The sequence below is a fragment of the Propithecus coquereli genome, unplaced genomic scaffold (genome assembly GCF_000956105.1).
Source record: "Propithecus coquereli isolate 6110/MARCELLA unplaced genomic scaffold, Pcoq_1.0 Scaffold643, whole genome shotgun sequence".
In the NCBI taxonomy this organism is placed as follows: domain Eukaryota; kingdom Metazoa; phylum Chordata; class Mammalia; order Primates; family Indriidae; genus Propithecus; species Propithecus coquereli.
This window is the reverse complement of record NW_012152430.1, coordinates 210,768-282,856: the sequence shown is the minus strand read 5'-3', so window position 1 is coordinate 282,856 and position 72,089 is coordinate 210,768. Positions and strand designations below refer to the sequence as shown.

The 72,089-nt window shown below is 42.5% G+C and overlaps 1 protein-coding gene across 1 annotated transcript; it reads left to right on the top strand.

The window, feature by feature from the left end:
• The first annotated feature begins 23,329 nt into the window (after positions 1–23,329).
• GABRE (gamma-aminobutyric acid (GABA) A receptor, epsilon) lies at positions 23,330–43,437 on the top strand. Its single transcript, XM_012659967.1, has 9 exons — positions 23,330–23,394; positions 28,089–28,519; positions 28,936–29,003; positions 34,199–34,419; positions 35,178–35,260; positions 36,555–36,692; positions 40,700–40,852; positions 40,998–41,197; positions 41,483–43,437. Exons 1-9 carry the CDS (start codon positions 23,339–23,341, stop codon positions 41,870–41,872), a joined length of 1,740 nt encoding a protein of 579 aa, XP_012515421.1. The 5' UTR covers positions 23,330–23,338; the 3' UTR covers positions 41,873–43,437.
• The last annotated feature ends 28,652 nt before the right edge of the window (positions 43,438–72,089 follow it).

Genomic DNA, 72,089 nt, shown 5'->3' with positions numbered 1-72,089 from the left:
TATGTCAGTTACTGTGAGTATTTCCTTGCAAGAATGTAAGGATCACAATAACAGGGATTTTTGTATGCTTTGTTCACTGCTGTGTCACCAGAGCCTGCTAGAGTTCTTGGGACATATTAGGCTCTCGATAAAACATTGTTGAATAAAGAAATAATCTTCAGGCTGAGATGAGGATCTTCTTGGAAGGGGAGATGTGAAAGGGGGCAATGAGCAAACTGTCCCTTCAGGCCTGTTACATATGACACTAGTTGGGCTTCTCTGTGACTACCTATTGGCTCCAAACAGCTCCAAAAGCTTTTCCCATAAGCAAATTGGACATTCTTCATGGGCATGGATGGAAGAGCCTTTAATCCCCAAGAGCTGGGAGAGGGGACTTGAGGGGCTGAAGCCTACACTGAAGCCCATCTTTGGAGCCAATATCTAAAACAGAGTCAGATTGTAAATTTAAGAAAGATGATTGGCAAGCAGGTTTCCTGGGTCTGGAGGATGGAAAAAAGACCCTCCCTGAGGAATAGTCTGGGGTTTAAGCCAAGCTTCCCAGTTTTCTCTGGCCTCAGTAGATTAGTGTGCACCACTAGACCTGGTGTTTCTGAGGACAAGAGCCCAATCCATGGCAGCGTGCTCTGATAGGGAGAAGGAAGGAGAGGTGTAGGAGATAGCACCCTGTTCAGGGAGGGCAGCCTGGCTGGCGGCGGAGGAGGGCAGAGCTCTGGACAGGGCCGCAGGTAGTGGGAGGAGGACTGGCAGCCTAGTGGCAAAGGAGAATTCTTCTGAGAGTTGGCCTTTGCTCCACAGTTCTCACCGCCAAGAGCATCTCTGAGTCTCACTTTACAAAGTCCCTTCAAATTGGAGGAATTGGAATAAATGGCAAATCATCCAAAAGACCTTTTGCAGTTGGATAAAATCAGAAGCTGCATTTCTCGTGACTGAACAGTTTAGAGGTTAGTGGGGCAGTACACTCCTTGAGCTGGAATCTGGCGATTAGGGTTTGAATCACAGCTTGGCAACTCTGGTTTGAAGTCTTGAGCAAGACACTTTCCTTCACAGAGTCCAAACCTACCCCATGGTTCACATGAAAACCAAATGAATGTGTGCCTGGGAGGCATCTTAGAAACTGCAAGGGTCTGTGCAGGTATCAGAGGCTATTGCCAGCAGGTTATTTCAGGTAGTAATATACTGACCAAGGACTAGTTGGCCGACCGGAGTAACTGGGTACATTTGGAGATGGAAAGCAGAACCTTCCAGCTCACTTGACTCTGGCTCAGGTGAGTCTCTGGTGTACTTGAGATCAATTATCAACATGTAGTCCTCACTTGAGCTACCAGCAACAGAATCTCCTTCCCCAGACCTATTGTATCAAAATGTCCATGGCAGGGTCCAGGAATCTGCATTTTGACACATTCCCCAAGTGGTCCTGATGACCATGGAAATTCAAGATCTGCTTCATCTGTCCACCTACATATGAAATTTCCCTAGCCTTTGGACTTCTTTCTCTCCAATATTTAGCCCTGCAGATGGTCTTACTCACTAAAGAGAACACTTATTTCTGGAGGGGTTGGGTGCGTCCCACCTCCACAAACCCATCTTGAATTGTCACTCACATCATCTTGTCCATAGCTGGGAGGATATTCAAGCTGCACTATTAATCATAAAAAAGTAGTCTGAATGATTGCTAACCAATCTGTTTATCAGGTTGCAGCTGTAGGTGAAACAATTCAGAACTGCTTACCAGACATTGCTGAGTCATCTGCATGATCTTTCGCATATAGCCCATTAGAATGTCACAGTTGGTGAGTGATTCCAGCCTTTGGACTTTGCTAAGTTCCTGCTGCGGGGTGGTCAAAGACAAACAAACAAAGAAATGTACTCTGTCTTTCAAATACAGTGCCAGCTCACACCTCCCACATATACAGGTTCAATGCCAATGGGAGGTGGGGGGGAGCAGAAGGAGACAGAGGTGGTGAGAGGCACTAGGCACTGTGCTTTTACTATGCTTTTGTAGAAAGGGGATGGACAGCAATTTTGGCTCAGAGGCTTAATGGAATGGAGCCAAATCCATCTCATGTATGCCTCCTTAGTACAGGCCCTGTTGTTTACAGGTTGTTCCCTGGTCTTTGCTTAGCAACTCTTCTTAGCTCCCTGGGCAGCAAGAATTTTGTGTAAGGAAAATTTTTGTGCAAAATCCAAGGACATAACAAGTAATATACAGAAAGTGAGATTTTCTGTTTGAGTCTGGGCTAGGGCAGTAATTATACACGAAGGTAGTCAAGAAGAATTATACAGGGGAACAAACATTTTGGTTACATAAATTGCTTTTGTACGGTTTGAGTCAAAGTTATAACTGTGCCCATCCCCCAGATAGTGTGCATTGTACCTGTTAGGTGTGAATTTACTCATCCCTTCCTCCCCCTCCCACCTGCTGGATTTCCAATGAGTGTTATTTCCATATGTGCACATAAGTGTTGTTTGATTACTTCCAATTTAATGGTGAGTAAACGTGGTAATTGTTTTTCCATTCTTGTGATACTTCACTTAGAAGAATGGTTTCTTATCCGAGCTCCACCACTGACTTGCTAGGTGACCCTAGGCAAGTCTTTTGTCCTCTCTGGGAAATTAGTTTCCCTGTTGTTACATCAACGAGTTTGGATTCTGACTCCTGTATGTTCAGCAGTGGAATTCTAGAATTCCCTCAGTGAGCTAGTAAGTCAGGAGCAAGTCTGTTCCAGCCTTCAGAGGCAGCTTTCTAAAAATATCAAATAACCCTCATAACTTGACTTCCTTTCTCCCTGAAAAAGCTCACTGGGTATTTGTTTAGTTTCTTTTCTAGCTACCTAAACTTTCTTGAAATAACTTGATTTTCTTGGAAAATATAAAGGATTCTGAAGAATTTGGAGATAGCCTTTACCCCTGGGCCCTCCTACCACTGAAGAGTTCTTTTCATATGAATAAATGAATGTGTTTTCTCTACTTCAAAGCCAGAGCCAATCTGAACATAGACTGCAGAGAATACAAAGTCTTTAGCAAACTAGTGGGACTCTAAAGAGCCAGAAGCCTGGTAAATATCTCTGAGGTTTTCAGTGATTGCCATAATCTCAGAGTCGGGTCTCAATCCTTTATTCGTGGTGTTGTTTTCCCTCCCTGGGGCCTTCCTATGGGAGGAATTTCTCTTGTAGGCCAATTGCCAATTATTGGCATGACAGGAAGTGCCACATGTAGGCACTTTCTTCTGAGTGAGGCCAGGTAACAAGTGATAACCATAAATTTTGAGGCAATTGGTGGCTTCTTCCTTGGGCTTGGTTAAGTGCGAGCTTCCAAATTCTGTATTTTCAGTTGAAAATGGAGTACAAAAAAATGAAGACCCCCTACCTCTTGTATTAGTTATAGTAAACCTAAGCTACAAAAAAGATAACTAATAATAGAGCCAATTAAAGTGTGTGTGTGTATATATAGTACATTTATATATGAAGAATATGTATTTATATTTCTCTTTCATGTAGTAGTCCCAATGTCAATGATCTAGCTCTGCATCACAAGGTCATTCTGGAACCCAGTTTCTTTCCCTGAAAGTCACTGTTCTTCCATTCCTTCTATCTCTTGGGACAGTGGTCCCCCAAATTTTTGGCACCTGAGCTGGTTTCAGGGAAGACAATTTTTTCCACTAACTGGGCATGGCGGGGGTGGGGTGTTATGGGGTGGGGTGAGGTGTGTGGAGCTCAGGCGGTGATGCACAGCCCATTTCCTAACAGGCCATGGGCCGGTAACAGGCCACAGCCCACGGGTTGGGGACCGCAGCTTTGGGACATGTCATCTTCTACATGATTAAAATTAGTGGCTACCACAAAAGGGTTTCAGCCAGCAAGAACGGGGAAGAGAACATCCACTCTCATAAGACCCTGGCACAGAAGAGGGCCACATCACTTCTGCTTGCAATTTATTGGCAAGATTGTAGTCATATGTTCACACCTAACTGCAGAGAGTGTTAGAAAATGTAGTCAACAGGAGCAGCCATGTGTTCTCTTGTAATCCTATTATAATGGAATAAATGGAAAGTGGGTGTGGTGGGCAATTAACAATGTTTATTACAATCTGCCCACCTTAGTATTTGTGTGCACCCTTCTTTGTGCACAAAAGGCACAGTCTTCACAAGGGAAACGTCCCACAGTTGCCTTCAAGTACTGCAGACAGCCATTCTCCAAAATCTCCAGGTAGCACAATATTAGAGAATACATCTTTTATGGGGGTGATTTAGGGCTTGAGCAATCAAGAAATCTGTCAGACCATAGTTGGGTTTGTGTGTGTGTGTGTGTGTGTGTGTGTGTGTGTGTGTGTATATAGCAGCTCTAATAAGATATAATTTACATATCATACATTCATCCACTTAAAGTTTATAATTCAGTGTTTTTTAGTATATTCACAGAGTTGTGAAATCATCACCACAATCAATTTTAGAAATCTGTCAGACCAGATTGGTTTGTGTGTGTGTGTGTGTGTGTGTGTGTGTGTGTGTGTGTGTATAGCAGCTCTAATAAGATATAATTTACATATCATACATTCATCCACTTAAAGTTTATAATTCAGTGTTTTTTAGTATATTCACAGAGTTGTGAAATCATCACCACAATCAATTTTAGAACAATTTTATCACCTCCAAAAAAACCCCTGTACCCTTTAGATATCACCCACCCTCGATCCCTCCATCCCCTCCAGACCCTGGCAACCACTATCTTCTTTCTGTCTCTATAAATTTGCCTATTCTGTACATTTCTTATAAATGGAATCATGCAATATGAGCCACTTCGTGACTGACTTCTTCCATGTGGTAGCAGGGACCAGCACTTCATTGCTCTATATGGTTGAGTAATAATCCACTGTATGGATATGCCACATTTGTTTATCCATTTGTCAGTTGATGGAAATTTGGGTGGTTGTAGTTTCTTTAGCCATAAACTTGTCTCAAAACTGTATTTTAATGATGCCAATTTTCCCAAAATTGATTTATAAATGAAACACAATTCCCAAACAAACTTCCAGCAGGTTTGAGTGTCTGTGTGTGTAAATTGACAAAATTATTCTAACATTTATATGAAAATGCAAAGGTCTACAAATAACCAAGGCAATCTTGAAGATGAACAAAGTCAGAGGACTGACACTACCAGATAGCAGACATATTATAAAGCTACAATAATTCAGACCAATGCAGCAGAATAGAGGGACCAGAAACAAATCCACAGAAATATTGTCATTTGATTTATAACAAAGGTGCCACTACAATGCTAGATCAATTTGCTATCCATTTGGGAAAAAAATGAATTGACCCCTATATCACACGATATACATAAATCAATTCTAGAGGGATTACACAACTAAATGTGAGAGAGAAAATTCTAAAGCTCTCAGAAGACAATATAAGAGCATATCTTCATAGCATTGGGATAGGAAAATTTTTTTTAAAAGGCTACACAATCTTATAGAATGAGTGAGGATACTTATATTCAACAAAGGCTAATATACAGAATATATTAAAAACACTTCTAAAAATCAGTAACAAGAATGTAGAAAACCAAAGAGAAAAGGGACTTAACAACCCAAAAAGTTACCCAAATGGCCAAAAATGAAAAGATGTCCAATAATAGCAGAGAAATGCAAATTAAAACCACAGTTACACACTACTGCACCCCCACCAGAGTAGCTAAAATGAAAAAGCCTGATTATAAGAAGTATTGGTGAGGATGAGGAACAATGGGAATGCTCATCCACTGCTGACAGGAGTGTGAATTGATGCAGCCATTTTGGAAAACTGGCAATATCTAGTAAAGTTGAATATGTGCACACCTTTTGACCTAAGAATTCTAGTTCTTGGAGTATAACCAAAAGAAATATGTGCATGAATTAATATGTACAAGAATTTTCACAGCAGATTTATTCATAATAACCCCACATTGGAAATATTCCAAATGTCCAATAAAAGTAGAATGGATTTTTTAAAAATGTAGTATAAGATGGAATATTACACAAAAATAAGAAAAGAAGTAACTACTGATATCTGCAACAACATGAAAGAACCTCAGTAGATATTCTAGTTAGCAATAAAAGCCAGATGCAAAAGAATACAAACTTTATATATTCCATTTATATAAAAATCAAAACAAACACAACTATTCAATGGTGATAGAAATCACCATAATGTGGTTATTTACTTGGAATGTGTAATTACTGGAAGGAAGCTCAAGGGGTGCTCTGGAAAGCTGAATATGTTCAGTTTTTTGAGATTGATGCTGATTACAAGAATATGTTCATTGAGCTATACCCTTAGATTATGTTCACTTTTCTTTGTGTGTGTGGATGTGTGTTTCTTGAATAAAAAATTAATTTAAAAGATGACACTTGTTAGTAATCCCAGGGGAGTGGGAGAGGAATAAGTTGGGGTATGGGGGGAATCTAAATTCACCATGAGTTGGTGATTGTTGAAGTTAGGTGAAAAAAATGGGTTCTTGGGAGTTCATCATACTATATTCTCTCTACTTTTTACCCAGCTGAAAATTTCTGTAACAATTTTCTTAAACACAAAATTTGGAAGGCTTCTGGTACATTTGCTTCTGGTCAATTTTAGGTTCTAGTCATAGACACAGCCCTTAAGTTCGCTTTATTTCTTTGCTTCTTTGCTTGGTTCATGATTCTCTGCACCATTTTAGTGGTGGCTCCCTGCGATAAACTGAAACAGTAGGTTTAGGCATTAAGGCAGCCCTCAGTCTAATCTTTGCCACAGTCTCAATCTCTTTCCGATTTGGCTGAAAAGTTCTATTGGAACTTTAAGAATACCAGTCTTCTCTCTAGCCATTTAGAATTACTTAAGTAGTGGCCTTTCCCAAACCTTAGGATCTCACACCTTTGGACTGTCTCTATTCCCTTCCATCTCTGATTGCAGGTCGGGGAAATTCTTGTCGGAGATTACCTGTTTGTGATGCTCTTTTAAAAGCATCAAGGAGCAGCTAATACAAACATTCTGACTCTTTCCAAACACTTTCTCTAGAGCTATAGTCTCAGTAGGCATTAAACTAAATTCAAAGTTATTTTAGGCGACAGTTTTACCATGCTTTGCCATGACATGAAAAGAGCTACCAGCTTCCACGCCTATAATATCTTTGTTCCCACCACCTGCCTGCTGGGATTGTGTTGCAATAGCACCCTGATTCAAGATACAATTCTATTTTAGTTAGGGTAAAGTTAAGCTATTGTAACAGAGATCCACCGATATGTTGACTGAGATAACAAAGCACTTTATATCTCTCTCACTTAACAATCCTGATGTGAATGGTTGGCAAGTGGTGGTTCTGCCCCTTTGAAGTCATTTAGGAATCCAAGTTCCTTCCAAGTTGTTACTTGGACATCCATTAGGACATTGACATCATCTACCTATTAATAATTAAATGTGGGTGGCCACCTTAAAAGGATTCCAGCTGGTGGGAAGGGAGAAGAGGACAAAGGAGAGACACGTTGTGGTCTTAAGATCCAGGCCACAAAGTGGCACAAGTTACTTCTACTTACATTCCATCACTGATAAGGTAGTCATATGACAGCTTCTAACTGCAGGAGATTCTTGGAAATGTGGTATAGCTGGGTAGCCATGTGCCCAGCTAGAATTTTTATTTTATGGAAGAAAAGGAAACTGGATTCAGGTACACAGCTAGCAGTTTTGGCCCCAGCAATTTTCCCTTGCTTCTTTCACACCCAGATGCTAGTTTGAACCTTTTACTTGCATTTGTACCTGAAGTTCTCTGTACAGCTTATTTTAGCAAGCACTTCTTCAGCCCTTATCACACGTGACCTTCCCAACAGCATTGTGGGGCAGGCAAGGTGTAAATTTGGGGCTACAATAGAAAAATAAATCAAGGCTCAAAAAGTTAGATGCCTCCAAAGTGGCAAGCCTGGGTTTAGTACCCCAATCTTCTAACTCCAAGCACTTGCATTTTTTCCACTATCCTATGTTCCTTCTTTTCTCCTAAGAGTCATCTGCTCTATGATTCTTAGCTCAGTTCACCTCCATTGCTGCCTTGCCTACTGCCCCCATGTTTCCCAGGACACGCAACAGCCCCATAGTAATGGGATTCTCTTTACTTAGCTGGTTCGATGGTGTGTTTCCAGTAGGGATTCTTAAGCATAGTCAGACCATGATGTTTTCTGTCTTTGCACCATTGCTTAAAAGAGGTTCTCAATCCCATTGTACATGTCACTCACACTCCCTGGTACACCCTCCTTTCTGTTCTCTTCCTGTCTATGTTCATCAACCCCTTCAACTCTGGGTCCAGTGCACACTTTTTAATAATATCCACTATTCTCCCTCAATATTCATACCCAGAGGTCATTTATGTGGCCACCCTTGTGTCTCAATAGTTAATTCTTCTCACTGGGGCCAGAGTGCTGTTTTTAAAGTTAAGTCTCATCATGCCACTTTTATTAGTCTGCTAGAGCTGCCATAACAAAATGCCACAGACTGGGTGACGACATAAATATATTGTCTTCCAGTTCTGGAGGTTAGAAGTCCAAGATCAAGGTGTGGGCAGGGTTGGTTTCTCCTGAGGCCCCTCTCCTTGGCTTGCAGATGGCCATCTTCTCCTGGGACCTCATATGGTCTTCCTTCTGTGTGTGTCTGTGTCCTCATTTCCTCTTACAAGGACACCAGCCACATTGGATTAAGGTCCATCCCAATGACCTCATTTTAATATGATTACCTCTGCAAAGACCCGACCTTAAAATGCAGTCATATTCCAAGGTACTAAGGGTGAGGACTTCAACATATGAATGGGAGGGGGGGTGACACAATTCAGCCCCTAATATCACTTCTTTGCTCAAAATCTCTTTAGGCCAGGTACAGTGGCTCATGCCTATAATCCCAGCACTTTGGGAGGCCAAGGTGGGAGGATTGCTTGAGCCCAGGAGTTGGAGGTTCCAGTGAGCTACAAGAACATCACTGCACTCTAGCCTGGATGACAGAGCGAGATTGTCTCCAAAAAAGAAATCTCTTTAATGGTTCCACATCTCATTCAGAGTGAAAACTAATGTCCTTCCAGTGGCTCTGAAGACATTTCAGCATCCTGCCCTGTCACCTCTCTGACCTTATCTCCTCCCACACTTCCCTTTGCCCACTGTGCTTAGCCACACTGGCCTCATTGCCATTTCTCTGACATACCAGGCATGCATTCACTCACCTTGGGGCCTATGTATTTCTCCTCTCTCTCTCTAGAATGTTCTCCCCTCAGATAGCTATGTGGCTCATTCCCTCCATTCTATCCCATTATCAATCACAGCATCCTCTTAAAAATAATGACCTGTATGATATCATTCCACCCACTTCATTTCTCTTCCTAGTATTTTTCATCTCCAAATGTATCGTGTCGTGAATTTATTTTTGAACATGTCTCCTCCCACGAAATGAAAGCCTCGTGAAGTCAAAGACCTTTCCTGCTTTGCTTACTTCTGCATCCCCAGGCTCCAGAAGAATCCCTGACATATGGGAAGTGCTCAGAAAATATTTGCTGAAAGAATGAATAAGCTGTGCTTAATGAGAACACAACTGAGAGAGCAAGAGAAAGAAAAAAAAAAGGGAAAGCCCTCAGAGCAATTGAAATTGTGATCATGAAGCCCAAGCTCCATGTCACGTGCACTCTTTTCAGAGGGTGCCCCTTAGGATTTTACTCAGAGCCCACAAACTCTAGTTTGCCTAAAATTCTCTGAAACAAATGTATCTAAATTCCAATCTCAAAGCAAACAAGAAATAGTAAGAAAAAGTGGATTCATGCAAGAAGCAGGCTCGCTGACGAACATGAGAAGTGGCAGTTGACAGATTGACAGCAAAGAAAGAGAAGAAACTCTGTAAAAAGAGAGACACGACTCAAAAAGCACATCCATCTGGGGCCATTTTTCGTAGGAGTAAAGTGACTGCATCTAAGTAGCAACAGGATCAACTAATGTCATGGCAAAGGACATGAAGTGAAGTTCACAAGAACAGCCAGGAGTCATTAGGAATAGGTTATATATGTCTGGCGTGCTTCGTTTCACTACGGTGGAAAAACATGCCCTATCTGAGAGACGCGTTTCTTTCCTAATGTGGTTTAAATAACACTTTTCAAAAGCCTTGATGCTAAAAGTGGTGAACTTCCTTTCTTTCGATACTCTCTTGCAGATCCCTCACTCCTCAGGCTGGAAAATGTGATATGAGCAGTATGATGGTCCTCAGTACATTTCTTTTGCTCACCTCCTCCTTCTCTGAGGACCTGGAGAGGAGGCCTCCTATTTCCCTGAGGGTGGGAATCAGAGCTTCCATTGTCTTCCTGGGACCCTCCTCCTCCAACTCACCCCAAGTTGGCTAACACTTGCCTTTTAGATTGTCCTCACTGCCTGCCTTTCCACAAGAACCACCTAGAGTATTGCCCTCCAGTCTACAAAGCCCTCATTTCTGTCTAATGTGTCCTGTGAACTTTCACTGAATTTTGTTTGCCAGTTAGGCAAATCACAGCCATCCCTCTATGACCTACTAGGCAAGAAAGCAGGCCTGAGAGGGGATGAATAAATGTGGCCGAACTCATTCCTCCCTGTAGCAGTCCCTGGTCACCAGAGTCCAGAGCCTGAAGCCCAGCCAGCCTAGGCTCTGCGTAGAGTCTAGGACCCAAACAGGGAGGCCTGGGTGCGTCCAGTGAGTCAACAATCTAGGGACACAGCCAGGGTTCAGAAGCACAGGGCACAATTTACAGAGCCTTTATCTAAACTACAAGCCAGAAGTGAGTGACACTAGTAGGAATACAGGCAAGAGGGGGCTGGAGTAGGTATGGGCGAAAGACGGGAATGGCAAAGACACAGCATCCTCAGGGTCAAGAGTCTAGGCAAGGTCCAAAGGCAAATGAAATAGTAATTCTGTCCCATCAATCAGAATTCTGCAGGCCCAGCTGCAGGCAGCTCACATCTACTTCCGTCAAAGTGCCAAGATTCCGTCTTCTGCCCAACTCTCTCCTCGCACTCCATAGGCTTTCTGAGGGACCTCAGCAATTTTCACAGCTTCTACCACTAGCTGACTTTGCTGTCTGAAGAACAGTGGAAAATGTGGCATTTAGCATTGGCTAGCTGTATTCTAGCCCCAGCTTGGTTACTTTCTGACTGTGTAATCTTAGGCAATTTAATTGTAATCTTAGGCACATCTAATTTCCCTGAGACTCAGTTACCTCAGCTGAGAAGCAGGGAAAATGATGTCTACCTCATAGAATTGGGGTAAGGGTTCAATCGTGAAGATGGAGATGCTCTGGAAAACACACAGTGCTATGTAATACTACTCCTAATATTCATAAGTCAGTCTCTGACCTAGACTTCTGTCCTAAGCCCTAGCCTGACATATTCGACTGCCTCCTGGAAGTTTCCACTTGGACTCAGAGTGAACATATCCCAAATCCCTACCTTCCATCACATAGCTTCCCATCTCTTCTGTGGAGCCCATGTCAGTGAGGCACTCAGGGGGCCAAGCCTGGAACCTGAAGGTCCTCATTGGCCAAACTCTTCCTCACCGGCTCACAATCTGTCAACAACTACCAGATTGAGATTAATTAATACCTGACAGGCTTTCAGTCCTTTCTCTCTTTCCCCTCTTCCCTAACTTAGGTCAGATTCTCAATATTTCTATCCTGGAATATTGCAACAGAGTCTAAGAGACCCATCTACCTCTGGTCTCACATCCATCTCCCCAAATCCAGACTTACCATCATAGCCATATTAACCTTTCAAAAACACAAATCTGACCAAGCTCCTCTCCTTAAATCTTTGAAGGGCCCTTTGTACACCTAGAGGAGAAAACACATTCCAGCTTCACTTCCCACCCTATCCCTCTAAGTATCTAATGTTCTCGCCACTCCTGAAGAGAAGCATCCTGAACAGACCACGGCTTCTCCAAACTCCTTGACTTTTTTCCATTCTGGTATACCATAAACCTTATCATGGAATCAGATTCTTCCTGGAGTTATGGGACTACCCAGCCTATTTGACATAAATAGTGCCCTGAAATAGCTTTCTTCAGCTTCCAGTGATTTTTTTTTTCCAACACAGCCTCACACAGAAAGCAATTGCTGATGTTGGAATATCCACAATCCTAAGGGAGCACAGGCAGAGAACAGAACTGTGAGTTAGTCAACAGATGACTTTAGGTCTAGTTCTTGTTCTAGTTCAAGTTCTGCCACTAAAGAAAAGAGCCAACTACATTGTGAAGTCTGTGAGATGATCCTCAATGACACGTTCAGCTGCTGAATTAAGCAACCCAACAGCCCACATACCTCTGGACTTCCTGTTATTAAATGTTTTTGCTGTCTGAGTCAGTCTGGGTAAGAGTTTTCATTATTTGCATTTAAAAACACTGTAAATGATCCAACACAATAGCTGACTTGAGCAATAACACAGCCTAAGTATGCAAGGGAACTATCATCTTTCTCACATCAAACAAACAAACAAAAACAGAAACTGAAGGTCAGAAAATGAAAGTGATTTTGCCAAGAACATACTGAAAATTCTATGGCTAATAGGATTGATTATAACAATACTAAATCCCCAACTTAAGCATTATACATGGTTACATGTAACAGAAACACTGTACCCCCTTAATATTTTGAAGTTAAAAAAGAAAAAAGTCTAAATTTAAATAATGAATAATATAAGGAAAAAAAAAACCCCAAAAACCCAATACTACTAACTATTTGTATCCTGGGTTATCAGATGAATAAGCCCTGTTCCTTTCTAATTTTGCTGTTAAGCTGCTGTGGGCTGGAAAACCAGATTTCCACAGGATGGTTAGACTAAGTGTAAAAAGGCTCTGAGTGAAGTCCTGAGGACTTTCCTATGAAGAAATGGCAGAAGCCTTAGTGTTGATAAGTATGATGTCTCTATATACTTGGCTAATCTTTGGTCTATATAATATTAAAGGTATTAAGATAATATGTCACTTATTTTTCTTGTGAAAATGAATACTGAATGTCAAAGGGTGGATACTTACACAGAGGGAGCTCAAAGCATGCCTTCCTAAGTGCACAGAGCACAAGAGTGGTAGAGACAGGCTCTCTAATTTCACATTGAAATGTTTTGTCCTGGACAACTTAGGGTTGAAAAGTGAGGGACAGTCGATTGGTTCTTCTATCTTCTCTCAGAAAATTCTTTACTTACTGTGTCAAAGGACTTCTTTGCTGTAGAGCTTGTCTAAAAGTGACACAGGCTGCCCTGTGGAGGTAATAGACTCCCCATCCCTAGTTCAAACCAAGTTTGAATGCCCTACTTGTGAGAGACACTATAAAAGAGACTTCGATTTCAGGAAAAAGTTAGGGCTACCTTCATCAACTCCTTTATAGTCGAAATCATGGTTCCTCTTAAAGCCCATCATACTAGCCTCTTAGAGGAAGAAAGATATTCTCTGTTGTTGTTCCTGTCAAAGTTGCCCATAGAAACAGGAGGTCTCAAACTTATCTCACCTACCACAGAGCCCTTTCTATTTCACACAGTAATAATTTTGAAACTGAGATCCAACTATTGATATTATTGATGATTCATCAGGAAAGAGAGAACACCTGCTCTTTACAAAGACCTTTTTACACTGAAACTACATACTTCCTTGGTGAATTCACCTCTCAACCTGTTGGAACAAATCCCTTTTGTAAAACAGGCTGCTACACACTGTAGATTTGATGGCAGAGCTTCCATCCAAGGAGCCTCTCAGAACTCTTGACCAAACTCAACACTTCCAGTTGTTACAACTGATTGGCAGGCATTATGAACTCGACAATTGATTTTCCACAGCTTTGGGAGAAGAAATGTCTTTCAGTAAGTAGGCTATATTTGACCAGGGCACTAGGGAAGAGATACTTCTGAGAATGCCAGCAAGAGATTCCCTCCTTTCCTCTTTAACCTATAACAAGGCAAGGAAGTGTGGCTGGTGAGAGGGCAAGAAAAACACAGCCTCTTCAATGCAGCTGCCTGGCTTCATCTTTCCTGGGAAACCTTCTTGCTCCCAGTCAGTTTCAAAACATCCATCTGCTCCCTTGAGACCTTTTGGGAAAATCTTTCTTAGGATCGGGGTGAAGAAATACTTCTCCTCAGGGTTATTCAAGCTCCGGAGCCCTGTCCCCTGAACTTCAGGATCAGGAGAATAAGCAAGCCAGTAAACCATCCAGACTGTTTGGTGCAAAGTCCTGCAGCTCTGAAGGATGAGTCATCTGCTCTTACCACCACTTGAAATAAACGATAATGGCTTGGCAGCCTCTCATATATTAATAGCCTTGTCATTTTACCTTCTCCCTGCTCCCTGTATTCCACATCGGAATTAGCGATGGCAAAGGGGGTTTTGGAGCTGATTGTTCTGAGGTTCCGATCTGCCCAGAGAACCCAAGAGGAGCCCAAGACGTCCTCTGCATCCTGGCCAGATAGACAGCACCCCCCCCCAGTCATTCTCCTGTAGTCATTATTCACTACATTGCTAATTTTAATTTCTTCGTGGCATTTTGTACTGGAAATTATCAGATTTACTTCCTTGTCTGTGTATTGCCTGTTTCGCTGCATAAGAATATAAACTTCCTGAAGGTATGGTCTTGGTCTGGCTTGTCATTGCACCCCCAGAACCCAGCACAGCACATGTGAGAGAGGAGAGAAAGACTGTACAAGAGTGAGAATACACAAAGGGGACAGGGCTGGGTGTTGGGAGAAGGGCTTTATGAAGGAAGAACTGTCCTCGTAACCAGGGGCTGTGTAATGTACCCACTCATTCCTTCCAACCTCGTCTACAAACATGAGGGTCTCACCTCCACCTGTGGTTAATTTCAGACTTAATAATTAAAGCTTAAGGGATTAAAAGGAACAAAACGCTGGAGGTTGTAAGTGAATGATTCCTCTTCTATTCAGTGTCTCCACTTTGTCCATAAAACAGGAAAGCTCTGTTGCATGCCCTATGAGGAACCATTTCTGCTTATCCCTTTATTCCTCCCTGAATGGTAAGACAGGGTGTAGGAAATACAGCAATGGCTTCTCTCTTTTCCCCATGACAGGCAGGAGTATCATCTGCCTTTTGTCACCTGCCTGTCCTCAAAAAGGGTGTCCAAGTTTAATTTGAGGCAGGGGTGAGGGACAGGGTGGCATTTATGGAAGCCCATTTGGCTACAGATCTAAGCTAGAGATTCTTTTGCCTTTATTAGGAGATGTGGAAGAAGTGTCTATACAACTGTGTCTCTCCGACTCCTGCATCTTATTTTTAAATTAGCCTGAATTTGAAGGGGAGGGGACAGGGATGCAGTCAATCATCTCCCTCAAACCACAACAACCCCCCTATGCTGCCCTCTCTGTGCTTCTGCAACTTGTATGGAACCCCTGACCACTTCTGCATCCCCTCCACATCTTCCAAACCTCCAACTGGCCTGCCAGCACAAGATGTCTCCACCCTCCCACCTTGTCTCTGAACACTGCTCCTACCTCTTTGTCCAAATCCAACTCTAGCTCCTCTCTGCCTGGAGGACATGGCTTTTCTGTAGGCCTCTCAGCCATTCATTCAATCATTAACCCAGTCAGTACACTGCAATTAAGCACCAGCTCTGGGGGCCCACTGAAAAGATTTATTTCCAGTACCCCATGTCCCTCAGAGTCTGGATGTAGGGTTGTCACCTTCCAAACCATTACCTCTTATCCCCTCCTGCTCACTTAGTGACATCCCACCCCCCACCCCCCGTACCTCCCCTCTAGCACAAAGGTTTCACTCTGTACTCAGGCATTCCCCTCAGCATTCACACATGCTGTTATTTTCCCCATATAAACTTTTCTCAAGTCTCTTTCCTTCTCCAGCAACTGCCCCATGTTTGTCCTCTGCAACAAAACTCCTCTTCCAAGGACTTCTCTACACTTCTCGGCTCCAATTCCTAGTCTTTTGTGAACCCACTTCAAGCAGTCTTTAGCCTCCCCAACCTTCCCAACACACACGTGCACACACGCCCCCTCCTATATCAATTTCTCTTGTCAAGGACAGTAATGACTTACATGCTATGCTGTTAACCCCAATGATCAATTCTTAGTCTTATCTCTCTGGACCCATTAGCAGCATTTGACAGTTTATCCCTCCTTCCTAACTTGCAGAATTCCTCACTCTCTTGATTGTCACATTTCTCAGTCTTTTTCACTGGCTCCTTCTCTTCTCCCCAGTCTCCTAATCCTGGAATACCTCAGGGATCAGGCCTTCTTCTCTTTTCCAGCTACACTCATTCCTATGTCTGTCTCATCCAGTCCAAAGCTTTAAATGCCATCTCTATACTGATGATTCTCAAATTTACATCTCCAGCCTACACTGTTCCCACCCGAACTTCAGACTCATGAATGCACCTGAACTTGCAAGTCTAATAGACACCTCAACTCAACATGTCTAAAACAAAACTCCAAAAAAACAAAGCTCACAACAGGAGCAAACAAACCCTGTTCTATCCGTATCCTTTCCCATTTCAGATGTCACAATACTACCTTTCTGCAGTCATCCCTTACTTCTCTCTTTCTTTGACACATCATATGTAATCTGTCAGGAAATCCTGTTGTCTTTACCTTCAAGATATCTCCAGAGTCTGAGTGCTTCTCACTATCTTCACTGCTACCATCTTGTTTCAAGCCACCATCATCTCTTTTCTGGATTGCTACAGTTGCCTCCTAATTAGCCCCTCTGTTTTTATCTTTGCCATTATCAATTTCTTCTAAAGACAATGGTCCTTTCATCTGATCTTGGACAAAGCAGACAAAACATACACTGGGGAAAAGAATCCCCATTCAACAAATGGTGCCGGGAAAATTGGATAGCCACATGTAGAAGACTGAAACTCGATCTGCACCTCTCATCTCTCACAAAAATCAACTCGTGATGAATAACAGACTTAAACCTAAGGCATGAAACCACAAGAATTCTAGAAGAACATGTTGTAAAAACTGTTATAGACATCAGCCTAGGCAAAGAATTTATGAAGAAGACCCCAAAAGCAATCACAGCGACAACAAAAATAAATAAATGGGACCTGATCAAATTAAAAAGCTCTGCACAGCCAAGGAAACAATCATTACAGTAAGTAGAAAACCTACAGAATGGGAGAATATATTCACATGCTATACATCTGATAAAGGCTGATAACTAGAATCTATAAATAATCCAAGCAAATCAGCAAGAAAAAAAATCAAAAAACCTCATTAAAAAGTGGGCAAAGACACAAACAGAAAATTTTCAAAAGAAGATAGACTAATGGCCAACAAACATATGAAAAAATGCTCAACGTCTCTAATCATCAGGGAAATGCAAATCAAAACCACAATGAGATATCACTTAACTCCAGTTAGAATGGCCTTTATCAAAAAGTCCCCAAACAACAAATGTTGGCGTGGATGCAGAGAGATAGGAACACTCATACACTGCTGGTGGGACTGCAAACTAGTGCAACCTCTGTGGAAAGTAATATGGAGATATCTCAAAGAGCTAAAAATAGAAATACCATTTGATCCAGCAATCCCATTACTGGGCATCTACCCAAAGGAAAAAAAAGACATTCTATAAAAAAGACATCTGCACTAGAATGTTTGTATCAGCACAATTCACAATTGCAAAGATGTGGAAACAACCCAAGTGCCCATCAATACATGAGTGGATTAATAAAATGTGGTATATGCATGCCATCGAGTACTACTCAGCCATAAAAAACAATGGTGAACTAATAGCTCTTGTATTATCCTGGACGGAACTTGTGACCATTCTTCTAAGTGAAGTATCACAAGAATGGAAAAACGAACACTGCGTGTACTCACCAGTAAATTGGAAGTAATTTATCAACATTTATATGTACATATGGAAATAACATTCATCGGAAATCAGGCAGGTCGAAGGGAGGAGGAAGGGATGGGTAAATTCACACCTAAGGGATACAGTGTACACTGTCTGGGTGATGGGCACATTTATAACTTTGACTCAAAATCAATTTATGTAACCAAAACGTTTGTATCCTTGTAATATTCTGAAATTTTACAAAATCTGACCTCAGAATTCAAGCCTCTAGTTTGTAGTGGCAGCATCTCATCTCAGACCTTGACAAGCCATTTCCTTGTCATGGAACTCATTACTTGAAGATTTGCTGTAGCTGCTGTTACTGCGCCTTTGGGAGAAATAAAGTTCTCCCACCTCAAAAAAAAAAAAGTAATTCAAATGATGCCACTCCTCTGCTCATAACCCTCCCAATGGCTCCCATTTTCAATTGGAGTAAAAGTCAACCTTCTTTCAATGACTATATGACATTCCATGATTTGCCAGCCCCACCCTGTTATCCCTCTGACCTCATCTCTTACTACTTTCTCCTTCTCCACTCTGCTCCAGCTGCACCGCCTTTCCTGATGTGCCTGGAACACGGCAGGCACGCTGTGACTTTAGTAATTCTCATTTTTTTTTCCTTCTTACTAGAACACTCTTCCCCCAGACATCAATTCTCAGTGATGCTCTCCCTGAGCATCCTATTTGAAGTTATAACTCACTCCCGCAGCACTCCCAGTCCTACTTATTCTAGTCTGCTTAGTTTTCTCCAAACCATTTACTACCTTATAATGTAGTATATTGCTTCCTTCTAGCTGTTGCACTCCACCCGCCTTCAGGTAAAGTTTCCCAAGGAGCTGTCTACACTTTCTGACTTCACATCCTTCTCACACAGTCACCCTTCACAGCACACACTTTCAAACCTCCTTATTCTCAACTGCTTACCAACAGCATTCGCCACCGTTGTTAGCTCCTCCTTTCCCTTCCTTTCCAAGGCCCCGGTGATGCAGAGAAGAAACAGACATGGCCCTTGAATGAAGCCTCTCTCCCCATGCTTGATGTGGGAGACAGGACAACTCTCCCTGCTTTCCAGCCACTTCTCAAACAAGCTGTCTACAGTCACACTCTCCTTTCTCTTATGGCCCATCTCATGCACTCCTTAACTCTGCGTGGACTGGCTCCTGCCCCATGCTCACCAATGAGCTCCCTGTTGATTAAGCCACTGGGCACCATTCAGTTTTTGTCTTACTGGCACATGGCTGGAACCACCAACCTACTAGAAATGCTCTGTCTTCTGTTGGCTTCTGTGACACCTGCTTCAGGACTCAAGCTTAAGCTGTCTTCTCTTTCCCTGGTGACTGTATTCAGTTTTGTGGCTTTCAATACCACCCACATGCCAGGGATCCTCAATCTCTACCCCTAGTCATGCTTCTCTTCTCCCTTGAGGACTAGGTGCCAGAAGCCTGGGGTGCTCACTTAGTGGTCCAATTTCCAGAGATCTAGAATCCTGTTTTGTCCACAGCATTTCAACCTCATTGGGACATGAGCCCTTTGATCTGCAGTGTATGTCTGGGGCTGGGGTCTTTTTACTTCGCCAGACACTTCTTGATGCTATTCAGGACTTCAGGGATACCAGGTGTGTTTGCACTTTTGGAATCAGTTATTAGCTAATAACAGTAGTAGTGAGAATGGTGGGTAAGTTTTGTTGAATACTAACTATGTACCAGACATGATGCTAAATGCTTTACATGTTCTGTGCAATCAAATTGTCTCAAATGCCATGGGAGGTGGAAAGTGTTATAATTTCCATTTTATACATGAGTAACGTGGGGCTCAGGGGGCTTTAAGTAACTTGTTCTTAGTTATTTAGCTAGTAACTTATGGAGAATCTGAAATTCAAACCCTGCCCTGTGTGCAGTGGAGCAAAGAGGCAATCACTACCCCATGCTGCCTCTGCTTCCACTGTCCATCTCTCTGCTCTGAAGCCTGACTGTCCCCTACTTGCCCCTTCATTCACTGCAGCAACTGGCTTAGCCCCACAGGTAGTTCTTTCTCCGGCTTGCCTCCCCCAGTGTCTCCAGCACCTCAGTCTTGTTGCAAGCCCAGGTACTTAAGCTGAGGGTCTTGCAAAGCTTCTCTGGGCTGGTATTTTTCCCTTGGCCTAATAGGAAAAGCATGTAGTGCACAAGCTATAGTTTGTGCCTAAGTAGGGCAAGAACACACAGACTTTATCACCAGCAGCTCTGGTATTATCCCTAAACCACATAAAGAGCAGGGCACATGGTGGTTTGATGTTGGTTATTAAATTTGATCATTCACAACTGACAAGGGGGCTGCTCTCTGCTATTCTGATCAATGGGTAGTTTGGTTTAGTTATGAAAGTACAGCTGCTCTATTAACATTTTTGTTTATATCCAGCTTGAATATCAAGTTGAAGAGAAGCATATCTGAAATACAAACAGCTAGGGAGAGGGAAGTTACCTAACGGAACATTAGAAAGTGAAATGCAAAATGCAAGGAACTATTCTCATGGCTGTAACTGAGAGCTCTTCCTCCCTGTCCTGCCTTCCATATATCTGTTCTGCCACCCTGATCACCTGGGAAGACCCTGTGAGCCTTCTCCAGCAACCCTCCCTCCTTTGCCTCCTCCCCCACTCCATCTGTCAATTCCACATCCCCGATGTTGCTGCCTCCTGTGGCTCCCTTTCTGGCCATCCCCGTGGCTCTGCTCTTGTTCAGATCCACACGATTCCTTTTCTGGGAGAAAAGAGGCTCCCGCTCTCCTTCCTGCAAACTCTCCTGCCTGCCCCCAACAGCGGGATCTTCTTGAAGCACAGTTCCGACACACAATGTCCCTCATTGCCTGCAGGAGTGCGGTCTCTTGGCTCAGCATTCAAGATTCGTCACTAGCCTGTCCAGTCTTCCACTCCAGCTTCATATCCAACAGTTCCTCCTCACAGGAATGCCTCTGGCAAACTTTTCTTTGTTCACTGTCAAGCACCACACATTTCTGGTTTCAACAGAAATGTGTGGTGCATTTCTGGCTCTCAGCTGGGGCTGCCCACCTCTGTACCTCTGCCACCTGTAAGCCCCTCTTCTTGCTGGGAGAGGCTCAGCATCATGTAAACATCTTCCCGGGAACTCTGGGCCTTCAGGACTTTCTGCCTTGTATTAGTAATTCCCAAGACAAGTTCCCACTCCTCTCATGAAAAACATATGTGAGGGCCAAGACTGTGTCTGAGTCCTTGCTGTATAATCCCCCATTACCAAATCTAGGGCTTGGTGCAAATGAATGCATAGCAAATACTTTGAGAACCGCAAAATGATAATAACACTTGAGTAGTGTCTGCAAGTCCTCAAAGCTATCCTATGGACGAGGTTTATAAAAGAGATGGTAAAGTATAATTAATCTCAGCCTGGAAGAGAAAGTTGCCTGGGATTCTCTGGTGACGGAGCTGTAACCACTTGCTTCTTTTGGCTGCCTGGGATTCAGCTGCTCATTCAGCAAATGTATTTAATGCCTACTGGGCACTGGGCACTCAGTTTGACCCAAGGGAACATAGGTAAATCAGACAAACCCTCATCTCCTGGAGCTCCAGTGTCAGTGGAGGAAGAGACAGGCGGATGACACCTCAAATCCATGCCCAGCTACAGTAAATTCTGACTTGCCCATCTCTGCAACAGTCTGGTGCTGGATGGAATGGCAGGCGGATGGACCAGCAGCCTTTTCTCCCTCGTGGGCTCAGGAAGGCTGTGTTTGCCTCTTCCCTGCTCTGCAGCATATCTCCCTAGGGCAAGACTGGCTACATAATTTGTAGGGTCCAGGGAAAAAGAAAAATGCAGGGCCACTTGTTCAAAAATTATTAAGAATTTCAAGAGGGTGAAAGCAAAGCATTAAAGCATGGAGACCTTCTTTGTGTGTGTTGGGGGGGGGGCTGTGCAATTGCACAGGTCACATGCCCATGAAGCTGGTCCCGTGACAGGGCCAGGAAACATACACACAGGAGGTCTCAATGTGTCCTGCAGTCTCTTCTTCTTTCTTGCACCAGAGCCTGAAGGAAGTCCAGGTTCCAGTGGGCTCAGTGGTACTAGCACACACAGCTGCACACAGGCCAGTAACAAATATTTGTTGAGTGCCTACTGTATGACTATGTCCAGATGTCTTCTGAGTTTCAGAGATACCAGACGGACACATTTTTTGTGTGTGCATTTGAGGCATGTGTGTGTGTCACCGAGCTTATATCAATGGGGAAGACCCATTGTTAACAAGGTCACAAAGAAATGCTGAAGAAAATCATCTGTTTGTGAACAATGTTGTGAAAATGACAAAGCAGAATGCTGTGGCTGGGGGATGGGGTGGTGGAGAGGGTGTATTAGATTAGTGTGGCAGAGCAAAGCCTCTCCAAGGAGCCGGCATGCAAGCTGGGATGCACCTGGCCTTTCTAGAGCAACAGGTGAGGACACGGTAGTGTTTGGTATCAGCTTGTTATGCAAACCTTTGCAATTCCTTCCCCTTTGAAGTGAATCTGGAGGGTTTAGGCAGGGGATATGAAGTCCAGGTATGTCTGAGACTCTTGACATGCCCTCCCCTCGCCCCTCCGTGCCTTCTAATTTCTGCTATCACCTGGAGCCAAGTCTCCAGAAAGATCTGGTCACTCAGTCTTAGGCGGCTTCCAAGGCCCCCTCCACTCCAGGTGGTTCCTCTCACACCCAGCCCCACAGACAGTGCCTCTGTGGGGTTCAGAGGAAGTCTTCCAGTGAATGCTTCTGCCTGCACCTCTGTTGCGGGGTCCTCCCCAGCCCCCAAATTCCAGGGAAACTGACTTGTGGAGTAGCTCAGAGCTTTCTGGGGAGACCCCCAAGCCTCTCTTCTTCCGTGTGCCAAGGAAGGTGCTGAGTTACCCAGCTTCCTTCGCATGCCAAGAGATATGCTTCCGAGGCCTGGACGATATGGCGTGACGACACAGAAAATCAGAGAGTCAGCTAGGGGAGGCCAGGAGAAGTGGGGTAGTGACGGCGTGCAACAAGTGGTGGGGAGGAAGCCAGAGTTGGAGAGCACGGTTGGAGACGTGGCGCGCCGGCGGGCTGGAGAGGGTCCCAGGGGAGGCAAAAGCCCTCCCAGCCCCGCGTCTTGTCCCTGCAGGGCTCAGCCTGCAGCAGCCCTCCCAATCACAGCCTCCGGCGGCCAGTTCCCCGCTCCCGGGCCCGCGCGCCGCCCGCTCGCCTCCTCCTCCCTCCCTAGGCCCCCTGGCTGTCTGGCAGCGCCGCAGTGGTGGCAGTAGAGGGCGGGGGACCTTAGCGACAGGGCTCCCTACTCCTCCCCCTGTTGCTGCCGCAGCGCCGTCACGTCGTCGGAGATTTCCATCGGGGCTTGGGGGCGGGCCCGAGGTGGGGAGCGCGGGGCGGGGCGAGTGGGAGGAGTGAAAGTTGCGCCCAATAAAACCCTGTGCGCGCGCTGAGTGGCGAGACTGTGCGCCGCGGCCTCCACACAGGTGGTCGCGCCGGTCTTTGCCGAAAATGTTGCCCAAAGTTCTCCTGCTCTTCCTGAGCATATTCTTGACCCTCCAGTCGAGGTGAGTCTCCATCCCGGGACCCAGGAGCCCTCTGCGCCCAGCTCCCTCTGCCCGGGAGCGGAGCGGGCTCCCAGGACCCCCGGCTGCCCCGCGTTCCTCGAGCACCGCGCCCGCCTGGCCCCGGGCCCTTGTGCGGGCTAGCCGGGTTCCGCGTCTCCTCGACGCGCAGCCAGCCTCCGTCCCGTTCCCTCTAGGATGGGCGCCCCGGGCCTCTAGGACGGGAGTTCCCAAAGGAAGGCGGGATGCCTGCCCGTGGGCCACTCGCACCCCAGACTCCCGCTCTCCGAAGCACTGCGGCGGTCGGGCGAGCACCCCCTCCTTTAGGGAGTCTTGCGCTGGAAGAGGGGAGAGGCCAGGGGCAGCCTCGCGCTGCTGGGGACCGGGAGACTTTAAGAACGGGGCGCGCGGGCGGGGGGTGCTTAACTGCGCAGAAAACGTTTGAGTGTTGCCTAGTCTGTTCTCTCTTGCTTACATTTTTTTCAGAGTGACTACTGAGTAGCAGGCACTGTGCCAGGCAACTCTGACTTTACTTGCTTCCCGTGACGCCGCTCCTCTTAGTGCCAGTCCCAGGCACGACCTTTGGTTTAGTCTAAGGGTTCTAGTCCCAGCTGTCCCCGCTCCCGCCAGCCTCCCCCCTTCCTTCCTCATTCCTGGACACCCTGCTGGGGCTTGGGCTGCCTGGAGCCAGAGGTCATGAATGTTATTCTCTGAGGTCTGCGGTTTGGGTTTGGGTTTGGGTTGTAGATTTCAATCCCCTCTTCCCTTTTCAGGTTTCCCTTGGGCAGCCAGCTTCCCTCACACCCTCTGCTAGTCTTGGGACTTTGCTAGAAAGGTTGTCCCTTGGATTTCTGGCTTTTTAGGATGGAAGAAGACTGCTTCATTTTTTTCAGATGGTTCCTGCTGAATGTGAACTGTCACAAGTTCCTAAGCTTCCTGATCTGTCACGCTCTCTCGAAGCTTCCATGGCACTGGGCTTTGTGTCTTGCTTATCTGTTTTGTAAAGAGGGGGGGATGGCTTCTCCCCCCACCCCAGATTGCGTTAGCTCCTGAGGGGAGGGGCTGTGTGGCTGCCTGATGGCGCACTGGTGCCCTAGGGTGGGGCTGGCCTCAGCAGGGGCTTGGTAAATGTGAATGCGTGCTAAGAATTTCCAGTCATCCACATCCCTCTAGATAGGATTTGAAGTCTTCGAGAAGGCTGACATGGTTACTGGCTAGGGCTGGTGGGGGGAGCAGAAGGAAGGAGGGGATCAGAGAGGAAAACAGCAGGGTAGAGGGACCGTGGACATGGAAACTACCCTTCCAGCCAGGAGGGAGGGCTGCAGTAACTGATGTTCAGACACTGTCAACACAGCAAGCTGTGATGTCAGGAGGGAGCTGGGGAGGTGACAGTGGGGTGTGCTGAGCCGTATTGAACCAAAAGACCTCTCTCTGGTCCAGGCTCAGCCTCAAATCAGTTGAGTGACTTTGGGCATGGCCCTTCTTCTATCTTGGCCTCAGTTTCTCTTTCTACACAGTGAAAAAGAGAGCCAATTTGGGGAAAAATCCAGCACCTCTTCTCGTGTTTCCTCCTCCTCCCCCCACACCAGCCAGCTGAGGGGAGGGGTACTGCAGAGATTCAGTTCAGTCCTGGACCTGAGGGCTGGAGGGATGTGGGTGCCTGAAAAGCCCCTGTGGAAAATCCTGCTAATCCAATGTATGAGTGTTTTTCAAGTTTTCTTCTTTGTATCCCTGAAAGTGAGCTTAATGGCTGGCATTGTCAGCAGCTCCTTAACCCCAAGGATCCCAGGATGAGGTTTTTTGTTTGTTTGTTTGTTTAACTGGCAAAAGCTAATTTTAGGATTAAAGCCACCTCAGGACCCTCCCATATCATTTTCATTGCAGACCTAGTCCAGGGGCCGGAGGGCTTTGGTGGTCCCAGTACTTTCAGGTTGATTTGCCTCTGTGGTTTTAAACCTGGGGGGAGGGGAATTCTCGTTGTTGAAGAGTTTCAGACGTCTGGTGGGGGCTGCTGCAGGCTTTTGGGTGGTCCTGGCTGGCAGTGCCCAGCTTCCTACTGGATGCCAGTTTGGATTGTGCTATGTTCTCAGCCACGTCACTTGTTTTGCAGGGTCTCAGGCCTCCATTTTCCTTCTCACTCCCATAGTCACTGGCCGCTTTCTCTTCAGAGGGCTGGGAGATTAACCTCCAGGTGTCCAGAGGACATGAAAAGCCTCAGGGAAAGAGGACATCTTCTGGATGTGACATTTGAAAGTGGAAACTGCTTTTCCAAAGCCCAGTTCTTCCCTAGCCCACAATGGTAATTAGCCACTTCAGGCATGAGAAATGGCATAGACTTAGCGCATCTGTATGCCAGTTAAGCAATTCAAAGAGCTTGAAATACTGCAGAAAAATGTATTTTACTGCCCAAGTTGGCAGCCCCTGATCTGCAGTCCAGGGACCTTGCCCACGTCTCCTGCCCTGTTTGCCCCTTATTTTTGGAAGTGAATTGCCTGATAGCTTTTTTAAAAAAATCATTTTGGAAGTGTAACATACAAATGTAAAAGCACAGAAATCATGAGTTAATAGCTCAGTGAATTTTCGCAAAGTAAACACGCCCACCGTAACCAGCACCTAGACTGGGAAATAGAGCATCACCAGCCCCCCCAACACCCGCACAAGCACACGCGCACGTGCACACACGCCTCACCAGATGCCCCTCCCACTACACATGCCTTCCCTAAGGAAACCACTCTCTTGCCTTCCAACATCACAAATTTATTTGGGCTGATGTCTTTTTAAAAAGCTTTTAGTTATAAATTTTTTCAAAGATATATATAATAAAAGTAAAGGAAATAGTACACTGAACCTCCACGTACCCATCGCCAGCCTCATTATTTATGAACTCATGGTTACTCTTATTTTCTTTGTAACCCACCCACCCTCCATTTCCCACTTAGATGGTCTTGAAGCATGTCTCAGACGTCATCTCATTTTGTATGTAATTATTTCAGTATGTATTTCTAGTCATTAAAAACTTCAAAAGCATAAGAAAATACCATTATTATGACAAAAATTTAAGAATAATTTATTCATACCTCAACTATCCAGCGTTCAAATCTTTCCTATTTGTGTTATAAATAGTTTTTGTCTGTTTTATTTAATAGTTTGCACTTTTTTGCCAATCTGTATGATATTTATTTATTTAATTAATTCATTTTTGCTTTATTGTGCTCTTCAGGACCCCCATAAAATGTCGACTAGCAGTGCCAAGTGTTTACATCTTTAATTGGTTATAGATTTTAGATGGAGTCATATTTTGCCATTGTGATGCTAGTCTTTTTTTATTTTCTTATTTTTAATTATTATGGTTACATAATAGTTGTACATATTTAAGGGGCACATGTTATGTTTTGATATAAGCATACAATGTATAATGATCAAATAAGGGTAATTGGGGTACCCTTCACCTCAAGCATTTATCATTTCTTTGTGTTAAGAACATTCCAATTCCACTCTTTTGATATTTTGGAATATACAATAAATTACTGTTAACTATAGTCACCCTATTGTGCTACTGAATACTAGGTCTTATTCTTTTTATTTAGCTGTATTTTTGTTCCATGTTGGTTACTGAAGTCTGGGAAGGGTAGTGGGGAAGTAGGAATAAAGAGGGGATTGTTAATAGTTTGCTTTTTAAAATCAGGATCCAATAAGATCCAGATATTAGCAGATGGGGCATTTTTATTCTGCACCCGAATGTTTATAGCAGCACAATTCACTATTGCAAGGATGTGGAAACAACCCAAGTGCCCGTCAATCCATGAGTGGATTATTAAAATTTGGTATATATTTTATAAAACACTTTTTATTGAATGAGAACATATATACAGAAAAGTGCTCAAATCCTAAGTGTACAGCTGATGAGTTGTCAGAAAATGATCATGGTGGTATAAAGAAAGCCAAATCAAGGACCAGAACTTCAGAAGCTGCCTTTGTCACTGCCCCCCCAGCCAAGGTAGCAAGCAGTATCCTGACTTCTAACACCATAGGTGAGTTTCATACACTAGCAGATGACTCTTAAAATTTTTGCTTAATTTAATTACTGTTATTATTTTATCATTCTTCTTGGCTGTGGTGCATGGCCGTGGCTCTCAGGGTGGACTACTCAGAGCTTAGATAGCCACAAAGAGCTGTTCTTTAGCCTCTTTCCCTGCATCCCCTATGCCTAATGCAACGAGTATTACAAAACCAACAAAACTACAAAATGTTCCTTCAATTTTCTGGTCCTTTCTGGAAGCAGCCGCACTGGCTTTTGCAAACATTGCCCAGCAGCCCTGGATCTGGGCCTGCCCATTATTCGCAGGTGGTAAGGCAAAGGCCAGTAACAGGGGCTAATGGGCCAGAGCTCACAAATGCCCTCTTACTTCATTTTACAGTGAAAATCCTTTTAAAATCTAGGTCTCAGTTTTATTGTTGATTCTGTTTAAATAAAGAGTCATCATAAAAGAGGGATAGCATAGGAAGTCCCCACAAAGCACCAAGATTTAAAAGAAATTAACGAGTATAATCTGTTACTGTCTCATAATTTGCTATTACCAGTCACTATTAAGCTTTTTGTTGCAAACTTCTTCTGATTTGCTTCTGTCCCAAGAGGCACCAGCTGAGGCCCCTGCAGAGTGGAGTGCAGAGCTTCAATTTTCCTTTGTGTGTTCTAGGGTCGAGGGACCTACGATTGCATTCAAGAATAAAGCCCCTGCCCGTGAGGATGTTGTCTATGGCCCTGAGCCCCAGCCTCTCGGAAGGAAGCTCCTTGCTGAAGAAACAAAGCCCACTGTGCCTGTGACTGGGCCCACTCCGCCTGAGACTGGGCTCACTGCTCCTGCAACTTGGCCCACCGTGTCTGTGACTGGGCCTACTGTACCTGAGACTGGGCTCATTACACCCGAGACTGGGCCCACTGCGCCTATGACTGGGCCCACTGTGCCTGAGACTGGGCTCATTGCGCCTGAGACTGGGCCCACTGTGCCTACGACTGGGCCCACTGTGCCTGAGACTGGGCGCCAAGTTGGCAAACTGCCAGAAGCTTCTCGCATCCTGAACACTATCCTGAGTAACTATGACCATAAACTGCGCCCTGGCATTGGGGGTGAGTAGCCCTCCTGGATGGTTGTGGGGGTTGAGGGCTTAGGTGTGGAGAATGGGCCTGGGGCATAGTTGAGGGTGCTGTGCAGGTGGACAGGAGCTTCTGTGTGCTGCTGGCCAGTCAGGCGAGAGATATTAACTCTAGTCTCAGCAATGCCATTGACCTTGTCAAGACTTTCCCCTCCAACTATAAAATGAGATGACAGGATTAGATGGTTGATCTTCAAGGTGTGTGTCCAACTCTTAATGGTGTATTATCTGGGTCTTACCATGAAGGAACAAATAAAGAGGTAGGCCTGGATACTGCAGCTGTGCAGTCCAACCCTTACCTGTTTTCCCTCTTCTCTCCTCTGACTAGTCCCTCCCCTGCCCATGCCCCTGTTTGACACTTACCCTCCGCTACTTCTGCTTCCCTTACAGAGAAACCCACTGTGGTCACTGTTGAGTTCTCTGTCAACAGCCTTGGCCCTCTGTCCATCCTGGACATGGTGAGTACTAAGCTTTGGGGCCTTCCACATGTGCTTTCTGCTCTGTGTTTCAGTAATGACTCCAAGAGTTTTGTTGGGTCTTTTTTTGCTTTTTGGAGGGAGGGATAAATTTTAACTATCACTGACTTGCTTGAGGACGAGGCTGGAAAAGGTAGGTCCCTTGCTGCCTGAAGAGGATCTTCAGAATTGTGACTATATCTTCCAGTCTTTCATTCAAAATAAAAATAATAAAGCAACTTGAAACACCACAATGAAATGGCTCTTTTCTTCTGATGATTATTCGTACAGACTTAAGTCTGTAGTTACCAGCTCTTGCTCTAAGACTGTTTCTCTATTTTGCCCTAGTTTCTTCTCTGCTTTTCTACTGGTATTATCCTAATGTCAGTGCTGTCCCCTAGTTAGCCTTCACCATCTCTCACTCAGAATATGCAAAGGTCTCTGCCTATCCTAATCTACCTACTAAGCTGCCTGCAAGTAACGTGTCTCCCATAGTCCTGCCCCTGCACTGGCCCCCACCCCCGCTACTGCATGCAATTCAACCCCACACTCTAGTACTCAGGGCCCTCCATGATTGTATTCCTTTTCACCCCTTTAGAGAATGTGTGTTCTGGCTTACACTGGGGTATGGGTGTTCCCAGACCACCTTGTACCTCTGAGCATTCAGGCTCCACTTTGCTACTTGTCAGCTGCATTCTCCTTCAGAGTATGGCTCAGATGATGTCTCATTCATGGCATCTTCCTCAATCTCCACAACTGTTAATTGCTCCCTTATTTTTCACGCCACATTTCTCTCTTTGGCACTCACATCTTTACAGTTTATATCACAGTCATTTTCTTGATCTTCCCTACCTCATTTCATTGTAATTATCTGCTCCATGTTTGCCTTGCTCTCCCCACTATGGGCTCCTTGATGTCAGGGACTCTATGTTAGCTGAGCAAATAAATGATGAAAGATGCTCTGCAAATGTTACTCGCATCTGCAGAGCCTGACAATGAGGACGATTGTGTCAGCCAGGTCCATCACAGCCATAGACTTGTCTTGGCCCAGGACAGACACAGTTTTAGCATCCCCTTGGTACTTAACAAGCACCATGTGATTGGGAGAGTTTAGGGCCTTGGCTCTGAGATGGACCTTGCAAATAGACACTCAAAGGTAAGTAAACCTTCGTGGAAGACCAAAGTGTTTATATAGTCTAAGTGGAAGAGTGTGGTTTCTCCTTTGATGCTTTGTTGGGCTACCCAGTTCTTGAGGCTTAGTGTACTATGCATTGCTATGTAAGAAATTACCCATAAAACGTAGTGTCTTAAAATAAGAAATTATTATCTCACAGCTTGTATGGCTCAGGAATCCAGACATGGCTTAGCTGGATTCTCTTTTGAGATCTTTCACAAGGCAGTAATCAAAGTGTTAGTTGGGGATGGAGTTTCATCTGAAGGCTCAACTGAGGGAGGATCTACTTCTAAGATCAGTCACATGATTGGCAAGATTTGTCTCCTCTCTGGCTTTGATCTGAAGATCTCCTTCAGTCCTTGTCATGTGCACCTCTCCACAGAGTAACTCACACTATGGCAGTTGGCTTCCCTCAGAATGAGCAAGAGTGTGTGAGAAGGTACTCAAGATGGAAGCCACACACTTTTTACAATCTAATTTTGAGAGTGACATCCCACTGATTCTGTGGTATTCCCTTCATTAGAAGCAAGTACAGCCCACAGTCAAGTGGAAGGGAACACAGAAGGGCACAAACACTAGTAAGTGAAGATCACTGGGGCTGTCTCTGAGTCTGCCTCTCACACATGGCCATGATGTTCTCCAGTTAGAGCAGGCAAAGGCCTGCAGCTCCTAGAATGGCATGCTAGGAACTAACAAGGAGGGCAGAAGCCTGAGAGCAGACAGATCATTTTGAGTTTCTGTCTACATTTTAAAACTGGGGTGCTATTTTGCCTCTTTCCTTGATGTCAGATTTGCTTTTGTGCTGCTATCAATGTGCTTACCGAAACAAGAATTGTAGTCTCCTTTTTGCCTTGTAATTTACTCTTTCAAAAAAAGTGTGAATTTAGCAATCAGTTTTGTTAAAATTATTTATAAATAAGAAATATTAGGTTCTTCACAAGAGGCAGAGGTTGGGGTCTTGTGGTCCCACCATTGTGGCCATTGTTTACTCTTAAGAGGAAATGGATCTTTCAGGTTATTGGTGTGGGGTGGGGAAGGTGGCTCAGGACTGTTTTCTAGTTGGGCAGAGAGCCTCCTGCAGCAGTCTCCGCCCCTCCTCTTTAGTATGCCCACCGCTAAATGTAGGGCTCAATCCACAATGACCTGATGGTTCCTAGAACCTTGTACATCTATTTTTTTTTTTTACTCCTTTGGGTGGACTTGAAGACACTGCCAGCCTGGTTGGGAAGTAGCAAATCTAAATTCCAGCAAGCTGGTTTGCTCCTTCCTCCCTAACCTTTCACCCCCCACCCAATTGGTGGTGGCTAAATTTCCTTAGGTTGAGTGGGGAGAACACACACATTTACAAATTGAGCAAATGGCCCTAAGTGGTTTTGTTGTTTCCTGAATGAGACAGAGCATGCTGTAAAACTGAAGACTGGTAGAAAATTTGTGACTACAATCTCCTTGCTATTTGTGTAAGATATAATATTGGGAAACCAATCTCTATCATTTGCAAGAGCTCTTGTGGTAGCGGAGCAGGAACCCCACTCCTGCTAGCTGAATGCCTGTCTTTCCTTGCTCCACACTTATTCACACTGCCAGCACTGTCCTCCCCTGACAGGCCTGAAGGATACAGTCTAGTAACCCAGCAGTCACCAAACCTACATGGAATACAGAACTGGTTCACAAAGGAGCCAACAACTTGATTCTTTTTTAGCCAGTAAGGTGGTGCTTTAGCCTGGGCCAAGTGCCTTTTGAAAATCCCAAACCCTCACATGTAGTATTGAATTCCCCTGAGATGTCTCAGCTTCTGTGTGATTCCGAATAATTCTTGAAAGCTGTGGGAGGTCCCTATTCTCTGGCGCTTGATGAGAAGGGGCCCCAGGACTTTAGACCACACTTGTCTCCTTGGATCCCTGTGACAGCCTTGGTGGCTGCCATTCGAATCCCTGTTTTATGTTTGAGGCAACTGAGCCTTTAGCAAAGTTGTGTGTCCCAGCATCGGTCACGTAGTTGGGAATTTCCGTGCCCTTCAGTTAGTCGGATGTTGTATAGAGTGCAGGCCTTGTCCTCAGGGAGGGAAACCTGAGCTCATGGCATGTGGATTTTAATCAAACATCTCTACTTATCACCTTGCTACACTTTGGAACACTCAGTCTGAGCTTAAAAGGCAATGAACAGTCTGGGAATGACCACCCATTGCAGCATCAACAGTTGCTAACACTTTCTAGCTGTGATAATTATCATAGGAAATTCTAATTAAGCTCATTCCTAAACACTGAATTTTTAGAGTTTCGGCTGAACTAAAAGAGATGTACATGCCAAGCTCCTTTGTCAAACTGGGGAAAAATTGAACTGTTAGTTTTCTGTTGATGTGTGATAAACTTACAATTGGTATCTTGTCAAATAGAAATTAAATGTGCATTTGAAACACTTTATAACATAGAGTACAAGCACAGCATGGGTGTGGAGGGGAAGGTGTCCTACTGGCTACCAAGCAGTTTATGTGGCCTGGGAATGAAGGATGCTCTGCTGGCCAAGTTGGAGCTGCCAGCCACTTGGGACTATAGGTACACTTTGAAGGCCATTCATGAAGGCAGATGGGGTGGGGCAGGGTGGGGTCAGAGGCTTCCATATGAGTAGTAGCCAGGCTGTGCCAGCTCTTTTCTGTCAGCTTCTCTGGCCTACTCCAGGACACGTTCTCAGTCTTCCCTTCCCTGGCTGGCTGCTAGGAATTTGGCAGCTGCTTCCACCACCTTTTGTCCTGGGCAGCTAAGGCAAGCAGGGATTTTCTTGATCTCTTCCCTGAGGGCTCTACTACCTTCCAGGGTTGTAGGTTTCTGGATGGTACTCATTGCTTGGTGCAGGATAACTCAGGTGTAAAGACCTAGCCTAGGGGTTCTGCAGAGAAAATTGGACCTTGGTACCCAAAGGGATTGTTGGTGCAAGTGAAGGCCATCCCAGAGCAAGGCCATGGTAATGCTGGACAGCAGAGCCAGCATGCTGCCATTGACTATTTGTGTGACTTTTGGGCAGTCCCCTTTCTCTTTGAGCCTCAGTTTCCATACCTCTAAAATAAGGGAGGTTGGGCTAACCCTCACAGTTCTGTCTTGGCCTAGTTCTGGTACTTGCTGTTCAAGCTGCTTGCAGTTCTATTGCAGTCTAGTTTTTTTCCCCCTTTATTACCAGTGGTGCAAATTTCTAGCTTCTTCCTATTAAATATCCTTCTTGATGTTTAACAGATAGTTTATGGAATACACAATATTTGGAGACCAAGTAATCATGGGTATATCTATGCACATATACATTAAGAGGTTATAGGCACTTGTTTCAAAGGAAAAATAAAACAAAGCCAAAAATGATTCTCCTTTTTTAAAAAACATTAAACTAAATAGACATTTCTCTTGTGACTGAAAACACTTCATTTTTAATGTAATTCTGGAGAATGAACGATTGAAGTTAATTAACATTTGTGCTCCCCAATAAAAGCTGAAAGGGGAAACCACTGTATACAGTCAAAGGCGTGTGTGCTTATAGATTTTTTAAATGATTTTGAGCTGGTATGTTTGATTTACTATGGAAATGTAGAGGCTGAGAAGGTGTTGACCCAGCTGGAGTAGCACGGTAGCCCTACGTGGGAACAATGAAGTGATGAGCCCAGCCCATGGAATTAAGCCACCATTGCCGTGTTTCTAGACTAAATGCATCCTCCTAGATTGTTTTCTATTTGGGAATGTTAGTTTCTTTTGGGAATGCCTGGAAATAGAAAATTCCTACAGCCAAACTCATGGTGTTTTCCTCTGTGCAAACCTAAGTAGATTCCAAAGGGTCTATCTGCTTGATAGGCCCATCACGGAATGGCACAGGGCCTTTGCCCACTGGTAGAAGGATGGGTCTCAATGCGAGCTCTGGACATAGGGCAGCTTGGTGGGCAGCATTTACAAATTATATCTAGTCCCCTATTTAACAAAAAGGATGACAAGTAAAGATGCAAGTTTGTTTGCTCATCCCCAACTGTGTGCTTTTCTATCCTTTCCACCAGGAGTACACCATCGACATCATCTTCTATCAGACCTGGTATGATGAACGCCTCCGTTACAATGATACCTTTGAGACACTTGTTCTGAATGGCAATGTGGTGAGCCAGGTGTGGATCCCAGACACCTTTTTTAAGAATTCTAAGAGGACCCAAGTGCATGTGATCACCATGCCCAACCAGATGATCCGCATCCACAAGGATGGCAAGGTGCTATATACGATTAGGTATGTCAAGCCACTAGTGTCTCACCTCCTGGGACTCTCCCTCCTCTTCTGGGAATTTTAGCCAAAGGCTCATGGGCAGAGATATCATCCTGAATGATACTTCTAAGGGCCTGTCCAGCTTTCCTAGACCATGAGCCCAAGTCCCTCATGTGCAGATACAGATACTGAAGCTTCAAAATTAAAAAATATATATATATATATATTGCTTAAAGCTACAAACCAAGTTTGTGGCAGAGCTGTGACTGGTACCCAGTGTTACTTGGCTCCCAGTCCAGAGCTCCCTCAAGTAGGATGTACCAGTATGACTGCACTTCCTGGACAGTTCCATCCCAAGTGGGCACTGGATATAAAGACACGTCCATGGTGGTGGAATTGTCCAGGCAGGGTGGCAACACAGCAGTTGGAAAGGTACCTAAAACCAGGCTGGATACTTAAATGCCTGGCAGGGGAAGGTCGTGTGTTAGTGGTGGCGTGGGGCAAGCAGGTGGTGGAGAGTGGGAAAGTACTGGCAGGTCCTGGAAGCTGGGCTGGGCAGGAAACAAAAGCCAATCTTAAGTTGGTCCGTGCGCTTCTCTGGTGATAGAGCCCAGAGTAGCCAGATGTTTCCAAGCTGTTTTTCCTCCCTTTTTGTCTCTCCTTTGAGCTTTTTGTCTTAAATTCTATTGTTGCCACTCATTGGTGACGGTCCCTAGACCAAAGTTGGGTGGATGTGTAAGTGCTTGGGGCCAGCCTAAATGAGGCTCCTTTCTCCCTTCCAGGATGACCATTGATGCTGGATGCTCACTCCACATGCTCAAATTTCCAATGGACTCTCACTCTTGCCCTCTGTCTTTCTCTAGCTGTGAGTACCTTCTTAGGTTTCTGGGGCCCCAGAGGCATGCTGGGCCCCTTCTTTTTCTCATCTTTGCCCTTTACATTTTTCTGCCTCTGCTTTTCTCCTAAGATGCTTCCAAGGTCATGCAGGGATTCCATCCTCCATCCTCATCTCCTTTCTTGCTGACGATACTGTGTTGCTCAACCCTGGCCTCATGTTGGGTTCCTGCATTTCCCTTCCGCCACCTCAAATCAGTCACTTGCCTCTTAAGTGTATCAGAAGTCTGCCTGCCCCTTTCCATCTCCACTAGCACTACCTTACTTTAGGCCTTTGTCATCTTCCATTTGGACTTTTGCAACATCTTCACTTTGAAACTGAATATGTCTCCTCTAAAACGTCTACCTCCAAAACAAATGTGTTGCTTCTGTGTTCTTGTATGTCTCATTGAAGAGCACCGTCACCCACCCAGTTGTCCAAGCCAATAACTTTGATGCTTCCCTCTCCCTCACCTCCTACATCTAATCAGTCAACACATCCTGTTGGTGTTCCTTCCCAAATCTCTATTGATGTTGTCTGTTTCTCTGAATTCTGTCACAGCTTTACCTCCTGCCTTCATTTTGTTATGCCTGGATTACTGCAGTGGCCTGCTTGCCAACATGCTGTCCTCACAGAAGGACCAGAGTGACTTAGCCAAAGCATCATCTAGACCAGGTCACTTCTTAGTTTCAGATCCTTCCTTAATGCCCTTGGATTAATTCCAAATTCCTTAGAATGACCCTCAAGGCCATTCATGAACTGATCCCTGCTCCATGCTTCTGCCTTTCTGAACTTGTGGCATTTCAGCTTTCACCTTTCTGTGATGCCTCCACCAATTCAGCCTCATCCATATGGAGAGTATTTACTTGACTTTAAAGACTTAATGGGAATATCACCTGATTTATGAAGTCTTTTCTGAATGTGTCCCCAAATGATCTTTCCCTACTTTGTTTCCACACTGTTCAATGGGAAGAGGTTTTTCAGAGCAACTCCCAAAATCACAGTTGTGTACTCACTGTTGTACTCAATAAAATGTGAATACTTGAGGGCAGGATTCATGCCATGCCCACCTCTGTATTTCCAACCCAGGGCCTAATACTGAGGAATGCTCAGTAAATGCACTTATTGAATGGACTTCAGCAATGAAGTAAGAGAAGCACAGTTCTAGAGCTGGTGAGGCTGAAGTCAGGACCCCAAGGAATTTCTTAGGCTGACTTCATGCTGGTGGAGACCTCAGGTGGGCTTCCCAGTCTCATGTAAACCTCCTCCCCACATTGCTTTCCAGTTTCCTATCCTGAGAGTGAGTTGTTCTACAAGTGGGAAAATTTCCAGCTTGAAATCAATGAGAAGAACTCCTGGAAGCTCTTCCAATTTGATTTTAAAGGAATGAGCAACAAAACTGAGATTATCTCAACCCCAGCTGGTAAGTATGCCATAGGAGCCAGGGCTAGGCAGAGGCCCAGGAGGGTGGTAGGAATAACTGGAGGTGGCCATCCATACAAATGCTATGCAGTCATCCCATGGAAGTACTGTAGAACATGGCTCCTGTCTTATAAATGCTAAGCATTTACAACTGTTTGCAGAGGAAACTGAGACTTTGTAACTATGTCTCAGTCTCATCTGCAAAGAAGTAAGTGCTTTGCCAAGTCCCCTGAGAGGTTAGGTAAGTAGATAAAGTTTTGTTGCTATCAGAATGTGCAGCTAGCTTTGTCATGTAGACCCTTAAGTTTCAAGGTCTTTGTTACAACACTGAACTATTTGGATGGCTTTGGGGAATGGAGCTCATATGAATTCTCCATACCTAGAACAGTCCAAGCTAGTTGAATGGGAGGTAAGGTCCATCCTAATGGGAGGTGGAGGCTATAGTTCTAATGTCAGCTACGTAAAGGCTGGGATAGTCTAGAGGAAGTTATAGCAGCCACAATGGCCACTGGCTGCATCAACATTTATCTTAAAGGGACAGCTCTAAAAAGCACAGATTCCTCTCAAAGGCTTCATGGTGGATTCAACATAGCTTTGATGACTATTGGTTCTCTGGCATTGTCTCTAACAAGGATGAAAAGGGAGGGTCCTGGGTCTCTTAAACTTTAGCTCCCAATAAGACGTGAGCATCTTTGCTTGTGTTCCTAGGTGATCTGAATGAGGAGCCAAGGGACCTCCCTGGGGTAGCTCCCAGAGCAGCCCTGGAGACCCTCTTCACATGTACTGACCAAGTTCAGGGCAGTGGAACCACTTCCCTCATCGTTTCCAGATTGTGGATGGAGCCAGTCACCCAGCCAGCTATTTGTCATGGGAGGAGTCTTCCTTTGCTTCCATGTGGCTAGGCAGAAAATCTGCTTTTGCTTCAGTTGTTGAATTGATCACTGGGAAAGGGTACAGCTCATGATTCTCTGGCTAGAGCTTTGCTTGCAAAGTACTAGGCAGGGGCAGAGGGTTGGGCTGCTTTACAAATGCTTTCCTTTTTCTTGGGAGCTCTGGGGAAGCAGTCTTACTACCTTTGACTTGGATCCTTGCTCTTCTGCCAGCTAACCATGGGCCTGCCTCTTGGCTTTCTGCACTGCAGTTTCCCCCAGATAGGTGGGGACCCATCATCAAAAGTGGCAGAGGAGACAAGGCCTAGGGGCTTTCAAGTCACTAGTGGTTCCGTTTAGTAGATGGTTGTGCATTGTTTCAAAATGGTGCCCTAGTGACTACAAAGCCCCAGAGCCAGCATCATCACCAAAGCAATGATAATAGGTAAGCACCAGACCTGCTTCGGGGAGAAGAGAGTTCTTGGGGAGAAAGAAAGAGGTCTTCTTTTTCTTTGACTGAAGACTAATTGATCTTGAGTCATGGTTTCTCCAATGGCAGAGTTATCTTTGGGACTGGTCTCAAACTCTTCCAGTCGGCCCCTGGGGCAGTTCTGTCCATCTGGAGCAGACTTACATACTCAGCTCCTGAGGATTCAGGATGCAGTGGTAGCCGGCTACTCGGACCATCTTGGGCCTTAAACCACAGAATCTCTGCTTCAAGAGGTTCTAAGAGTCCAGTCCTGCCCCCAGAGAGGGAATCATCTTTCACTGATGGCTACTGAACCTCTGATGGCCTCTTAGTGGTGGTCAAGAGTTCACTATCTTGCAAGGGGGTTTCTTTCTTCTCTAGACAGCTCTGTCCATCATAAAACTCTCCCTATTCATCTAAAATTGGAGTTTCTGGAAGTTCTATCCATTTGACTTATTTCTTTTTTCTTAGAACTATCCAGCTTACATTAGGTCCAGTCACTCTTCAATGAGGGCAAGATTAAAGGACCAATATTATCATTGCAGCCCTGGATCATATTCTGTTATAGTCTGCAGGGCCCTGGCCCTGGTTCCTTTTCCTCCTTGTACTTCAAAGTTTTGGGTCCATGTATCCTCTAGTCCCAGTCCTCTGGACATAGTCTTTTGGATTGTGTCCCTCTGACAGTGCAACAACTGACCATGGTCTGGCAAAAGATGATAAGAGTAAGGGCAGAAAGTATCTGTAGCATTTTTTCTTTTTTTGCTTTCGCTTCTCAGCCCTAGATATCTTTCTTTCCTTACCCATGCTTCTTCACTCAGGAAGAAGAAAGTGTGTGCTAGCATCTTTCTCTTGGCCTTCAAGACAAATTTCTATCCCTTGACAAGCAGAGAAGGTTCTTCCTTGGCCAGAACAAATAAAATTAAAGTAGAAAATGCAATAGAATAATGAATCTTCTAGCAACAAGAATCTATAAACTCAGCAGTTTTGCAGGGGTGGAGGGATAGCTAATCATAAGTGTCTTAAATTATAGTCAAGACACCAGGGCAAGAGAAATTTTGATAAATACATTCTGGCCAGTAGGCAAGTATGAGAGTGGTACCTGCAGCAGCTCTGGAGGAGTTCTCTCTCAAAGCTACTACTCTGGACACAGGTTTCCCACTGAACCCAAGCCACTTCCTTGCCTTTTTCCAGAAGAATCTGAGAAGTCTTGCTCCCTGAGTGTCAGTGCTGTCAAGGTGAGTAGGAAAGGCTGCTCTTTTCATTCAGCTCTAGCCTACCCAGACCTGCCGGGCAGGTGATCTACTTTCCAAAATAGGAGGACACACAGACAGGTCAGTGATCTGGTCTGCTTTACAAAGCTGTTGCCTAGCAGCAGCAAGAGTTTCTGAGCACCTGCTGGGTTCCAGGCTATGCTGGGTTTATATGGGCAGGGGCTAAGCCACAGGGTCCATATGAGCCCTGCCTTGAAGAGATTTAAAAGCCCATCCAATTCAAGGCCAAGGAATTCTACAGCATCACTAAAGTGGAAATGTGGAGCTTAGTTTCATTGAGGAGCCAGGATTGGAGCAATTACAAATCCCAGTGTGATGCTGAGAGTGACCAGTGATGTTCTGGGCTCAGAGAAAAGCCCAAACAAGCCATGGAGTCATGATAACATGCAGAGCATTTGAGATGGGTGTGTCAGAGCATAAGGAAGCATGAAGGTTACAAAAGAAGATGCCAACTGGAGATGTAGGTTGTTTTCAGGTCCTGTAGGATCCATTGCTGTCTAGCGAGAGCCAAGATCAGGGGCACAATGCCCAAGTGAACGTGAAGACCTCAGTCTGCCTTGTGGATGTATATTGTGCGGATACGACATCTGGAGGGCTGACTGAAATTTTCACTTTCAGCTAATTCTTCTCTTTTCCTGAAACATTCAGTTTGGATTAAGTGCCACAGATTAAGAACAGGGAGTCCAGAGTTAGGGAATCTGAGAGCAGATGGGAATCCTAGGGTAAAGGGGGTGTGTATATATAAGATGTTAATTGGAGCCAGGTCATGGTGGGCTTTTAGCATCAGATTACAGGGTACAGATTTCATTCTATAGCTCACGTGGAGCAGGGATCCATCAGAAGTTTGGGGGAAGGTGAGTGCAGTGGAGCAATGCTAACCAAGGCATTTTGCCATCATATGCGTGTGTAGAAAGGAGGCCGAAGACATCCTGTGCTTCCCATCACAGCATAGGCCTCCCTGGGCTCATTTCCTGAGCGTGCACCTTGTGAGGACCAGCCAGCAGTGCAGGTATAGGGCATCTCAATGGGTATGGAGGCCTCAGACAGCCATGTGGACATCAGTTGTGTGGGCCTGACATTTAGAGGGTTCACTGAATCTTTCACTTTCACCTGATTCTCCTGCCACCCTGGAAAGACAGACATTGGGCGTGGGACAGAGAAAGAGGCTATTAAGATTCTGGCCTCGGCTTAGCTCTCAGCTGCCTGTGGGTCTCAGTGAGTCTCCTTTCTGGGCTGCTTCTGGTCCTGTATGTATCACATCAGAACAATGTGCCTCTGTCCTAGCACTGTGGTAGGGAATCCCATGAGCTGAACAATGGGACCCTTAGCGTGTATGTCCTGCTTGAGGGAGACCATCACGTCAGTGCTGTGAAGAAGTAGTGTTCTTTATGTCTTCCAGGTGACTTCATGGTCATGACATTTTTCTTCAATGTGAGCAGGCGATTTGGCTTTGTTGCCGTTCAAAACTACGTCCCTTCTTCCGTAACCACAATGCTCTCCTGGGTTTCCTTCTGGATCAAGAAGGAGTCTGCTCCAGCCAGGACCTCTTTAGGTAAGGAGGTCGGGTGGCATAAGCACAGTCACATGGCTGTGAGTTTGCTGAACGAGGCCAAAGAGTTGCCTTCTCATAGAGTCCTTTGAGCAGTGTAATGTACAGGTCAGGAGCTGAGCCCACCTCCACTCCTGTGCTCTTGCAGGGATCACTTCTGTACTCACCATGACCACACTGGGCACCTTTTCTCGCAAGAATTTCCCACGTGTCTCCTATATCACGGTCTTGGATTTCTACATCGCCATCTGCTTTGTCTTCTGCTTCTGCGCTCTGATGGAGTTTGCTGTGCTCAACTTCCTGACCTACAACCAGACGAAAACCCATGCTTCTCCAAGACTCCGCCATGTATGATCTGGGTGTGGGAGTGGTGGCAAGGCTTTGGAGTGTGAAGGCATGCCAGTGAGGGCACTAGGGTTTTGGCACATGGGTGGTCACCTTGCTGAGTGATGGGGGATTACCCAGGGTTGTGGGGGGAGTTGAAATCAAATCAACTTCCTGATGTGTTGGTGGGAGTTCTGGGGGGCCAATAAATGATGTGCCAAGGACAGAGTTTCCAAAAAATCCTGAGGCAGCACTTAGCTTGACTCATCTTCCCTTGACTTTCCACACTTCTTCCCTTGTCCATTTCAGCCTCGTATCCATAGCTGTGCCTATGCTCGTACTCGTGCGCGTGCGCGTGCCCGTGCCCACGCCCGCCAGCATCAGGAAGTTTTTGTGTGCGAGATTGTCACCTCTGAGGAAAGTGATGGAGAGGAACGCCCGTCTTGCTCAGCCCAGCGGTCCCCTAGCCCAGGTAGCCCCGGGGGCCCCCACAGCTTCTACTCCAGGCTGTCCAGCTGTGCATGGTGCAGGGGTCTTAAGAAGTATTTCTGCATGGTCCCCGATTGTGAGGGCAGCACCTGGCAGGATGGCCGCCTCTGCATCCACATCTACCGTCTGGATGACTACTCTCGAATTCTTTTCCCGGTGACCTTCTTCCTCTTCAATGTGCTCTACTGGCTTGTTTGCCTTAACTTGTAGGTGCCAGCTGGCACCCTGTGGGGCAGCCTCCCCAGTTCCCCAGGAGGTCCCAAGCCCCTTGCTAAGGGAGTCGGGGGAAAGCAGCAGCAGCAGGAGCAGCTAGAGTCTTTCTTTCTGCCCTCCTCAAATAGGAGCCTGCAGAGGTTTTGTCTTTGCTGGCGCTTTCCCCCACCTGGCCCATTCACTGAATCACCTTGGCAGCCCATTCCAAGTAAAATGCCCACCTCTCTATTCTTCAAGGGGCATCCAGGATGCTCAGTGTTAAAAATCATACACTCTTCAGTGATTGGCTCCCTAAAACCGTGCCCATGTACAAGTAGGTTTGCTGTCTCCCAAAAGTGCTGACAACCACTGGCTTTTGCTAGAAACCCGTTATTGCCCTTTGTTGTGCTCCAGGCCCAACTCTGGCCTCGGCCTCAAAGTGTACAGACCAACTGCTTGCCTGTTCCTGACACCTCCCTAAGGTGCTGGGCAACAGTGTAACAGGGGGAGGGACCCCCATCCTTGAGTCAGATTATTCTTGGTTTTCTCTCCCTGCCCCCCCCCCACTTCCTCTGCAGATAGACAGACACTGGCATTATCCCTTTAGGAGGATGGGGGTTAGCAAGTGAGCCTATTGGGACAGTATCTCCCTCTGCTGCTGTGATACCTCCCTCTCCCCCTCTGCCTCCATCTTTCATCCGTACTGCCAACTCAATTCCCTGCATCCAATGGGTATCTATTTTTGTATGTGATGATAGTAATTACCCCTTGCTTTATATGCTACCTTCTTCCTCCTCCTTGACCCCTGTGACTTTTTCTGTAATTTCCCCAGTGACTTTCCCAGCCCTGACCCAGGTGCTAGGCCTTGGTGACTTCCTGTGGCCAAGAAACTAAGGAAACTCTGCTTTGCAGTGGGCATTACTCACCATTGATGGGTGCCTACCTAAGGCACAGCATAGGAGCTCTACCACTTCCTTCGCCCCTGAACCCATGAGCCAGTCCACTCTTATCCCCGGGGCACTTTGTCAGTCACAATCAATCAATTGAATTCCCTTAAATTTGTATGGCACTTTACCTTTGGCAAAGCACTTTTGACAGACTATTTCTATGTGGAGCCTCATTATAGCCCTGTGACATCTTCAGGGCAGGATTCTTATCCCCTTTGTGCAGATGGGATCCCTGAGGCACAGATTTCTATGGGACTGTGGATCTCATTGGAAGCTACCCAGGAGCTCACTGTCATCTTCTAGACCACCTGACAGGGCTAGGCAGATCAGTTCACCATGATTCTATTCTATCGCCTCTGCTGACACTCCAGTGGCGGGGCCCAGAATGGCAGCCTTTCTTCAGCATTGGCCTACTCAATTCCTGGGCCCGAGGTGCTCAGACTGCCCCCAAGATCAAACCTCTTCTGGCTCTGGTAACCCAGTGAGATGAATTTGGACATGCCCCATTGCTTGTATATGCTGAATGAAATCTGTGTCTGTATTTTATTGAGGGGTAGGGAGGGTGGGGGATCCATCTGCTTTTTGTCACCATCATCTGAAAAGGGGAAATATGTGAATAAATATATCAGCAAAGCATTCAAAGTGTGGCTGGTTTCTCTGCCATTCACGTTTGTTCTCAGTTCAGGATTTAAATCTTAAATCCATGTCTCAGGCCTTTGTCTGTTCCGCTCTCCTGTCTGTGACCTCCAGACCTGCCAGGCATGGACCATGTACCTTTCTCTCATTAGCAGGGAACAAAGGGAGGAGACTGGCCCCCTTTACAGATTCCCTGACTTGCTCCTATGCCTGTGCTCCCTCCATGTTCCTTTGCTTTACCCACCATTCCAGCCCCTACCTTGATAGCTAGAAGGTTGCGGGGGACCACTGGACTCAGAACACTCCCCCCTCTACTGTGAAGATGGAGATGCCGAGGCACAGAAAAAAAGGAGAGATTTGTCTCATCACACAAGGAGTCAATCGTGGAGTAGGACCAGACCCCCCAAAATTCTAATGCCCTGGCTTGGCTTGAAACAAGGCTGGAAACCTTGGTTGATTCACTTTTCAAAGAAGAGTCTCTAAAGGTGTGTTGGGAAGTGTTGGCCCTGGCATCTTATGACACTTCCAACTCTAAAGGAACTCAGGAAAAAATAACAAAAACCAAGGAGAAGACAAAAATGCCATCTGAACAGCCAAAATTTTTGCCATAAAGTCCTTAGAATGATGTTCACTTTCATGTAAGGAACCCACAGCAAAATACAAGTAACAATTCTAGAACAAGGAACCTAGTTCCTCACTTTTACTCATATTAGGAAGATGTAGGGGGGAACAAGGACAGTCTGGCTTCTGGGCTAAGTAGAAATGCAAATTTGTGAGCACTCATGTTTAAATGGATTTTGAAACAAATAGTGCAAAACAGATCCCTTAAACTATACTAAAGCTACAAATACATAAAATTCCTACCATTTGTAGATTTTGAAAAGTTTACATAAACAATTCTTTAAAAATGAAATTGAAACTATAATTGGGTGCATAATATCTAAAAAATAAAATGAATGAAGAAAACACTACATATTAAAACCCGTGGGATGCAGCCAACATTGCACTTACAGAAAAATTCATAATTTAAGCAGTATGATTACTAAACACAATGGAAGAAAAATTAGAAATTAAAATAAAAACACATTACACCTTAGAAAAGTTCTGGGGAAAGAGGAATTTTTAAAATAATACAGAGAGAACCAGTTAAGCATTTGAAAACAATACATGAATCCGAGTTCCTACCTCTTTTCACATCCAAAATACAGATGAATTAAAACTTTAAGAACTTTTTAAAAGGAAACCATAAAGGTACTATAAGACAATGTGGGTGAATATGTTTATATTCCTGGGATGGGAAAAAGTGTGACATAAAACACCAGAAACTATAAAGGAAAATATTGAAAAATGCCTCCAAACTAAGAAATAATAACAAAAATAAAAGCAAAAAATATACTGTCACAGGTCGGTTTTTCTGGGAAGCAGTCTCTGAGACCAAGATTAGAGTACAAGAAGTTGGTTGGAGAGTGCTCTTAAGATCTGCGCCTTTGGGAGGAGTTCAGGGAGCAAGGTAGGGTGGAGGAGAAACTGGGCTGCCAGGCACTCACAGAAAGGGCTGCAGATGAACACATGAGAGTTTTGGAGTCAGGATGGTCCAGAATCTCACAAATCAGGGCAAGGGGGCTGGGCCCTTAGGCCCCATCACTGGATGTCAGCATGAACTTGGATATATCTGAGAGGGGCTCACTTGAGGGCTGTCAGCTTCCAGCAATCTCAGCAGCTGGAAAAACAAGAGCTGCTCCCTAGGGGCAGTGGTGCGGGGAGGTCTTGGCAGGGCAGGACACCACAGCATCTACTGTAGTTCAGCTCTCACCTTGCTTAGGCTCATTTGCTTCATACAAATAAATTCTAGGGTAATTCTCCCATGGTTATGTTAAGCTGCTTTTCCTGAGGAAGATTTACAAGAAAATTTGAGAAACACTATGCCCCTGCCACCGGAGCTTGCCTTGGGGCCTTAATTGATACCATCTTCATCCTGTACTACTCATCTTAGATTTCCTCTCATCCTCAGCTATATCTCTGCTGATATAGGTAGCTTACCTGCTGGACTGACTGAAACCTTCATCCTTGAAGGGTCTGAGCCTCTGGACACCCAGCCCTTCTCAGGCCATGGCTGGTGGACTTGTCTGTCATTTCCAAGGGATACCTAAGTGGGTCACCTGGACGCCAAACATATTCTTGCCTGCCCCAATTGTATAGTGGTGGCTTGATCTCCTCCTGATGATCAGGGCGAATTACCTCCATCAGGATGGTGACTTGTTTTCTTTTGGCTGGTGCGTAGCAGCCATGGACAAAATTTCATGGGGCTCTTGTTTTCCCCTGGTGAAATCACTTACAATCTGGGGCCAAGACCTCTAAACCTGCAGGACCCAGAATTATGAGAATGAAAAGCACAAATTCCCCAAGTGAGTAATCAGGATGATAAAACAACTTCTACTTCTACTTCTCTTGGTTCCCAAACCTGTATATTCTACTGCTTTATGGTCATTGATTTAGGGTGCAAAATGCTTCCAGGTGGGTGGCACCCCATCCTCTCAGAGTATCATCTCTAAGCTGGCACTTCAGCTATGTCTTCAACACACCATTTCATCACTCTATCTGGCCAGCAATTTCTGGGTGTTGCAGTATGTGATAGAATCCCAGGTCATGGGCCCAATGTTGCACTCCTTTAGTGGAAAGTGGGTCTTTGGGTCCAATCCAATTTTATATAAAATCCTGTCTCAGTGGATAAAACACTATGCTCTTGAATAGTGGTGCTGGCTGAAGACCTCCAGGAAAGAAAAGGCAAACCCATATCCAGAAATTGTGTTGATGTGGTCAAGATGAATCATTGCCCCATCCAGTTTTGAAGAGAATCAATGTAGTCAATTTTTCCCCACATTGCTTAACGGCTTCCTTCAAGAATGGTGACACATTGGGGACTCACCGTTGATCTCTTTCACGGGCAAAGATAATAGCTTAATCAGCCTTAGTATGTAGTAACCATGCTGTTGTGCCCACCTATAACCTCCAACCCTGCCAGATTTGTCAAATAAAATATAGAAATTCCAGATAATTTGAATTTCAGATAAATGGAAAATAAATTTTAGCATAAGTGTGCTTCAGCTGAGGGCACACTGCCCAGGACTAAATGTAGCAGGGGTGCTACAGTATGGACACATCTGCCAAATGCAGGATTACTCCTACAAGCAATCTTTTCACCAGAGCTTCCCATAGGCCTGGCTGAAACTTTGTCAGGCCTGAAATGACACACTTGATACCATAAATAATACAAGAATGCATGCAGTAAGAGGCGGTTCTGAGACTGGATCACTCACCACCTGGCTGGCAAGGAACAACTCATCTTAAGTGGTATATGGGGCACAGATAGTATCTGGCACACTGTGACGGTCCAAATCCTGACTATTTCACTGGTGGTTACCTGGACAAATATCCCAGTGGAGAGAAATCCCATTGCTGATTCAGGCATTTGAAGGCTGTGGGTAAAACATTGCATACAAAGAGAGTGTAGTTTACCAGTTATTACTAAATTGTATTGCTGCTCTACAGAGAGATGAAAAACTGAGGGTCGTCAACAACAGTTAAAGGGTAAGTATGAGAGTTAGAGAACTTTTTTGGAAGCTTACAAAGAGGGCTTTATCTCCTGCAGTGGAAGAGCAGGCATAGATGAGGATCGAATGCAGAACTTAAGAGTTAGACTTGTAAATCTCCAGAGATGACTAAATATACAGCCAAGGCCTGTCTATGAGGCTAAAGTGGGGGCCCTTTTGGGGAAATTCTGGAACTCTAAAACATTTAATGGGGTCATCTGGATGTGTGCCATCAAGGATTGAGGCTTTGTAGACCTCCCTGGGCCCTCAGAGGCAGAAAAGATGGTCCACTCCTCCCTGTTAAGAGTCAGCACTTTTGCAGTACTGGAAGACCTTTTAGAGACCTTTCTCTATTAAGGCAACAGGTTCTCACTTCAGGAGCCACCCAACTTCCTTTCGTGGCTGTTAAGCCAATAATTGGAATTAAATCTGGGCATAATCCATTAGGGAAGCCCTAGGTCTAATAAAAGAGAAAAGATATTACATCCTGTATGAGCTACAGGAGTTAACTTTCACATACCAGGAGTCCAGGGAGTAACACAGTGACTGGGTTTTGAGGATGCTTTATTAAGAGGGCTGAAATATAAAAAAGGATACCCAGAATTCCATTGACATGGAGACAGTTTCTTAAGACATGAGATTTGACCCTGGCAAAGGATTGGTCAAAATATTTGCCAGAGCAGCTCTGAGAATCTTGAAGAAAGTGATGGTCAATACTTAGTGAAGTGAAAATGCCCGAGTTGCCTTGGAAGACAGTAAAGGAAGGGATTCAAAGGCTGACGAAAATGGCTTTTATCAAAAAGTCCCAAAACAACAAATGTTGGTGTGGATGCGGAGAGATAGGAACACTCATACACCATTGGTGGTACTGTGTTATAAGAGCTATTGTAGTGGGAAAGGCTAAGTAGAAACCTCTGAAAATGTCCTCCCCCTGCCAAGATAGTAAATAAAAAACAATATTTCAAGCCAGGTAAGGGAAATTAGTGCCATCCTTAGAGATCTTAATGATGTTCCCATCATATCTCCATTTAATTCATCATTCTGGCCCCTGCAGAAACTGGATGGATCCTGGCTAATGACTATAGATTGCCACAGGCTTCATTGAGTAGTAGTCCAGATCACAGCTGCTATGCCATATTGTTGCTGGAGTAAGTTCATAAAGCGTCAAGTACATGGTATACAGCAATTGATTTCCCAAATGTGTATTTTTCCATTTCAACTAGAATAGAGGATCAAAAACAGTGGACAGGATAAGAACTTTTATTTAAAGTTTTTCCAAGGTCTGTATTAACTCTTACACCAATAGTTATAAGACAGTCATAAAAGATCTAGGCTGTCAGGATATCATGAAGAATATCAGTTGGATCTGTATACCAACACCATCATTCTGATTGATCAAGGGTAAGAGGCAGCCAGCACACTGGAGGCCTTGGTAAGACACATGCACTCCACAGTGTGGGAGATAGACCCCACGAGGATTCCGAGCTCTGCTACTTCACTGAAATTTTTAGGGACCCATTAGTCAGAAGCTTGCTAGGATGTCCCCTCCGAAGTAAAAGACAAATCATTGTTTTTCCTACATTTTATTCTAGGATTCTTATGGTTTCATGCCTTACATTTAAGTCTTTTAACCATCTTGAATTAATTTTTGTGAGTGGTGAGAGATAGTGGTCTCGTTTCATTCTTCTGTATGTGGCTATCTGATTTTCTCAGCACCATTTATTTAATAGGGCTTCTTTTCCCCAGCGTGTGTTGCAGTGTGCCTTGGTAAAGATCAATTGGCTCTAGGTAGACGGTTTTATATCTGGGTTCTCTATTCTATTCCATTGGTCTATGTTTCTATTTTTGTATCAATACCATGCTGTTTTGGTTACTATAGCCTTATAGTATAGTTTGAAGTCTGTTCATGTGATGCCTCCAGATTTGTTCTTTTTGCTTAAGATTGCTTTGGCTATTTAGGCACTTTTCTGTTTCCAAAGGAAGCATAGAATTATTTTTCCAGATCTGTGAAGTATGATATTGGTATTTTGATGGGGATTGCATTGAATCTGTACATCACTTTGGGAAGTATGAACATTTTAACAATGTTGATTCTACTGATTCATGAGCACAATATGTTTTTCTATTGTTTGTGTCCTCTGCAATTTCTTTCCTCAATTTACCCCAGTTAGAATGGCTTTTATTAAAAAGTCCAAAAACAGTAGATGCTGGCATGGATGCAGAGAGAAAGGAACACTTATACACTTTTGTTGGGACTGCAAATTAGTACAACCTCTATGGAAAACAGTATGGAGATTCCTCAGAGAACTAAAAGTAGACCTACCATTCAATCCAGCAATCCCACTACTGGGTATTTACCCAAAGGAAAAAAGACATTCTATAAAAAAGACACCTGCACTCAAATGTTTATAGCAGCACAATTTACAATTGCAAAGGTGTGAAATCAACCCAAGTACCCATCAATTCATGACTGTATAAACAAACGTGGTATATGTATACCGTGGAGTACTACTCAGCCATTAAAAAGGATGGATTAATGCCTTTTGCAGCAATTTGGAAGGAATTAGAGACCATTATCTTAAGGAAATTATCTCAAGAATGGAAAAGCAAATACCACATGTACTCTCTAATAAATTGAAACTAACCAATGGGAACACATGTGCACAGAGGAAAGTAAAAGTCATTGGAAATCACGCAGGGGGGAAGGGGAGGGAAGGATGGAGAAAAATCCACCTAACAGGTACAATGAACACTATTTGGGTGATGGGCACACTTATAGCCATGACTCAAACATTACAAAACATAACCAAAAATATTTGTAACCCCTTAATATTCTGAAATAAAAATAAGTAAATAAAAATGTTTTTAAAAGACAAATTACTGCATCTTGAATCTCTAAGTTCAAAGATAGAAGTGGTGTACGTAGCAGGCCTCTTTTGAGTTCTGGGAAAGAAAAACATGCCACCCACAGGATAACTACTCTGGTCCATATATCAGGTGACACAAAAGGCTGAGAGCCTTGAGAGAGCCTAGGAGCAGGAGAGGGATCTGCAGCAGGTCCAGGTTACAGTACGAGCAGCTCTTGGACCATCTCATCCAACAGACCCTATGGTGTCAGAGGTGTCAATAGTGGGAAAGGAGGCAGTCTAGGGTGTGAGGCCAGCCCCTGTGGAAGAATCATCATGCAGGCCCCTGGAGTTCTGGAGCAGGGCCATGCCACCTGAATCAGAGAATTATGTGCTTTTCCAGAAGCAGCTTCTGGTATGCTTCTGGGCCCTGGCTTGACCATGGGACACCAAGTGACTATGTGTCTGGGAGCTAGTTGCTGTCAGACCCACCAAGTCATAAAGACATACCTAGTAGTAGTCTTTCCTACATTGAGTCTGAGCAGCACCAGAGGGCAAGAGTGAATGCTGGAGCAGTAGCCTAGATCCTTATGTTACAGTTTTGATGGCTACCCTCCATCAGCTTATGCCAATGGTCATCTGTGAAATCCCATGCAACCAGCTAAAGGAGAAGGAAAAGGGCTAGGCTTGGTTTGCAGACAAGTCGAATTCAACAGTGGGAGCAAGCTGAGAAAGGATGGAGCCCATATTACTGTTACATTGAGGAGTGATGTGAAAAGTCAGTGGAGAGGGAAAATTTCCCCAATGGATGGAGCTGCAAGCAGTCTACATGGTCATTAACTTTGTATGGAAGAAGAGAGGCCCAGGGTGATAAAACACACACACACACACACACACACACACACGCACGCACACACATGCATATAAAATGAATAGCACACATGTATATGCATATATAAAACAGTATGTACATAGTGTATATATAATGAATAGTATATATGAAATAAATAACGTGTCTATATATGCACAAGTATACACACACAATTCATTGAATGGGTTCTGGGCTTAAAGACAGGCTCCTATCCAGATACCAGGCAAGGGATCATGACTTTTTATTGAGGTGTCCCTCATCCTCCCGATCATCCATATCTGATTTATTTTGGTTGCACAGATGTAGCAACAGCATTGGTATCTGCCACTAGGACATCTCTCTTCTAATAACTACCTCCATAGCAAGTAAGACCCCTGGCTGCTACTTTGACTTCGCTGCTCATTCTGATAGTTGTGCCACCTTGCTCATCATGGCTAAGCACCATCACCTGACTTCTATTGTGGTGGGGTCCTATTATTGCTAATTGCGAGCCCAATTCTGTAACAGCATATTTCACTGGAGGCAGCTTGCATCCATTAACTGGTCAATGTGGGGTTACAAAGACCTGGCTCCCTTGCCCCAATTTAGGAAACTCTGAAGGGTCGCCTCAGCTGCAGCGCTGCCCATGGGATTGGGTGAGGCCTTTGTAATGAACACATCACAGTTCAGCTTCTTTGGTTAATTCTGCTTCCTTTATATATAATATTGTCCTTCACACAGCCATCAGTGAACTTCTTGATGTTGCTGGCACTTCTCTCATGAGTTCATTTCTTACTACTTTGGTACACATAGCATCATCCTGGCTCTTCTATAGTCTTTTGGGTGGATTTTCTGGCCTTATGCAGGATATCCACTCTTCCACATTCATTTTTGAGTATTTTGATCCCTTCTTCCGCCGTCTGTCTTGACAGTTCTGGCATTTCCCCTTGACTTAGTGTGGACCATCACTTTCTTCTTGCTTCTAAGAGAATGCTAACAGCATGTTAACACTGTTTCCCAGGGGCCTTGGCAGGCTGTTACATCTTGTATTACAAGAGAGTACTTCCATACCTGTAATGCCTCTCTCATCCAGTGTTTCGCTCTGCCTCCACAGATCCAGCACTCTCAGAACCCAGACCCATGCTTACTGCCGCAGCTCTTGTAGCTCCTTTGGAATATAGTCTGTCTCATCTATTAGCAGATTCGGCACTTCCCTGACCAGGTTATACTGTGACTTAATCCTAGTTATTTCTCTGGTATATGGGGGGTGAGTGGAGGGAGATCTTAAGGATGATATATGTTGTCTTTAAAGGCCACATGGCCTTTAAGCAAGCACAGAGTACTATTTTTATAACAGGAAAAATGGTTCCCTTCTGAAAACCCAAGAGGTTCAGAAAAATTGCCATAGTACATTAACCCAGATGTTCTTACTCCTTATCTCAGGGTCCCAATTAGGGACCTCCAGAACTTAGAATTTAACCTCCTCCTCTTATAATTAAGCCCTGGGTCTCATAGTCAGTTTTTCCTGCCTGCCTTCTGGCTGCAGGAAGAGTTTCTCTATATGTTGCCAAGGAGGTTTTCTGTTTTTCACATTTAGCCTCTAATGGGTGACTAATCACCCTCAGCCTTTGATTGTCTCTCTCCAATGTTTTTATTTCCCTCAGCACAATTCACCCATTCCATTTTTCTTATATTTATTATTTGCCTTGCATTTCTCAGGCACCTGATATTTTGCATCTGCCACACATTCTCTTCCACTTGTATGCCATCTCAGTCCATCACCAGTGAAGGTTATCAATTGCAGTGATATCGGGTGCTCTACTTACCACCAGTGATGAGGTTCTCATTACCAGCCTTCATGTGGGTGAAGTGAGGTAATCCAACTCAAAATCCCATTTTAGAGCTGGCTTTCTCAAACCATTCCTGGCACTAACTCTCTTTTTTTTTTTTTTTTTATTTCAGCAAATTATGGGTGTACATACGTCACTAACTCTTGCTAGTTGGTTTCTCCAGGAAGCAGACTCTGAGATGGAGAACTCCATGCGAGAAGTGGATTGGAGAGGATTCTCCAGATCAACATTTCGGTGGGGAAGAAAGGAATCAGAATTAACCAGAGAAGCTGAACTGTGATGCATTCATTACAAAGGTCTCACCAATCCCATGGGCAGCACTATAGCTGAGGGAACCCTTCAGCGTTTCCTAAATTGGGGCAAGGGAGCCAGGTCTTTATATCCCCACATCGACCAGTTAATGGATGCAAGCTGCCCCCAAAAGGGAGTGTGACTCTTTAGCTGTGGGTGATCTCTGGAGAGAAACTCAGTGAAAACTCTTCAGCCACAAACACTGATGCCATCTGAGAGAATAAGTGTTTCAGTCATAAGGGGGTGCAGATCAGTGCTACAGCCTCCAACTTGATGCACTGTTAGAATATTGGAAACACAAGTAAATTGTGAGAGTAGTTTGCACTAAGGGTTAATGATTCTAAACTACCAGTGCTTTAACCAAATTAAAAAGAAAACAAAACAAAAGGCAAAGGCCACAATAGAAAACTGGGCCATTTGATCCAGCAATAGCACTATTAGGCATCTACCCAAAGGAACAAAAGACATTCTATAATAAAGACATTGCACTCGAATGTTTACGGCAGCACAATTCACTATTGCAAGGATGTGGAAACAACCCAAGTGCCATCAATCCATGAGTGGATTAATAAAATATGGTATATGTATACAATGGAATACTACTCAATTATAAGAAATGATGGTAATCCAGCACCTCTTATATTTTCCTGGATAGAGCTTGAGCCCATCCTCGGAAGTGAGGTATCACAAGAATGGAAGAATAGGCTCCACAGGTACTCACCATCAAATTGGCACTAATTGATCAGCACTATGGTGCTCATATGGTAGTAATATTCTTTAGGGATTGGGGGGGTTCCGGGTGGGTAAACTCACAACTAATGGACGCAGTGAGCATTGTAGGGGGGAAAGGGAATGCCTCAAATCATGGTCTGGGTGTGGCAAAGTCATAAAATGTAACCAAAATGTTTGTACCCTCATAATTTCCTGAAAAAAAAAAAAGAAACTGGGCAAAGGACATGAAAAGAAAATTCAAAACATGAATGGAAAAAATATATGAAAAGATGTTCAACTTTGCCAGCAAGCTAAGATACAAATACACACACACAAACATATGTGTACTTAGCAAGGATGAAAAACATTAATGGTATACAATGTTAGGAGAGGTGTAAGGAAATATGCATTCTCTATATGGTTGTGTAAATTGGTGCAGCCTTTCTGGAAGGATATCTAGCAGTATGTATCAAAATATGCATAGTTTTTACCCAGTTTATTATACTCCTAAGAAATTATCTCATAGAGATTATAGGACAAATGAACAAAGATATACATATAGAGATGATATATCACAGTCTTGTTTAAGAGAGGGCTATTAAAAATGACTTAATTGTCCATCAAGAGATTAGTAGTTTGAATCCCTTTATGGTAAATCCATACAAAGGAATACTCTGCAGTTATTAAAAAAGTCCAAGATATGTCTGTATTGACAAGAAAGATGTCCACAGAATTACTGATTGAAAAAAATCAGATTGTAGTATAACAGGTTTATCTCATTGAAATAAGCTGTTACTGTAAGTAAATTATATATAATTTTCATTTTATTATTTGTATTTTTCTTATTATTTATATTATCTACAATGGGCATGCATCTTCTTTAGAACCAGAAATAAATTGATTTCACCATTACCATAACCATAAAACAAATCAGAAAGAGTATTAAAAGATAGCTTTAAACCACAGCACAGTAGAAGAGCAAGAAAAAACAGTGGCCACTGTACTAGAGAGGAGGAAATCCACTCCTTTATATCATAGATTGGAGCAGGAAGTCCCTGGGGGGGGCGATATTTGTCCCTCCTCCTGAGTGGTTAAGGGTCACTGAGTGCCTCCCAGGGCTTCTCTCTCATTTGTGCTTGTGCTGGCTCAGTTTCCTCTACTTTCCCCAGAAGTCTGGCAACCTGGGGCCTCCAAAGGCTAGCTGCAAATGAGAGGAGATCCATGGGCCCGGACTGAGGAGGTCAAGACTCTTTCAGTACATCCATGCAGGTAGCAAAGAAGGCCACCATGAATTCCTGCCAATCTTATATGGCTTCTGGCACCACCACCTACAACAGATACTAGAGATGTAAACAGTGGAGAGAATCCAGAACTATACAGAAGGAAGTCTTGAAAAATTCAACAACATCATGAGTATGTGTGACATTGTGACTTTTGCATTTCATAAGTCAAATGTGATCTGCCTTTGTATTTGGAAAAACAAGGCAACTCGTTAATATTCAAGAACATTAATGCTGGCTTTATTAGTTTGCAAGGATTGCCATAAGAAAGTACCATAGACTGGGGGGCTTAAACAACAGAAATTTCTTCTTTCACAGTTCTGGAGACCGCAAGTCCAAAATCAAGGTATCAGCAGGGTTGTTTCTTCCTAGGCCTCTCTCCCTAGCTTGCTGATGGCCACCTTCTCCCTGTGTCTTCATATGGCTGTCCCTTTTGTACCTGTCTATGTCTTCATCTCCTCTTCTTATAAGGACACCAGTCAGATTGGATTAGGGCCTACCCTAGTGACTGTATTTAACTTAATCACCTCTTTAAAGGTCCTATACCCAAATACAGTCATGTTCTGGAGTTCTGGAGATTAGGACTTCAATGTATGAATCTGGGTGAACACAATTCAGCCCCTAACACCATCTATGAGGCTCCTATTATTTGTATAAACAAGCATATGAGGTGCACTCTTCCACAGGGCCCAGCTCTGAGCTGCACAGGAAAACAATGAGGGGACAAGGAGAAACACTTGCTTGTCTCCCCATTCAGACCACTTATTCCTTGGGTCCCCAAAATTACTCAACTCCAGATATTTAATAACTTCCCAGCATTGCAAGGCATTGCAAGGAACACAATGAAAAACATGATATTATAGCAGCCCTTGAGTTGTTCATTGCCTTGCAGATTGCTAAGATATAGAAAAGCCCCAGAAGAGAGGAATGAACAGAAAAAATGTTTCAGTCACTCAGAACAGGGAGAATGCAATGACTTCCAGCACCCATCCTGCCCCTGAAGCTGAGGACCTCAGAACCCAAGAATAATATACTTAAAGAATGATACAACTTGACTGTAGGAGATACAGGCTATTTTATTGGCTAAAACATGTATCATCACAATTGGAGTCCAGGAAAAGCCCTATCCTAGGCTGATTTTCCAAGAAAGAGGCTTTTCCAAAGATTTTACAAGCTCCAAAATTAAAAATACTTTTATGTACCCTTCTATAGTTCCACCCTCCCAGTATAATAGTCACTTACAACCAAATGCCATGGGAAGAGAGTGGCTGGCCATTGGGATGAATTGATGTAAAGAGAAACTTAAAAAGTCTGCTGCTACCACTTCTGTCCTCTTCTGATATTGTGAATGAGCCATGACCAGACTCCTGGGTGCCTCATGCTAAATTGCCAAAATTCTCAATATTCATATCAAATAAATAGAAATATATGTTCTTCCTCTTTCCCACATGGGGCCTTTTTTTTTTTTTACAGGGAATGGGGGAAATAACTGGGCCCAAGATCTGGAGACAAGTTGAATTACTCGAGGCATACTGACTCAGCTGCTGGGAAGGATTGCCAAGAACAGCCAGAATGGAGATGCCTGGCCATCTTTGGCTATATGGCCTCAAGGAGTTTGAAGGCAGGGTGGCATATTTAGAGTTTGAGTCTGACTAAATTTCTAATTTCATTTTAGTATTAGACCTCCATATAATTAATAATATTATACCTCTAAAGGAGAAAAATCACCAAGTGAATTCAGGACAGGCTTTCCCTGGAGCTGGCTAGAGAGCAACAGTGAAGCAAGGGCCAGAACAATGGTGCCCACATGCAGGTCTCATGCCTTGGGTATATGAAGTTCAGAGGCTAGCCTAGTGATGTGGTTTCAATGTTTAGCCCCTCCAAATCTCATGTTGAAATTTGATCTTCAAGTGGGAGGGTCATGGGTGGATCCCTCATGAATGGTTTTGTGCCCTCCCCCAAGTAGCAAGAGAGTCCTTGATCGATTAGTTTACGAAAGAGCTGGTTGTTTGAAAGAGCCTGGCACCTCCTCCCACCTTGTTTCCTCTCTTGCCATGTGACAAGCCTGCTTCCCTTTTCCCTTGTGCCTTGATTGGAAGCTCCCTGAAGCCCTCACCACAGCAGATGTTGGAGCCATTCTTCCAGTATAGCCTGAAGAACTGTAAGCCAAATAAACCTCTTTTCTTTATAAATTGCTCAGGAGCACAAAACAGATTAACACACGTAGCATCTCAACATCATTGCCCACACATTTACGCCATTTCTCTGATATGGCTCTGTTTTCAAATAAGATAATTGATTTTGTCATTCAAGAGATATTTGCTGAGCTCCTAGGAGCTGGATAAGCCTTTTTTATATTGAGATCCCAGAGAAGGATTCACAGATGAGGTGCCAGAATGATGCAAGGAAGTGTGCTATGAGAAGTTCCATGATCTGCCATCTGCAAGCTGGAGGTTCAGCAAAGCCAGTGATATAGTTCCAGTCCAAGCTGAAGGCCCTAGAACCTGGGGGCCAATGGTGTTAAGTCCTGGTCTGAGTCCAAAGGCCCTAGAACCAAGAGTGCAGATGTCTAAGGACAGGAGAAGATGAATGTCTTAGATTAAGCAAAGAAAGAGATTTGCCCTTCCTTTGTATTTTTGTTCTATTTGGGGCTCAACAGATTGGTTGATGCCCGCCCACATTAATGAGGGTGATCTTATTCAGTCTACCTATTCAAATGCTAATTTCTCTTTTTTAATATATATATTTTATTTCAGAATATTACAGGGGTACAAATGTTTAGGTTACATATATTGCCTTTGCCCCGCCTGAGTCAGAGCTACAAGCATGTCCATCCCCCAGATGGTGCACACCACACCCATTAGGTGTGAATATACTGATCCCCTCCTTCCCCCTCCCACCTGCCCGACACCCAATGAATGTTACTACTATATGTGCACACAAATGTTGATCAATTAATACCAATTTGATGGTAAGTATGGAAACACTCTCGGAGACACACACAGAAACAATATTTTACCGTCTATCTGGGTGTCCCTAAGGCCAGTCAAATTGACACATACAATTAAACATCACAGTTTCCTAGTCATTAATAAGGACTTTGGCTATTCCTCTGAATGTTAGGGCTCTTGAATAGAGAAATGACCTAATCTGACTTAGTTTTTATAAGGATCACCCAGGATACAGTGCTAAAATTTGTCTGTGATATCATTTAGAAGACTATTACAATAGTCTAGGTGAAAGTTCATGGTAGCTAGGACCAGGGTGAAGTAGATCGATGATGGAAATATTGTTAAGGTTGAGCCAATGACATTTCTGGATGAATTCATTAAGATTGCACAGGTGAGGCTTTTCTCTCCCTTCACTAAATCACTGAAATTCTCAGCCTTTGCACAAAGGAGCACATCTGGAGTTCCGTATCACAAAGGGAATCCAAAGGATCTTGTACTATATTTATATCATTAAAAATGTAAGGTCTGAGAATGGATACTGAAACTCTGATGTTTGCTTTATCCTGCATGGCACATTCAATCTAGTTCAGCTTATACACTCTTAGTTTGAGCTCAATAACCATGTGGCATGCTTGATTCTTTGATAAATGTAGTTTTTCCTGGGCTCCAGTGAAGCCAATAGGGAAAAGAATTAAAGGCAGACAAATAAAACCTTCAGACAGATAACTCCCAGCAGGATAAGTATAACCTCATGGGGGAAATGCAACGTTATGACTTCTCCAAAGTCAAATATACACCTTTCAAGTAAAGGACTTGAAATTTGGGGAAAATTTCATAAAATGGACAAGAAGTTTGGTCCAAAGCACATGATAATCCCATGTTGCACATCCTGAAAGGTAGACTCAGTCTCGCAAGGACTCAGGCACAGTGGGTGTAACACTGTAGATGGTTTATTTTCCAAAAGAATGGAGTTTTAAAAGTTTTGGGAATGCAACTAAAAATAAAATTATTGCCTCAAAATTAGAAACCCAGTCTTGGTGCGGATCTGTCCACAGATCTGTGTCAAATCTGTCTCATATTTTAATAACTTAACAACAGCAGCCTGAGGTGAGGTCAGTTAGGTGTTTCCTATCTTTATCACCGAGTCTGACTGACAACAAGGGAATACTAGCAGCCAGCCATGTGGTAGTCAAAATTCATATTGAGCCTATCAAGGGCAATATGGTATTAACTCCATGCCAAGAAATATTGGCCCTTTATGAGGAAAGTGATTATGTTCTATTTTTATACTTTGATTATCTCAATCCAAGAGAAAGTAAGAAAAGAGGCAAACGCTTTCAGTGGTGGCCAAATTAAAGGAAGACTTTTGGTCAAAAGTTCATAGAAGGAAGTGTATTCATGCATGTAAGCTTTGGAGGAGACAAGAAAAGAGTACTGACCTTAGGTCTCCGCGAGTTTTGCTAATTAAAAAGTGAAGAGGAGAGCTATTCCTGCATGACAGTATGAAGAACTCTGCCTAACCGCTCCTTAGTGAAATTGGTGAAAACTATTTTTTAAAAAACAACCAATTAAAGCCTCCAGAAATGATCCTAAGGATGAACAGTAAATGAAGAAACATCTATTCAAAAACATCTATAAATATTCTTTTGATTGCCACCAGGTATTAGTTTCCTATGGCTACTTTAACAAATGACCACAAACTTGGTAGCTTAAAACAACAACAAAAAATAATTCTCTCGAAGTTCTGGAGGTTAGAAATCTAAAATCAGTATCACTGGGCCAAAATCTAGCAGGTTTGTGCTCCCTGAAGAGGGTCCTAGAGGAAAATCTGTTCCTTGCCTCTTCCAGCTTTTGGTAGCAACCAGCTTTCCTTGGTGTATAGCCATATCATTCCAATCTCTGCCTCTGTGGTCACTTTGCCTTCTTCTCTTTTGTCTGTGTCAAATCTCTTTCTGCCTCTCTCTTATACAGGCAATTGTGATTACTTTTAGGACCTACTTGGATAATCCAGGTTAATTTTCCTCATCTCAAAAGCCTTAAATTGTCACATAAACTAACATTCACAGGTTACAGGGATTAGGAAGTGGATATCTTTGGGGGAGGCCATTATTCAGCTCCCATACTTCAAAAGAGCAATAATTAAATTGACAACTGAATTCTCAACAGAAACTATAGAAGGCATAGTACAATTGTATGATGTGTTCAAAAAAAAGAAACATAGCTGGCAATTTAGAATTCTATACCCACAGAAAAATATGCTTCAAGAATAAAAGTGAATAATATTCCACTCATTTGTGTGTGTGTGTGTGTGTGTGTGTGTGTACATGTATCACATTTTCTTATCCATTCATCTGTCCATGGACACTTAGGTTGTTTCCACATCTTGGCTACTGTGAATAATGCTGCAATGAACATAGGAGTGGAGATATCTCTTTGAGGTAGTGATTTTATTTGCTTTGGATATATACCCACAAGTGGGATTGCTAGATGAAATGGTAGTTTTATTTTTAATTTTTTGTGGAACTTTTATACTGTTTTCCATAACAGCTGTACCAATTTACATCCCCACCAACAGTGTACAGGGTTCTTTTTTCTCCACATCCTCACCTACACAGTTATCTTTTGTCTTTTTTATATATTAATAAAAACATGGTAACTAGGTAACATGATGGATACCTTGGGGCATGATTGTGGTAATCATTTCATAATGTATACCTGTATCAAAACATCACGTTGTACATTGTAAATATATATAATTATGATTTGTCAATTATACTTCAGTATAAAAGAATGAAGGCGAAACGAAGACATTTTGAGACAAACAAAACTGAGATAATTCAATACCATCAGAACTCTCCTAAAGACAATACTAAAAGACATTTCTCCACCAGAAGGAAAATTATCACAGCTGGAAGCTTGAAAATTCAGGGAGTAACAAAGAGTCAAAGAAATGGTAAATATATGGGTAAACTTAAATGAATATTGACTTTATACAGTAATAATATAACAATTATTTGTGGAGGAACATATACATGTGCACATGTATACATGTGCATATATATATATGTGTGTTTGTGTGTAATAATATACATATATAATTAAAATAAATGATAATAAATGCTTGGAAATGGAAAGGTTTAAATGGTGTTAAAGTATTCTAAGTCCCTTGCAATTTCAGGGAAGAGGATATAACTACTAATTTATACAAGACTTTGTTAAGTCAAGCAAGCATGGTGGAATCTGTTGGCTAACCACAAAAACAACAGTAAAAAAATGAATTGCTTCCAAGTTAATCGAGGGGAAAAAATCCATACAAAAAGAAAAGGAAAGAAAGGAAAACAACATAGAATGGGTGAGAAAACAACAAAGCAAAAAACAAGATGGCTTATTTAAACCCAAATATTTTGGTAGTTACATTTGCTGGAAAATAATTAAATGTTTCTATTAAAATAAAAAGCTAGTCAGACTATTAAGCATACACAGAGACTGAAGGGCTGAAGGGTAGGTAAGTACCAGGCTCAAGAAGAACTTAACTAGAGGTCATTAAATATGAAATGTCCAATTTCAAATCAAAAGTGTAGTTTATTATATCTCAAACAAGAAGCAGTATAATTAATCAAAGTATGCACCTAAACTATCGATACAGTTTTGCCATCTTAACAGCTTGTTTATGCCAGCAGCGAAGAAGCCTGGAGAGTGAGTGGTGATGAAATTGTGAAAGGCATTTTTTTCCACAGCACGTTGAGAATTGAGTATTTTTCCTTGCAAGAAGCGCTTCAAAGCCTGAAAGAAGTGGTCGTCACTTGGTGCAAGGTCTGGTGAATACACTGGATGACAGAGAATTTCCAAGTCCAGCTTCTATAGTTTGAGTGGTGTTGTTTGTGTGACATATTGTCTTGCAAGAGGACTGGCCTGTCTCTATTGAGCTGCTTAATCGCAAGCATCCTCATCATTTCATCCAACTGCCTGCAGTAGACATCCGCTGTGATTGATTGATCAGATTTCATGAAGCCGTAGTGGATAATACCAGCGCCAGACCACCAGACACCAGTACCTTCTTTTGATGAATATTTGGTTTTGGACTGTGTTTCAGCACTTCATCTTTATCTAACCATTGTGCTGAACACTTGTGACTGTCAAAAAGGATCCATTTTTCATCACACATAACAATATGGTGTAGAAATGGTTCATCTTTATGTCATGACAGCAAAGAAAGGCAAGCCTCAGGACAATTTCTCTTCTGATGCTCATTGAATTCATGTGGTACCCATCTATCCAGCTTCTTTACCTTTCCCATTTGTTTCAAATGGTCCAATATTGTTGGAATAGTAACGTCAAACCTTGCTGCTAAATCACATGTAAGTAGAGATGGATTTGCTTTCACTGCAGCTTTCAGCTCATCATTATCCACTTTGGTCTCAGGTTGCCCACGTGGCTCATTTTCAAGATTAAAATCCTCAGAATGGAACTTCTCAAACCACTGATATACTTCGCATTGATTAGCCACATCCTTCCCAAACACTAGCCATCTGCATTGCACTGGTTTCACAATGGAACTCATATTCGAAAATAACATGCATTTTTGACTTATCCATGGTTTTACAAAAATTGCTCTAAAAAAGAAATTTGACAATCACAAGCCAAATGTGCATTTGAAAGACTGAAGATGTACTTTCACAAAAAAATAAAATAAAACATGAAGTGTCAAAGTGAAATGTCAGAGATACCAACTATCGAACTTAGTACTTAAGGAAATCGGACATTTCATACTTAATAACTACATATGCTATTTGCAACACACATACCTAACATATAAAGGTATAGGCAAGTGGAAAGTAAAAAAAATGGGAAAAATATGTCATCAAACCATAAATCAAAAGGAAGTCAGCATAGCTATGTTAATTTCAAAGTAGACTTCATGGTAAAAAGCATTACTAGAAATAAGGAGAGAAAGTTATTAATGCTAACATGTTCAATACATCAAGAAGTTATAACTTTTTAAAATTTGCATTTATCTGAGAATATAAAATATGAACACATAAAACAAAAATCGATAATACTAAAAATAGAGATAGACAAATTCACAATCCCAGTATGCAATTTTTTTACACTTCTCTCAGTCACTGATAGATTAAGTAGAAAAAAATTAGTAAAGATATAGGAGATTTGATCAACACAAATGGTGAATGAGATTTAATGGATATCTATAGAATAATGCACCCAACAAGTGCAGAATTAACATTCTTCTCAAGTGTTCATGGAGCACTTACAAAGTTGTTCACATGCTCAGGCAAGAAAAATGTTGACTCAAAAGGTGTGATGTGAGAGAAATCCTCTTTTCTATCTTTTACCTTGCCACCATTTGGCCACTGAAGAAGACCCATTCAGGAGGATTGTACAGTAGAGTGGCTAGACTACAGACCCCCTTCCAGCTAGAAGACCAAAAGGGAGTTTCATGGGGGCCAAAGAGTATGGTCCAGATCACTGAGAAAAGGAATGTCATCAAGAATCCCATCAGGTTGTGTTATCAAGTCCTGGGCTGAATTTGAGCTGCTCATATAGGAATGTTAACATAAACAGGATATCAAAGATTTGGAGAACTGCACTAGTGGTAGACAATCACACAGATCTCAGACAAGGCCCTGGGTGGTTCCCAAACACTATGCATCCAAACATCACTGCATCCTACAACAGGAAAATACATATTTTTTTCAAGGACACACGGTACATTCATTGAAATAGACAATATCCTTGGTCATAAAGCAAGCCTCAACAAATTTTCAAAAATTGAACTCATACAGAGTATATTCTCTGATTATAATGGAACCAAATTAGAAATCAAACAATAACAAGTACAATGGGAAAATATCAAAGACATGGAAATGAAAAACACACTCCTAAACAATCAATGAGTCAAAAAGAAAGTCTGAAGAAAATAAAACTCCACTGAACTTAACTAAAATTAAAATGCACCGTATTTCAACTTGTGGTTGCAGCTACAGCAGTGTTTAGAAGTAGAATTATAGCATGTAATGTTTAGATTAAAAAAGAAGAAAGGTCTCAGTTCAATAATTTAAGCTTCCACCTTAATTAACAGGGAAAAAAAAAAAGCAAGAAGAAGAAAGGAAATAAAAGACCATAGCAGAAATCGATGAAATTAAAATGAGAAAACAAATAGAGAAAACCAAGGAAACAAAAAGCTATTTCTTTAAAAAGATCAAATTCATAAAAGTCTGGATAGACAAAGCAAAAACGAAAAAAACCACAAATGACTAATATCAGAAATGAAACAAAGGATATCACTACAGACCCCGCAGACATTACAAGGACAAAAACAAAATACCAGCAAAAATTTATATACATAAATTCAAGAACTTAGATGAAATTAAACAATTCTACAAAAATCAGAAACTCACTCTACTATAACTATTTTTTTTCAGCATATTATGGGGTACAGATGTTTAGGTTACGTGTGTTGCCCTTGGTTCCCCCCACCCAAGTCCGTGTTTCAAATATGTCCATCTTTTGGGTAGTGAGCATTGCACTCCTTGTGTATACAAATACCCGTCCCCTCCTCCCTCCTCCCCCCTCATCCCGCCGCCCTCCCCCTTCCCCAGCATCCAATAGATGTTGTTCTGATATGTGCATTTATGTGTTGATTAGTTAATACCAATTTGATGGTGAGTACAAATGGATTCCGTTCTTCTGCTCTTGTGGTGCCCCACTTTGGATAATGGGCTCAAGTTTAATCCAGGAAAGTGTAAGTGGTGCTAGATCACTGTCATTTGTTATGATTGAGTAATATTCCATTGTAAACATATACCAACTTTTGATAATCCACTCATGGATTGACGGGCACTTGGGTTGTTTCCACATTCTTGCAATAGTGAATTGTGCTGCCATAAACATTCGGGTGCAGATGCCCTTATCGTAGAATGTTTTGTGCTCTTTTGGGTAGATGCCTAATAGTGCTATTGCTGGATCGAATGGTATTTCTATTTTTAGCTCTCTGAGGTATCTCCAAATTCTTTTCCACAGAGGTTGCACTAATTTGCAGTCCCACCAGCAGTGTAGAAGTGTTCCTGTCTCTCCACATCCTTGCCAACATTTGTTGTTTTGTGTTTTTTTGATAGAGGCCAATCTCACCGGGGTTAGGTGATACCTCATTGTGGTTTTGATTTGCATTTCTCTAATGATTAGAGATGTTGAGCATTTTTTTATATGTTTTCTGGCCATTATTCTGTCTTCTTTTGAAAAGTTTCTGTTCATTTCACTTGCCCATTTGTTGATGGGGTTGTTTGATTTTTTCTTGTTGATTTTTTTGAGTTCTAGATAGATTCTGGTTATCAGCCCTTTATCAGATGTGTAGAGAGCAAATATTTTTTCCCATTCTGTGGGCTGTCTATTCACTCTAATGATAGTTTCCTTGGCAGTGCAGAAGCTTTTTAATTTGATTAGATCCCATTTATTAAATAAATTTAAGGAATACTTTAAAACTTTATGAAAAGGAAATCTCTAAATGCAAAAGGTTTCATGGTGATTTCTCCCAAACTTTTAAAGAATTATCACCAATTCTACATAATCTTTTCCAGAAAATGCAATAGGAAGAAACTTTTCCCAGTTCATTTTATAAGGTTAGCATTACCCTTACACTAAAATCAAGATAAGATAGCACACAAAAAAGAAAATGATAGACAAATACTGCTCATGAACATAGATACAATTCACAACAAAATAATAGCAAATAGAGTCCAACAATATATAAAAATAATAATAGACCATGATCAAATGGAACTTATCTGGGGAATGCAAGGCTAATTAATTTCATAATTAATCAATGTAATAAATGATATTAACAGACTAAGTAGTTTTGTTTCGTTTTTTGTTTTTTTTGAGACAGAGTCTCACTCTGATGCCCGGGCTAGAGTGCCATGGTGTCAGTCTAGCTCACAGCAACCTCAAACTCCTGGGCTCGAGCAATCCTACTGCCTCAGCCTCCTGAGTAGCTGGGACTACAGGCATGCGCCACCGGGCCCGGCTAATTTTTTCTATATTTTTAGTTGTCCAGCTAATTTCTTTCTATTTCTTTTCTTTTCTTTCTTTCTATTCTCGCTCTTACTCAGGCTGATTTCGAACTTCTGAGCTCAAACGGTCCGCCTGCCTCAGTCTCCCAGAGTGCTAGGATTACAGGCGTGATCCACCGTGCCTGGCCAGACTAAATAGTTTTATAATAATTTCAACTAAAGCAGAAAAAGCATTTGACAATAATATACAACATACATTTATGATTAAAAACTATCATAGAAAGAAAAATAAAAAGTAACTTAATCTGATAAAGGACATCTACAAAAAACCTACAGCTAATATCAAACTTTACAGTGAAAGACCAAATGCCTTCCCCCTAAGATCAGGAACAAAGTAAAAGATGTCTATGCCCACTATTCCTCTTCAACAGTATAGTTGAACTCTTACCAATGGAATAAAGCAAAGAATATAAATAAGAGGCATACAGATTAGAATGGAATAACACTGTCCTTATTCTCAGAAGACATAATTGTCTATGTAAAAAAATTCAAGGCAACTTCAAAAAATTCCTAGAACTAATAAGTGAGTTTAGCAAGATCTCATGATAGATATAAGGTAAATACACAAATTACATTTCCATATAACAACAATAAACATTGGAAATGAAAATTTTTAAAATACCACTTTTAACAGCTCCAGTCAATAAAATACTTCTGTATAAACCTAGCAAAACATGCACAATATTTCTATGCTGAAAAATGCAAAATGCTGTTGGAAAAAAATCAAAGAAGACCAAAGTAAATAGAGATACATACTGTGTCCATGAACTGAAAGACTCAACATAGTTAAGTAGTCAATCCTAGCCAAAATGATCTATAAATTCAAAGCAATGTCAACAAAGTCCCAACAGAATTTTTTGTAAATACAGGTAAGCATATTTTAAAAAATTTCTCAAAAGGCAAAAGAATTATCAGAGTTCCAATAATTTTTCTAAATAAAACAAAGTTGGAGGAACAATGCTACCTGATTTTAAGATTGGCTAAGGGATAAATATATAGATCAATAGAACCAAATAGAGTCCAGAAATAGACTCACGCAATACAGCCCATGCAGTTTTTACAAAGGACTAAGACAATTCAAATGAGAAATATTAGCCTTTTAATAAGTGGTATTGAAATAATTAGACATTCATATGTTAAAAGTTGAACCTCTACCTAAACCTCATACTTTATGCAAATATTAACTCAAAATATATTATCTAATGTTAAATGAAAAACTATAAACTTTTAAAAGGAAAACATGGAGTCAAATCTTCGTGACCTAGAATTAGGCGAAGAAGACTTAAACATGACACCAAAGCGTGATTCACAGAAAAAAGAAAAGATAAATTAGACTTCTTGAAAATGAAAAATATTTGCTTTGAGAAAGACAGATTAAAAAGTCAAGCAAAAAACTGCTAGAAAATATTTTCAAATCATATATCTAATAAGGGTCTTACATGAAGATTATATAAAGAATTCTCAAAACTCCAATATTAGAAAAGAAACAACAATTTTAGAAATGCCAAAAGATATCAATACATACATCACCAAAGCAGACATGCAGATGGCCAATAAGCACATGGAAAATTGTTCTACATCATTAGCCATAGAGAAATGCAAATTAAACTATGATGAGATACCACAGCACAAATTTGAGAAAGGGTAAAATTAAAACGATTTTTTTGAAAAGTTAAAAATATCATTACTAAATGTTCACAGGAGTGAAGAACAGCTTGAATTCTTATATATTATTGGTGGGAATATAAAATTGTACAGCCAATGTGGAACATGATTAGGTAAATTCTTATAAACATACACTTACCATATGACTCAGAAATGCCACTCCTGCGGAAAGTACAAACTTATGTTCACACAAAAACCTACACATCAATGTTTATAGAAGTTCTATTCATATTTGCCAAAATCTAAAAATGTCCTTCCATAGGTGATAGATAAACAAACAGTGGTGTATCCATTCAATGGCATACTACTGAGTAATAAGAAGGAGTGAACTACTGATACACAATAACTTGGATAAACCTCAAATGCAATTTGCTGAGTGAAAGAAACCAGTCTCAACAAATTACATTCTTTATTCTTACATTTATATGAATTTCTAGAAAAGTCAAAACTATAGCAATGGAGAACAGATGAATGGTTACCAAAATTATGTGTCAAGGAAGGCTATAACTATAAATAAATAGCACATGAAATTTTTTTTGGAGATGGTGATGAGATAGTTCCATATTCTGCTTATGGTTGTGGTTACACAAATCTATACATGGGTTAAAGTCCTAGAACTATACATCAAAAGGGAAAAAAATTTTATCATTTGACAATTTTTTAAAAAAAAATCAGTTAAAATAATTTTGCCTGCTTTGTTGAAAATTGGTTGTAGCTATATGGTTTTATTTCTGGATTCTCTATTCTGTTTCATTGATTTGTATGTCTACCTTTATACGAGTATCATGCTGTTTTGATTACTATAGCCTTATAGTAGAAATTGAAGTCAGATAATGTGATGCCTCCAGATTTGTTCTTTTTCCTTAGGATTGCTTTGGATATTCAGGCTCTTTTTTTATTCCACATGAAACTTAGGATTGTTTTTTCTAGTTCTGTGAAAAATGTCATTGGTATTTTGATGGGAATTGCATTGAATCTGTAAATCACTTGGAGCAATGTGGACATTTTAACAGTATTGATTCTTTCAATTCATGAGTGTGGGATGTTTTTTTCTATTTGTTTGTGTCATCTGTGATTTCTATCATCAGTGTTCTGTAGTTCTTGTAGAGATCTTCCACCTCAGTTAAGTATATTCCTGGGTATTTTATTTTCTTTGTAGCAATTGCAAATGATATTGAGCTCTTCATATGACTCTTAGCTTGACTGTTATTAGTATACAGAAATGCTACTGGTTTGTGTATCTTAATTTTGTAATCTGAGACTTTACTGAATTTATTTATCAATTTTAGGAGTTTTTTAGAAGAGTCTTTAGGGTTTTTTAGAAAATTAGAAAGCTGCAGTAACAATATTAATAGCAGAAATATTTTATTTCATAAGAAGAAAAATTACTGTCACAAATAGGGACATTACATAATGATAAAAGAATCAATCCACCAAGAAGACATAACAATCCCAAGTATGTGCACCTAAAAGCAGAGCCTCAAGATACATGAAACAAAAACTGATAGGACTAAAAACAGAAATAATTAAATCTACAGTTATATTTGGAGACTTTAACATTCATCTCTGAGTAAATGATAAGTAAACAGAACATCTATAAGTACAAAGGGATCCTAACGACACTATTAGTCAACCTGACCTAATTAACATTTACAGAACACTACACACAACACCAGGATATATATTATTCAAGTGGACATGGAATATTCACCAAGATAGGCCATAAAACATCTCTTAAAAATTTTTAAAGAATTGAAATCATACAAAGTATATGCTGTGGTTTGAATGTGTTCCCAAAAAATATGTATAGAAAACTTAGTCCCCAATGTAAAAATATTGAGAGGTGGGGCCTAATGGGAGGTGTTTAGGTCGTGAGGGCTCCACCTTAATGAATGGATTAATGCTTGTTATGAAAGAGCTTGAGGCTACAAGTTTGATCCCTAGACCTCTCTCACCCTCTCTTTGTCCTTCTACCATGGGATGACATAGCAAGAAGGCCCTCACCAGGTATGGGCTCCTCAATCTTGAACTTCCCAGCCTCCAGAACTCTGAGCCAATTAATTTGTGTTCATCATAAATTAACCAGTCTGTTAATAAAAGAGATATCTGTAAAGTCCTCAAATATTTGGAAATTATACAACACATTTTTACTAACCCATGTTTTGAAAGAAATTATTCAGGGAAATTTGAAAATATTTTCAATTTAAAATAAAAATACAATATATCAGAATTTCTGGGATTCAGCCAAAGACATGGTTAAAGGGAAACTTATGTCATCATGTGTTTATATTAGAAAGAAAGAAAGGATTCAAAGCAATAATCTAAGCTTCCCCCTTAAGAAACTATAAAAAGAAAGGTAAAATAAATCTATGGCAAGGAGAGGTAGGGGGATAATATAGATAAGAAATTAATAAAATTAAAATTAGGAAAACAATGAATACTAATACAACCAAAAGCTGTTTTTTTTAAAAGATCAGAGGAGCCAAATCAGCCTGAGAAATTTTAAAAAGAGGGTTGTTGAGAAGCAGTGGCTTTGGACACAGCTATAAGTATAGGAAACTGTACATATACAGCAAGGGATATATGATACAGGAGTTTTAAGAAAGGGCAAAAAATGACATAACACGTAATATAACCACAAAATTAATAAATATCTTATGATCTAGTAGTAATGTTAAATTGTTTAAAAGTGTGGAATAGCCCACAAATCATTTAAATATACAGCAAATGCACATAAAGGAAACAAAGTAAGAACATGGAAAAATAAGAAACATGTTTTATTTTACAAGGGGAAAATGCTGGCTGAATATAAAATGGTGTTGGCAAGAACAAGGTATTGGCAAAAATACTAGTGTTTACTAATTTCATTTTATCTTTTTTGGGAAGAATGTGAACCCATATTTTAAATGGAGAAAAACAAAAATATTATAAGATTATCCCATTGCAAAGAAGTAAATTATAAATATATATTTCATATCTGAAAATCTATAGAAACGACTTTGGATCAAAATAATTTAGTAAAACTCAGGCACTTACGAGTTTCAGAAAAAAAGGCTATGGAACAAAAATAAAGGAATTTCCCTCAGAAGGAAAAAGGATGTGTAGTTCTTCTGAAAAGGAAAATAAAAGGAACAAACAATATGTTGGTGAAAAAATCCCAGAGGCACAAAAACAATACAGAATAGAATCAGTGTGAGAGACCATGAATGAGTTGGCTAGGACAGTGTGGAAATGAAAACATTAAAGCAGAGGAATTGTGATCGCAGAAAATAAGTATGTGAGACGAGCATAATAACATTTATAATATAGAAGAAATTTTAACAAAATCATGAATTACAGTTCTTTTTACATGATAGATACTGACTTTGTGAAAGACAATAATGTTAAAACTTAAGAAACTGTGATGATGTATAATCATCTGGGAAGGGAATAGCTGATCATTCTTATGAAAATCTTGCAGTGTTCTTATAAATATCAAGGAATGTTTAAATAAAAGTACTTTTTTAGACATTACTCGGAATTAATGACAATAACGACTGAAGCACATTTTTAAAAAGATAATTTGTTTATTATTAACTTAGAAAAGAGACAAATAACATTCATAATAATGAATATAATCATAAATAGTTTCTTCTGCCAAGATTGCCTACACAGAGTCCTTTATATAAATATTGGCTCCAATCATGTCATGTAGAATATGGTTTAAATATAAACATAATTTTACTTTAAAAATATGTTAATACTTTTTCTAGGGTAGGTTCTTATCTGCATAGCATTGTACTTGAATGACATGGGGTGACTGACTACATATAACCTACTAATTGTATTTCAAAGTATCTGTTTCTTTCTGGTTCCACAAATGGTAAGGAAACCAGAGGCTGAATAGAATCAAGCACGAGGCTGATCAATATTGGATATTCAATGAGTGTTTGCGGGATGCGTGAATGAAGGAAGGAATGAATGGATCAAAATACTAGAGGGCCCCATTGGCCGATTGAAAGTGTGGAGCCTGCCCCCCACCTGGGCCTTCTGCCTTCATGGAAGAAACCTGACGTGCCACAACGGCTCATCTGACTTCAGAATCCCCCTGGAAACTGTCCCTGAGAGTGTCATCGTGGACATCTCCTCCCCAGGCCCAAACACCGTCTTGGAGGTATGGGTGCTCCCAACAGGATGGTGCATGATGCTTCCTGCACTGGGCCCCACACATCCCCGTCAGTTTAACAAGGAAGGGTGCCACCTCCTTTTTCAAGACACGTCCACAGCCAGCCCCTCATGTGCAGAGTCTGGGCTGATTAGCCCCAGGGCATCCTTCCTCCAGTTTCCCCTCCAAGCAGCCGAACTGCTGCCTTCCACCACCCAGTGCCGTTCCAGGTGCCTGTCTCACCTGTCGGTATCGGTTGCCAACCCACTCACTCACACAGTGGAGTTTGAGGGGGCCCAGGGTACACAGGGGATGAAACCCTGGCCCCTACAGGCGTCAAGATAGCTCCCAGCCTGGGCCCCTGGCAAGGGTGCACTGGACCACTAGAGG

Coding starts and splice junctions, on each gene's coding strand:
- GABRE (XM_012659967.1), top strand. CDS start 23,339: ATGTTGCCCAAAGTTCTCCTGCTCTTCCTGAGCATATTCTTGACCCTC. Junction 36,693..40,699: donor GATTATCTCAACCCCAGCTG/GTAAGTATGCCA, acceptor TATGTCTTCCAG/GTGACTTCATGGTCATGACA. Junction 41,198..41,482: donor CTTCTCCAAGACTCCGCCAT/GTATGATCTGGG, acceptor TGTCCATTTCAG/CCTCGTATCCATAGCTGTGC.